This window comes from Anastrepha obliqua, chromosome 5 (assembly GCF_027943255.1).
Source record: "Anastrepha obliqua isolate idAnaObli1 chromosome 5, idAnaObli1_1.0, whole genome shotgun sequence".
Classification (NCBI taxonomy): Eukaryota; Metazoa; Arthropoda; class Insecta; order Diptera; family Tephritidae; genus Anastrepha; species Anastrepha obliqua.
Genome location: NC_072896.1, coordinates 122,160,281 through 122,232,369, shown reverse-complemented (window position 1 = coordinate 122,232,369; position 72,089 = coordinate 122,160,281).

The window sequence follows — 72,089 nt, the reverse complement described above, 5'->3', positions numbered from 1 at the left end:
TTTTTTGTAAAAAATTGTTGATCAAAAAAATTAAGTTAATTTAGAAAATGTTCAAAAAAAAAATTAACTTTTTATTAAAAAAAATGTTGAGGAAAACTACTCATTTGAGCAAACTACAACAAATTTATTTATAAAAAACCTATTTTTTTTTTATAAGAAATTATTGGAAAATAATTTATTTTAGTGAAAAAAAAACAAGTTGTTTTATAAACATTTTTTGGAGAAAAAAGTTAATATGTATTGTCAATTAATTTTTTTGTTCATGAATTTTTTACAAAAACTTGACAAAAATATTAACGTTGAACAAATTATTGAACATTTTACAAACATTTTTTATATAAAAAATTTGTTTTTTTTTTTTTTATTAAATTATCTGTTTCTTATTTACGTATTACTAGCAACCCGCCCAGCTTCGCACGGGTATCACTAATAGGAAATTGAACAGCTTCTTCCAAATCGAGAACAGTATCGACCGAGTAGTATATTTTCGTCGGCGCATCAATCTTTGAAATAATCAAGTTATTTACTTTATCTACTTGTTCGTTAGTTGGTGACAGAATAGCTCTTTCTTTAAACCAAGATATTGTCTTATAACTTATGTTATCAATGTCAGGATAGACATTGTTGACTAACTCTTGGATGTTGTCTATCAAAACACAAAGGTTTTCTAGGTTAATCCTTCCCTCACTTTGTGTTAATTCTCCATTGCCAACTTTTAGCAGCATCTCTGGAAATAGCCTGTTCTCACGTGAAGATGACGAAACCCTCATATTAGTTTTAAGATCTAATTTATTGACATGCGACCAAAGGTGGGATCTTTTTAGCGAAGCATTTATTTCGTCAGCACGTGTTCCTCGAGTCACAACTGGTAGGATTTGACGGAAATCTCCTGAGAACAGAATTGTACATCCACCCATAGGTGAATTTTTGTTGCGCAAATCGCGCATTGTCCTATCCAGTGCTTCCACAGACGTCTTGTTTGACATGGTAGCTTCGTCCCAGACTATTAATGAGCAGTCACGCATCAATTTTCCTGTATTGCTCTGTCTAGAAACACTACAGACGCTGTTATCATCATCGGTTGCGATTTTGATTGCTTGATTGTAGAGTGTGTGGTTCGGCCTCTTTCCAAAAGACTCTTTCCAAAAGAGTAGCGGCAATGCCGGATGACGCAACAGCTAACGCAATTTTTCCGATAGATCTCAATTACTAATTACTGATGTAATATCTTGAAAAATATTGTTTTTAATTATATGCTGTAAAGAGCCATATACATAGATCTATATGAAAACAACAATGTATTTAAGGTATTTAATTGGATAAGGATTAATGTTGTACCTATTTGTTGAAATCGCTTCGGAAATAACCTATTAGTTGTCGTAAAAAGTAAATGACAAAAAATGTTATTGTATGGAATCGATAGCAAACTAAACGCGCTCCGAATCAATAAAAACTATTCAAAAACTGTATTTTAATTATGTGCGATTTACTAATATAGAACGTGAAAATAGCGTTTTATTTCGCTGTAAAATTGTATGTACATATAATTACATGGAATTCAGTACATACATAGATACATATGTACATACGTCCGAAATGAAATAATGCGAGCGATTCGTAAATACATACATACACACGTCACCATACGATGTTATTCAACATTAATGAGGTGTGGTGAGATTATCGCTTAACGCCTGTTGTTTCATTCGGTTGACAGCAAACAAACACACAAACAGCTTTTTTTGGAAAAAGAGCTGCTTTTGTTTAAACAATTTTGGTTAAATAACAAATAAATCAATTATTTTTTTTGATGCAGAACGAAAGTAAATATTTCAAAGTTAAACTTCAAGAAAGTTTCATTTTAATTGGTTGATTCGTTTATGATTTATGGCCGTGAAAACAAAAAATTTATGTTTTTTTGCCACATTTTGACCGATTGCCCCGCCCCCTTTATATATTTCTTCACATTATATAGATATAAACCTTCCTCTTCAATCAATCTATCTTTGAAAAAAAAAACCGCATCAAAATCCGTTGCGTAGTTTTAAAGATTTAAGCTTATAAGGGGACATAGGGACAGAAAAAGCGACTTTGTTTTATAATATGTAGTGATATATATTATTTATTTTTATTAAATTGTTTTTTTTTTTACTAAAAAAAATTTTTTTTACAAAAATTTCTTATAAAAAATTAGTTTTTTCTCCAACAGATTTTTATATAAAAATTAATTGACAAAAAAAAAAATTAAGTTTTTGTCAATTAATTTTCTTTTCCAGCAATTTTTTTATAGAAAATTTGTTTTTTTGTTCAACAATTTTTTATAAAAAGATTAATTCATTATCCAAAAATGTGTTATAAAAAATTTATTTTTTCCCCAATAATTTTTTATAAAAAATTATTTTTATTCCTCAAAAATTTATTATATAACTAGCGGACCCTCACCCGCTTCGCTGGGTGAAAGAAAAATATAAATGAAAAGTGTTCTTTGTTTTTTTGTTGTTTCATCATTTAATTCATGCTCGGCCATTATTTTGTGAGTTATTCTAATAACAATGTTTTATTTATTTTAGTGACTTACTCTAATGATTGTAAACTAACAACTTATTCTAAAGCCTTCTAATACACAAAATTTTTGGTTTTATTTTCATGCGGTGTATAAATATAAAGTAACGATGGTTTCCCTACTCGAGAACATCCTACATACAGTTGCCCATGTCCAAAGCATGGATAAGTTAGGTCAATTCCACATAATTGAAGTGTTTGACCTTGAGACTTATTGATAGTAATAGCATCTTCACCTTTAAATTTGCCTTTCAAAATTGTTGCTTCAATTACATTGTTCATTGTCCGTTTCACTGCTAATCTTGTCCCGTTGCATAGTTTCGGCTGATTGATATTTCGCAACATAATGATCACTGCGCCGACTTTTAATTGCAAACGATGTGGTGGCAGGCCAGGCAAATTAAGTGAATTCAAAAATTCAATTGGATAATTCACTACATTGTCGGGATTAGTGATTGAATCAATTGATTTATAGGTGACAACTTCACCTGGAATTTGAGTCAAAATACTGGCATTGATTTCATTGACATCGACATTTTTGGCAGCTAATATAGCTCTCTCGCTTAGCCAGCCTTGATTTCGATAGTTTTGTGCAATATTTGGGAATACATTTTGCACTAATTGTACTCTTGATTCTGTTAGGGTACAAAAATTAGTTGGAAGTGTGCTCATGCCTGTACTCTTATCAATTGGCTTTCGTCCATTTCCAATTTACAACAAATGTTCGGAAAATTCAGCAGCTGTTGGATCATTCTGTAACTGCACACGAACATTAGTAGTTAATGTGAGTTTTTGAACATATCTCTACAGATTAGAAGATTTAAGGCACGCTCTCAATTCATCAGCTGCTGGCCACCGGCCAATAGAATTAGTGCACCACCAAATATGTGTGTGTTATTTCGAAAATCTTTCAGTGTTCTATTTAAGGCTTCCAGTGATTTTTTATGAGCCATCGTACATTCATCCCATACAATAATTTTACATGTTTGTAAAACCTTTCCCATTCCAGAATTTTTAGAAATGTTGCAGAAGAAGAATAAAAAGATAAGAATATGTCTATTACAAAGTTTAAAAAATATTAAAAATATTCCCTTTTAATTTAAATATATAAAAAAAACTGTAACGCTAAAGCTCGAAGGGATTTGCTTCAATTTTTGGGAAGCACTCCAAACTCCTATACAAAAGTATTGTACAAAACTGTAAAGAACGAAAAGCACACAGCTTGAAAAATAACTTAAGCTGCATACAATGCGAGCACATGAAACTTGCAATGTTGCATCATTTTTTGGCACGCTTAGGTGAAGTGTAAAAAATGTATGAGAGCACCAACAACAAAGTGCAACAAAGTAGTGTGGAATAGGTGCGAATCAGCATTCACTTTTCCACACCGCCTTCGTTCCATCTCACACAAGAACCTTCCTCCCATCTATTGATTTTATTTTCACTTCTGCTTCCTTTGTCACAACGCGTTGTGTTAGCGGTAAAAAAGCAAGAAACGTGCACTTCGAGAGTGACAGATAAGTGGGGCGCAAAATTGATATTTAGTCATAATTCAACAATGTGTCTGCTATGTGCCACATTGACAAGCAACAGCAAGAACAGCCGCAAGTGCAGAGAAGCTTGCAACAGTTGTTGCAAATGACTGCGAACGAAGCTGGTGTCGAGTGTGAGCTGCGGTTGAATTTATATATATACTTTTTTTTGCAGTCATTTCTTTTGCATTTCGAGACTTTTGCTAAATTGTGCGTTATTTTGTGTAACGAAGAGTGCATTGAAATGGTAAAACTATTCTCTCTGTTGCGGTCTAATACTCTTAAAATTCGCTTGACATACTCCTCGAGGTGAGTGGTAGCTTCCAAAGACAATGTCAAGCATTGAAGAATTTTCCAGCAATTCTGGTAGATATCCGATTTGCTCACTTTTTTGTTATGTTTAGAAATAAAACTTGTTAGGTGTACAAATGCCGCTGCAAGTTTTCTAAATTCTTAGATGAGCATAAATCATATAACATTTTAGGTCGCCCCAATAATAATAATAACTTTTCCATAACCAATAACCATGTCCGAAGAAGGGAATGCGAATCGCTATTCTGTACGTGAGTAGAAGCTGTAAAATGCAAAAGCTGAAAATTAGTTCCTTCACCCAGCTTTTGCAAAAATATCTTGAAGTAATCCCAAGTTTCAGCGCATGGATACCTAACAGAAAATGCCCGGTAAGGATACGCATCAGCTGCGGCTTTGCTTGCCTTAAAAGTTGCTTCGAGCGCCTCTGATCTACCCATGGCCAGAAGTATATCGCGATTTTGCATGTATGTGCACTTACCCAACGATATCTGAGTCGACGGGAGACTGTCACTTAATTGCGGCTATCACTGGTTGGAAAAGACTAGAGTGGTCCGGAAGCCTAAATTTGAGCTTGATGGGTGCTACTCGCTGGATACTCCTCCATCAACACTTCTTTTCAGCTTCGAGCCATTCGTTAATATGTTTGCCATGTCCTTGAGAGAATATGAATGGAATCCAGTGAGTGTGTACACTGATCAAGCATTATGGGGATGAACTCTAAGTTTTTAAGAATACTAGAGTGTTCGTAGCTTAAGGCTACCTTTTGGCCAGACCACCTCAATCTGATTACGTCGCACGTGCACGAGGACGTTTACACTTTCGACAAAGCATTAAGCGCTAGAGTAGGAGTAGTCCGAAGTGCCCCACTGATTCCAATGAGGTCAGACCTTTGCACCTTCTTCAGCTTCTTAATTGATGCCGTCCTTTTCAGCGACCAGACGTCCACCAGACAAGGAGTACATACAATAAACTTGACTTTTGTGTTATATAGCCAAAATTTAACTTTAGGCATATGAGGAACGGTATACCGAACGTTAAAAACGTTGATGACGGCTCCGGACAAGGCCCAAAAAAAAAAAATAACAAAGAACAAATTACCTCTCCAAGGTAAGATTAGAAGATCATTGATTTATTTGTGACCAAACCCGAGTTTATTGCTGCATTAAGCTGAAGTACTTTTTAGGGAAAATGGGTTTAATGTATCCAAAATCACGATTCGAGGACGTTTACGTGCAGATAACCTAAAATTCCGGAGCACATTGAAAAATATTCACATTTTAAATACTCACGGGTGAATTTTGTTTTTGGGCCACGTAGGTCCTGATGTACAGCTGATACCCAATAACTTCCACGAACTGTTAAGCATCCAGTTAAGGTTCAAGTTTGGTGCTGCTTCTCCGAAAAAGGATTTAGCGGCTATTTGTATTTACCGCTAACTGGAACGCAGTTTTGATGTATGAAATTAACAAAAACCGTCATTGCGATCAGTTGCGAAGATATTTGGATGAACTGGTCAACCTTGAGTTTTACAACAGGACATCGACCTAAAGCAACGAAGCCGAAGATTCATAGAATGGATTTGCCAAAATGGGATTGATATGTTCGATTGGCCTACACAGTCGCCTGATGTCAACTCTGCTAAAATGGTTAGGCAAAAGTTAATCAGGAACTCAAAGGAAAACAAATATGGGCTGTCAAATAGTCGATTACTCCTATAACTTGCTTAGAAATTAACACATAATATGCCTGTAAGACGTGAAGCCATCATAGCTAATGGTGGTGGCTATACATTTTCTGGAATATTTTGCTTTATTTAAACCCATAAACAACACAGTTTCATATAATCGAATAGGTCAAATAGTTTCCAAGTTAAGGCGGTCACGCTACCATTAGACAGACTCTAAGTTCAATATGAATTATGCTCGTAAGGCTCCTGTTGAGCACTTCGTGATTTTAATGAGATCGCCATTTCTTACTTTCTGGAATTTTCAGTTTCAAAGAAAGAATTCTCTGTACTATTGAAGAGAATAAGGGATGGGATTCTCTCTAAACAACAATAAGGGATTCTCTCTAAACAACTTCGATACCACAGTCTATACAGACGGCTGTAAAATGGACTGTGGTGTTGGAGCTGGTATAGTATATTCTCATAGAATTGGAATTGAAAAATCTGTGCGTCTTCCCAATACCAGCAGCGTCTTCCAAGCGGAAGTACTAGCAATTGGGGAAGCCTGTAGGTTACTAATCGCAGATTTCTCTTTTAAGGGCAATATCGCTATTCTTTCGGATAGCCAAGCCGCAATCCAGGCGCTGGACGCGACTATAACAACCTCTAAAGTGGTGGAGCAAAGTAGGAATAGCCTCACCAACTTGAATGAAAACCATAGAGTAACCTTGATTTGGGTCCCGGGACACCGGAACATAGAAGGTAACGAAAAAGCTGATGAACTGGCAAGAGGGGGATCTGCCATGAATAGCGCTCTTGCAGTACCAGTATTCACTCCACTAGGTGCGGTCAAGAATGCAATTTCTCTAAAATACCTTCGAATTGCAGATTGTAGATGGAGAGACTAGACGAAATGCAAAATCAGCAGAACGTTATGGCCCACCTACAACCTCAAGCAATCTTCGGCATTAATAAGAATGAAACGACGGGATGCCTGGAGACTAACGGCAGTCATAACTGGCTTTTGGTCTATCGGAGAACAAGCAGCCAAAATGGGTATCCCTCACAATACATACTGTCACAGTTGTAAACAACCGGAGGAAAAAGAAACAATCTTCCATTTCCTCTGTGAATGCCCTGCCCTATGGAAGGACAGAATGGTAACCCTGGGCAACCCGCTGTTCGAGAGTCTCGAGCAACTGTCTGGCGTAGACGTCAACAACCTAATAAGGTTCCTAAACCGCACAGACTGGATATAGTCCTGCTGCAAATAACTGTTAAACAATTTGGTAACGAGGATGTGGCAACAAAATAGTGCGGAAGCGCTAGTTGGATTCTGGATGAATCACCACTCTAACCAACCATCCAACCAACTATTGAACTCTATTTTTTAGTTGAGTTTGACGTAAGTTTGCAATTTAATTAAGTCCATAACTTCATTATTTTAGTTTTAGGTATCAGTTTGAAATCATGACCTTGAAATAAAAAAATAAAAAAATATTTTTTATAACTATATAATAATTTATTTTTTTATTTATTTATTCATTTAATAGTATGAAAATATACTATTTCTTATGACCTATGAAAAACAGATTAATGCTAAGTAACTCAATCCAAAATGAATTAATTCCTTCAAGTAGCGAAGGGATTCAATCGCCTTATCAAATCGAAAAGGAAGGTGAAAGAGGGAATAGTCCTTCTAATATGCAGTATTTTTAAATTAATGAGCAGGCCTCGACTTTTATAGAATGGAATTGAATTGCACAGAATGTAAAGATGACACACAAAAACCTTTTGGACACGTTCAAGTCTACTAATATCTTCTTCTTCTTAATTGGCGCAATAATCACTTACGCGATTTTGGTCGAATTTAGCAAAGCGCGCCAGTCGTTTCTTTCGCGTGCTAACCGGCGCCAGTTGAACACACCAAGTGAAGCCAAGTCCTTCTCCACCTGATCTTTCCAACGCAGAGGAGGCCTTCCTCTTCCTCTGCTACCACCAGCTGGTACCGCATCGAATACTTTCAAAGCCGGAGCGTTTGTATCCATGCGCACAACATGATCCAGGATCCTTACTCGCTCCGCTATGTATATGTCGTCGTTAAGCCCATACAGCTCATCGTTCCATCGCTTGCGATATTCGCCGTTGCCAACGTGCAAAGGTCCAAAAATCTTACGCAGAATCTTTCCCTCAAACACTCCAAGCGTCGCCTCATCGGATGTTGTCATCGCCCAAGCTTCTGCGCCATACGTTAAGACGGGCATGATGAGAGTCTTGTAGAGTGTTAGTTTTGTTCGTCGAGAGAGGACTTAACTACTCAATTGCCTACTTAGTCCAAAGTAGCACTTGTTGGCAAGAGAGATTCTGCATTGGATTTCAAGGCTGACATTGTTATCGGTGGTAATGCTGGTTCCTAAGTATACGAAGTCCTTTACAACCTCGAAATCATAACTGTCAACATTGACACGGATGCCGATATGCGAGTGTGCCGACTGTTTGTTTGATGACAGGAGGTACTTCGTTTTATCCTCGTTCCCCACCAAACCCATTAGCTTTGCCTCTTGATCCAGTTTGGAGAAGGCAGAACTAACAGCGCGGTTGTTAAGGCCGATGATATCGATACCATCGGCATACGCCAGCTATTGTACGCTCTTTTAAAAAATTGTGCCTGAGCGATTAAGTTCTGCGGCTCGTACGATGCTCTCCAACATCAGGTTAAAGAAGTCACACGACAGCGAGTCACCCTGTCTGAAATCTCGTTTGGTATCAAACGGCTCGGAGAGGTCCTTCCCAATTCTGACGGCGCTGCTGGTGTTGAGCAACGTCATCTTACATAGCCGTATTAGTTTTGCGGGGATACCAAATTCAGACATCGCGGCATACAGGTAACTCCTTTCCATACTGTCGAATGCAGCTTTGAAGTCGACGAAAAGATGGTGTGTGTCGATTCTCCTTTCATGGGTCTTTTCCAAGATTTGGCGTATTGAGAATATTTGGTCGATGGTAGACTTTCCAGGTCTGAAGCCACACTGATAAGGTCCAATCAGTTGGTAGACGGTGGGCTTCAGCCTTTTACACAATACGCTCGCTAGAACCTTATAGGCGATATTTAGATTAACATATGGATTAACAAAGTCTGCACTAAAACTTTGAATAAAATCAATAACGGATTAAGACTTTGAAATGGTGTGATTTAAATGTCTTTGAAAAAAGAATTTATAGTCAAACACCACCAAGATCAATAATTTCACTTCGATGGGATAAACTATAACCACAAATGTGCTAGGAAGTGGGTATAGGGGAACAAGATTTAGAATAAGAGCCATCTATATATTATATAATATATCTATATATATGTATAAAAATTAAGCCGAAAAAAAGTGTGCATTTGTCCGGGGTAATCTCAGCAACGCGTGTAAGGAAAACAATGAAAGTTTCACAGATTGTTGGTGTTTCTTTGGCAAAAATTTCTGTGAAGTTTGGTTGAAATCCGATAACGCGTGTGTGTGCGGTGCGTCGGTTAAGTGAGTGTGTTTTTGCTATTTGCCGCACGTATTTTTTGTACCGCACATAGCATTCATTAGAATTGAATACATTTTGGTCGTGTGTGTCTGGGCCGATTATTATGAAATTTGGTATATATATATATTTTTCCACGGTGAAGGTTAGTATAATATGCTTATTGATTCCACTCGCCACCAGGTGGCGCTGCCGAAGGCCAAAACGAGGACCCGGGTAACCCTAGGATGTGTTTTTGCATTGTGGGTATCAAATCAAAGCTACTGATGAGTGCTTTAATACAGAGTATTTTTTAGGTCTCTGAGTGACCAGGGTCTCGAGATATAGCCGAAAAGGTGGACCAAGGTACCCTTGGATGTGTTTGTACAATATGGGTATCAGATGGAAGCTGTTGATGAAAGCTTTTAAGTCAAGTAATTTTTACTGCCCGTTTCCGGGATAAAGAAAGGAGATGGAGCTGGAGATGGAAGAAGGAAAGAAATAGCTACAGGAAGAGGAAGAGAAAGAGGAAGTACTTTTTAGATGCCCCTGGAGGTGCAGGAAAGACTTTTTTGCTTTCAATAATTTTGTCAGCCTTAAGATCGCAAAATAAAGTAGCCTTAGCACTTGCTTCATCCGGAATTGCTGCCACTTTGTTGGATGGCGGTCGAACGGCGCATTCTGCTTTAAAATTGCCATTGAATATTGTCATATAGTTACATAGTTACATTTAAGGTTAGTCTAAGGTAATGTTAACGACAAAAGAAACAACAACTGTTAAATATTGAAAATAAAGAGAATAATTAATAAGTAAATAGAAAGTAAGAGCATAGTTATAAGTTATTAATGTAACTGCATTGAAATAAAAGTTAGTTCTTGAAGTGACATTGAAGAGGTTTGTCTGACTTGAATACTTAACTATATCCATACAGAAGAAACACCCACCTGTAACATATCGAAAAACTCTGGCATGGCTAAAGTTTTACAACAGTGTAAAATAATGGTATGGGATGAGTGCACGATGGCACATAAAAAGTCATTGGAAGCGCTTGATAGGACATTACGAGATTTACATAGTAAAAATGAAATGCTTGGTCGTGCCTTAGTGCTGCTGGCAGGTGATTTTAGACAAACACTGCCTGTTATTCCTCGACCAACTGTAGCAGATGAATTGGCTGCATGTTTGAAATCATCATATTTGTGGAGAAATGTTCAAACACTCATACTAACTACAAATGTACGTGTTCTTATGCAAAATGATCCATCAGCTGCTGAATTTTCACAGCAATTATTGGATATTGGAAATGGCAAAGTTCCTGTCGATAATTTAACTGGCTTAATAACTGTACAACCAAAAAACTTTTGTCAAATGAGTCAAACGAAAGAACAGTTAATTCAAAGTATTTTCCCAAATTTGCCTTAAAATTACAAAAATCATGATTGGCTTAGTGAACGAGCCATCATGGCTGGCAAAAATAAAGATGTGAATGAAATGAATGCGGCTATTTTGGCTAACATACCAAGTCCAGAACAAACATATCGATCCGTTGACACTGTTACAAATGATGATATTGTAAATTATACCACTGAATTTTTGAATTCCCTTGATTTACCTGGATTACCGCCATACATGCTAAACTTGAAAATAGGAGCACCGATTATTATGTTAAGAAATATAAATCAACCACGACTATGTAATGGCACAATGGATTAAGAGTTAAGAGATTGATGAATAACGTCATTGAGGCAACAATTTTGAATGGAAAATACTCTGGTGAAGACGTTTTAATACCGCGAATACCAATGATACCATCGGATATGCCGTTTGAATTCAAACGTCTTCAATTTCCTGTTCGCCTTGCATTCGCGATTACTATTAATAAGTCAGAAGGCCAAACTGTATCAATTTGTGGTATTGATTTAGAATACCCATGTTTTTCTCATGGCCAACTTTATGTTTCATGCTCAAGAGTTGGTAGGCCATCTGTATTGTTCATTTATTCAACAACGCATGGAAAAACGAAGAATATTGTATACCAAAGAGCATTACAATAAAAAAAGTAACAAAGTAAATCACATCAAACGTTGTTTAGTTGCTACTACTATTCAAAACTTCTTTCATTACTATTCATGCGCGAGAATTTTTATAAAATACACACAGTATTTTTCGGCTTAATTTAATTAATTAATCTAGATTTTTTTAAAGACGACCAGCGGAACGGGCGGGTTTTCGCTAGTAAAAACATATAAATTTAACTTATTTCTTTTGCAAAGACGTTATATGACTCAGTTTGAAGATTTATAGAGTCTGCTGTACTTGCAGTCACCGAGTATATCTTTAAATCATCAGCATTCAAAGGAAAATTTAGGTTATTAAAACAACAGGAAATGTCGTTAACAAAAATTGTAAAAAAGGAAGACCTAGTATACTTCTCTGGGGTACACCAAAGGACACAAACCGGACACATATTTGAGAGGAGAGGTAGGATTTAATCCATTTAAAAGTGTGGAATGAAGTCCTACAGCCCGAAACTTGGAAACTAAAACCCTGTGATTAACCTTATCAAATGTTTTTGAAAAGTCTGTGTACGCAGTGCCAAGTCGAACTTTATTTTGAAAAGCTGATGTACAGTATTCAGAAAACGCTGCATGATTTGAAAGAGTGGATCTACCTCTCATAACATCGTGCAATATAAATTTTATCTTTCACTATAAGTTCAAGGGAAACTACACAATTTCTTTCTCAAAAAAGCGCAAGACAGATGGAGGTCTGTCTCATCGTGTGCTATTTCGAAAACACTATGACCTCAATACGATAGAAACAGAACGCTTAAAATGATGAGAATCCCCCGCCATTCAATTTCCAAACTCATTGCGGTGCTCACTGGTCACTGGGTGATCGGTACTCATGCGGAGAAGCTTGGAATTCCGTACAAACCCTATTGCAGAAGCTGTGGGGATCCTGCAGAAAAAGAGACTGTGGAACACTTTCTCTGCAAGTGTCCGGCTCTGGCGGCTAGGCGCTTGAGATTCGTTAGCGTGCCCTTTGGGGTTGACTTCAAGAAATTTTCCAGCCTAGATCCCTTTTCTCTCCTTCACTACATCAACAGCACTGGATGGCTGTAGACGGGTTTTTCTCTTAATCTTTTCACAGATGGTGGTCCACATTATGGTATCAAAACGGCACGTAAGTGCAACTTGAAGTGTACCTGGGGTCCTCTTGCCATCTTACCTACCTACCATAAGTTCAGATACTTTTCAAACTGCCACTAATTATTTTTATTGCCACTTTTGAACCATGGATTAATGGTTGTTACTTACCAGATATCTCCCCGTTCAAGGGGTTTTTTGAACATTCATAAAAGTGGATAGTCGACTGCGGAGCAGTTTTTAAAAAAATACGACGATAGCCCACCTACTTCAGATTTTGTTGAAGGCTTGAGTTACTGAAATCCATCTTCAATATACGATAGCATTAAGATTAACGAACCAATATATTTAAGTGACTCTCATGAATCAGTTCCGAGTCTACTTGTAAATTTGAACGGAAAATATTTGCAAACAGATTAGCTGCAGCTATAGAAGAATATGCTTGAGTTTAATTACCGTAGACAGCAGAAGGAATAGTCGTACTTGAGCATGATTTCCTGAATGTAACATATCGCCAGAAGGAACTAGGACTTAAGGTACCACCTAATATTTGCTTCATTTCTTAATTAAAAACTTCAATTGAGAATAGCAAAAAGTACACAAACTAGCGGCGAATTTTTTAACTTTTCAAAATTGAAAGACGATTGCTCCAAACTTTTAATGGCTGTCGGATACTGCATGCTATTTCGAGGCCTTATCTTTCAACTCCAATGAGAAGGTGGAGCTTAACTTTAAATTTCAAAAATATTTGTGAATGAAATACTGCCTTTTTAAGCGCCTTATTTTCCCCTACTATTCTAACTTCAAAATACATTTGCTTTGCTATTATTTTTGGTATAAAAGAGCGATAAACTCAACTTGTTTAAAGTGCAATTTTCATAAGCCACAAACACGCTCGGCAAAATAGTTAATGGGCGCAGAAGAGAAGAATTGAAATGAGGCTTGTTGCAAATTATAATGAAGTATTAAGCAAACGAATAAATTAAAATGCTTGATTGTGTTAGTTTTTGTATGCACAAAAACTCACTCACGCACACACACATACGCGTGCACACTTTTCTGCATTCAGTCGACGAACTCATCACACAAACAACTACGAACCGCAAATCGCGGAAATGCTCGTGACACCTGCCGGCAGTGCAGCAGAAGAAGAGGCGTCTTTTATTCAACTCGACGTGAAGTATTGTTTATTTGTTTTCAGATGACTAAAGTTTGCGAAAACGCCAAAAACAAAAAAAAAAAAAAACCAACAAAACAATGCAGTTTCTGCAACCACTCGAGTGTGTGGCAGCTGCAACAAAACAAATAGTCAAATGTCAACGTGAATGTCACCAACGAATGTTGTTGTATTGTTTATTCCCGTTTTTATACTTCGTTTTTGCAATTAACTGTCGCGTTGTCGGCCGCGACGGAGTCAAATGTGGGCGATGGACGGTGATGACGAGAGGCACATGCGAAAAAACCGCAGTCTTCAAGAGTGGCAGCCAACAGAACAAAGGAAAAATCAACAACGACAGCACAACGACCGACAGGATGACTGTAGACAGCTGATACACAAAGCCATGTACATGAAAGAACAAAAAAAAAAAAATAAGAGAGTAAAAACAACAAAAATAAAACAAGCAGATGAGTGCGCGAGCCAATGCAAGGCAGGCTGCAACAAAGCTAAGGAAAAGCAGCTGGTTGCCGGATTGCAAAATGGGTAAATTAAAAAAATGACCCGAAGCGCTGCTAAATCTGACGCCTTACACACCGTTAGTTGCGTATTGTGGCTAACGGTATAAATAGCTGCACCTAAGTTGGCTGATTTAAATGTTTAGTTCTTTTTCTTTTAATTAAATCAAGTAGAAACTGAGCGGTTAGTACCAATGCGTCACTTTTTGTATACATTTTGTGTGTAATTAAATAAAATATCAAAATATAGCCAACCAAGAATGTGAGATTTGAAGATTATGCAGAGTGAGTTGAAAAAATTAGTTCCAATTTTTTGTGACGTAAGTGCGGCAGGCGTGCAGAGTGGGATAACTATGAAGTGAGTGCCAAAAGTAAAAGAAAAGTTTCCTACAAGTGTGCACTAGCAAACAAACACCAAAAAGTAGGCAGTGTTATTTCTCACTAGAAATTAGCAACCGCAAGGCAAAACTCAGGAAAAATAGCCGAAAATCTATCTAAGATATATATAAGGTATAGCTCTCTCTCTCCCTTCCCTCTACGTTATATCTCTTTTCTCCCTCGCGGAACGAAAATGCCCAAAACGTTACATGGCCTTGAAATTTTACTCTCCATTCTCCCTCGTCCGTTGACGCCTAAGAAGTTTCACTTCAAAAAAACTAATTACAATATAATAATTGAATTATGTAAAAATGAAATATATTCCAACCGAAAGTAGACCAGAGTTGTTACATACTTTTTTCAAATATCCCCACGCATCTGAATAAAAACCCTTATTTCCCCCACACTCATATATTTTCCCGCTAGGAAATTCGTTACACTTTATTTTTGACCCATTTCAATTTTATACTAATTATTTGACTCAAAAATATTGCTCTGGATAATTATACCATACATTTACTGAAGTTATGTACATATTTTTAGCAAAATTTTTTAGAGCTTATATTTCGAAAATGTTAAGGTTTTCCCAGGTACTAGTACATACAAAAATACATTTTACTCAAATAGTTCACTTATATGCGGGCATGCTGATTGACACCAATACCCTTAAAACGACCAATAAGTATGGGTCTCAAGGGTGTCCAGATCAATCTACAGTGCTCTAGGATTGTAACGGACAACCTAACCGTTCTCCTATCGTAGGAGGACGTAGATATTGCATTGATACGGGAACGTAGAATGTAGAGCATTGAGGTAAGCGGCTTCTCTCTCAAAAGCTACAATTTATATTATAAGCGGACCCAAGGCAACCCGAGGGCATGTATTGTTGCAAAAAACATCCCATCACATTTTCAATGCCATCCTATAGCTCATGCGGTTTGACGATCATTGAAATGGAGGCTGCTGACAGCGTCACAATTAAAATTGCTACCATCTACATGACACCTGATCAACCATCACCGCCTAACGAGGCTCGTAGGCGCGTGCTTGACAACGGAAACAATATTCTGCTACTAAGATGTGACGCAAATGCAAGACATACCTTATCGAGGAATACCGAAACGAATTATCGAGGTGAGTCCTTATATTAATTTATCATAAATACTAACCTAACATAATGTAACAGCTGTAATACTCCGACTTCCATTTTTTCAAGCTTTTTTAAAAATTCTGTTCGTTTTCTCTACAGGCATTATTTTTCAAGGAAAATCTCTATGTGTAAGGATTTTTTTCTACGTGATATATGAGACTGGAGTAAATAGCTGTGGCGTTCGTAGTAGCTATTATTGCTGAATTCACTGGCTATCCGAGTAGTTGTACCGTCAAATGTATTCTCTCAATAGTGATCAGATAAGAATTAGTAAATTTTTGAGAAAGATTTTTGATTTATGCTGCTTTTTATTATAAATATTTCATTTCTTATTTAAAAAGTTTACGTATCCTATTTTACAGAAAATTTGAGAAAGTTTTTTTAACACTAAAAAAATGTTCGGGGAAAAATATTTATAGGTATATGCCATACGGATGAGGCTTAAAAATTTGAAGGAGTCAAAATGTGCACCAAAAAGTGCCAACTACTTGCAAGAGAACATTTTTCTTATTCATTGCTGACAAAGCTGCAATTGCGACCTTCATATTGCGTGAGTTATTTTTAAACTCTTTCACGTGGAAAAAAATTTATATAAAAAAAATAATAATAAAAATGCTTAGAAAAATAAAAAATATTAGAAACAAAGTGTTATTATTATCAAAATTATTATTAAATTATAGCTTTTCTACATTTTTTATTATAAAGCAATTAAAAATAAGCGTTACAAAAATTTAAAATATTTAGCAAAAACTTTCCCCAACTTTAGTGTGCAAAAAAACAATAAATTAAACTGCCTTACAACCAACTAACCAACAGCGCAGCAAACATATTTTACATTTCACTTTATTTTTGGTGAGTTGTTAGTCTCTAATCAACTACAGAAAAATGCCCTTAAGCTGCTTGCGCTCATACACACACAGTTAAGTGCATACACGCACACATTTTCTGGCGTCCATAGATACTCTGCATTTTTTTGTTTTTTGTTGTAGTTGTACCTTCTACACTTTTTGCTCAGGCCGCAAAGTCTAGCTGTGCCTATTTACGGCACTGTTAAGTATGTGTCTATGTATGTGTGTGCACATGCATGTATGTATATCCGATACAAATGTGTTTGGAAAGACTCACGTGCCCACATCCAAATGTTACGTATACGCCCATGCATGCTAGCCGCGACGTTGGCATCTCATTTTGCCCTGAGTGCTATAAAAATTTCAACAGTTGATTTTCATGGTGGATTTAGCTTAAACATTCAACAAAAATGAAACTTAGACAAGCGTAAATGAACCACGAACCGTTTCACTTAGCTTCACTTTCTTTATCCCACATTTGGTTTTGGATTCTCACAACTTTTTTCTAGCCCCATGTCAAAAGTAGAAGTTGTAATGGGTGAAGGGTTGGAAAAAAATAAATACATACACATATGTATGTATGTGTGAAGCTATGCGCATACAAGGTAAGCACTTTTTTGGTGGGAAACAGTGTATTTTAGTCGACGTTAGTGTAGTAAATGTGGATTATTTATTATAAAAATAAGTTTTAAGCATAAAAATAATAATATATATATATATATAATTGGCGCGTACACCCATTTCCGGTATTTGGCCGAGCTCCTCTTCCTATTTGTGGTGTGCGTCTTGCTGTTGTTCCACAAATGGAGGGACCTACAGTTTCAAACCGACTCCGAACGGCAGATATTTTTATGAGGAGCTTTTTCATGGGAGAAATACATTCGGAGGTTTGCCAATGCCTGCCAAGGGGCGACCGCTATTAGAAAAAACTTTTTCTAAATTTTGATATTTCACCGAGATTCGAACCAACGTCCTCTCTGTGAATTCCGAATGGTAGTCACGCACCAACCCATGCGGCTACTGCGGCCGCCAATAAAAATAATAATAGAATCAGTAAAAAGGACGCATTATGAAGATCGCGAAAAAGAAAAATATATTCCTCAAAATAGTCGGTGCTAATTTTTGGTGTACGTTTTTATGCTGTCCTATGAATGGGACCCCATGAATTTGTAAGACGCAACCGTATGTCATACAGTTTCTCACGAGCCTTTTTTAGCAACAAAATTAACTTTGTTAAGTTTTATAAAAAAATATGATATTTAAACCTTTTCAATAAGAAATGAAATATTTATAATAAAAATCAATATAATTCAAAAATATTTCTGGAAAATTTACTAATTCCCCTCTTACCACGATTGAGAGAATGCTCCTGCATATAAACGTTACAGGTACTCCAATCTTAGTGAGTTTAGTGTCTCATATTGCATGAATGAATGTTTTTTACGACAATTTTATGTCCAAATTTGATCGAAACCAAAGAAACAGTAATATGATTATGACCTCGGCTTGTGATAAATAGACCAAACAAGTAAATATCAAATACCCCTCTCTTCTATAGTTCATAAGCCTTAAACTTCTTGAAAATCGTAGGTCTTTCTTATCCTTTCTTTTTTTATAAAATTATCAATAATGCAATCTCTAGCCATATTTGTTGAAAATAATCAGATTTAATTTTCCTCAACGTAACTTACTTCCTCCTCTTCGTAACTTACTTCCATTCTACGGGGATCATGCTCCAATTGTGTTTTTTGAATACTTCCATCGCTCGATCTAATTGAGAATTTTGTGCTATTAATCCTGCCATCTTCCTTGACTTATTTCTTTTAAGGGTAGCTTTGGGTAATCTTTCCAATTTCGTCTTTTAGCTGCAGAAATTATTATATGTAATTCGTTTTAAGTTTGGCGGCCGCCGTGGCCGACTGAGTTGGTGCGTGACTGCCATTCGGAATTCAGAGGGAGAATGTCGGTTCGAATCTCGGTGAAAGATCAAAATTTAGAAAAAGTTTTTTCTAATAGCGGTCGCCCCTCGGCAGGCAATGGCAAACCTCCGAGTGTATTTTTGCCATGAAAAAGCTCCTCATAAAAATATCTGCCGTTCGGAGTCGGTTTGAAACTGTAGGTCCCTTCAGTTGTGAAACAAAATCAAGGCGCACACCACAAATAGGAAGAGGAGCTCGGTCAAACACCCAAAGAGGGTGTACGCGCCAATTATAAAAAAATAAAATTCATTTTAAGTTATTTCATGCCCTCACAAAAGGCCTTAGTGGTCACCTTGTGGCTTGCCTTAGATAAGCAACCTAGGTGATCTAACCTAACCTGCTTAATGCCATTTGTTGATTTTAACATTTTAGATCTTAGATCAGGAGATCCTAGGTACGAAACAATTAATTTTTTTGTTTTAAAATTTTTATTTATTATTTCTTAAGGGGGAACGCCACTGTGAAAATTCAAAAAAATCGTTTTTTTTCACAAATTGTGAGTATAACTACTCAAGAAAATGTGGTGAAAATTTTAAAGCGAAATTCGCTTTATTCCCGATTTTATGTGCACCTAAGTGAGCGCCCGTCGCTTCTGCCCCATAGCGCTTTCGATACACTGCTTTATTTCAAACGCGTTTTTCTCGAAACGACTTTTTTTGATACGATGGCAACCATTTCTATTAATGAACCGATTTTAATTTTCTTTTTTTCAAAATTTTTGTTATCGCAATGGCTATCGTTGTACGTAGCCGATTTTCAAAATTTTGAAAATAACTATTTTTTTGGGCCAGTTGAAAATCAAAAAAATTGTGAAAAACACACACATCGAAATTCAAATCACCACCATTTTGTCAAAAAAAAAAACCGGTACGTACAACGATAGCCACTATTGTGTAGATTATACGATTTTTCGTTTTTTGATTCCAGATGATTATTCATTGCTGTATCGCTGCCACCAGATGACGTAATTTTTTTTTAACTCGTTAAGTTTATTTAAATACATTTGTCAATTTTCAATATTTTTTAATAAAAATTTACATCAACATAGTGTAATATACATATATATAATAAATTGCTTTTTATTCGATCCTCGAATAATCATTCCTACTTACAAAAAAAAAGGGGTCTAGAAATTCTGGACTAGAAATTAGAAAAAATAGACTTTCTTTTGCATATTTTCAAAGTTTAGACCTTCAAAAATATGCCCTTCAACGGATTTTTCAAAATTCGAATTATTTTGGGAGATGCAGCGGATTTTATGACGTGGCTTCTAAGCCGGCCGAGTGGAGCGAATCGCACAATGAACGGCAGATGTTACCGGACGACTTGAGGACTCATTCTTTCCAGAAAATATTTTGTATCCTACACAACCTTTATTTATTCTATCCATGCAAGGTTACCCATATTCGACGAACCCGACGGATTTCGATTACTCTTTGGCCCATTCCAATCGACGGATAATCTGTTGTAAAGTGGCTCGAGTAATGCCCAACTGCTGAGAACGGCGTTTTTTGGATGTCCTTGGCGACGTCTCAACACTGGCCCGTACAAGAGCAATTGGATAAGAAAGAGCATCCCCAGTCAAAAGCCTTTTGTACAAACGTTCAATGGTGTTCTTAGAAGGCGCACTTTTCACATTATTAAATTTTTTATACGCACGTTGAGTTTTCACAATTGACTTCTTTTGCTGAATGTAAATTTCAACAATTTGGGAGCGCTCGCGTGGCATGTGCTGTTCCATGGTAAAAATTTGCTTGGACTGACGCTTCCAACGCGGTACATCATTAAGCGATGTGACGTCTCTGTCAAAAGATACAGGGTTGCCATATGGGTCCATCGAATATTAACAACCCTGTATATATATACTTTATACTTTTATAATACCAGGTATATATCTATGAAATGAGACTTTCAGCTATTAGTCCATAGATGCAGTGTTGCCAGTCTATTACAATTGTAATTGATCTATTACATTTGTTCTCAGTTTATTACGCTATTACACTTCATGTGAAATCTATTACAATTTCCAATTCTAAGAGGAAACAGGAAAAAAAAATTCATGTTTTAAATTACAATTTCAGCCAAATTTTGAAAAAAATATTTTATAAAAGACGTATTGGGAAACCTTCTTTATCCATCGCTGCTTATGTAAGTCCCATTGTTAACGAGAGAGGGCGAGCAGCAGCCATAAAAGTAAACATGATGTATACTAAAAGGACATATGTCTGGAGATATTTTTGTTTCATTCGCCCTTTTGACAATAATTTCTCCGCTACTGCACATCGCAAATTTTGAATATGTATAACAACACGATACAACACGTTGCAACTTGCAACGTGCGCATTGGCCATAAAGGCTTAAAATATTAAACCCGCTAATGTTGGAAGAATATATGTTAATTAGTGATATCCCGTGTTACTGACTGTGTTATGACGTTTATTTGACTCTGCCTTTCTGAATGAGCTTTACTGCTTTGTTAGAAGTTTATTCAGTTCGAGAATTGTCACTGTGATGAGCATGTCAGTGTGATAGTGAGTGTTTTGTTTTCGTTTTAGTCAATTAAATCCTGTTGATACATCAGTATGGAAAGGTGAGTGTTTGTGAACATTTTCTCACGTGAAATAATTGCGGATTATTTTTTTAATGGACCATGAACAAGAATTTAATATAAAAGAATATCTACATGTATGTATAAGAAGGAATCCGTATTTTGTCTTGCAGATTTATTATTAAACGAAAATTAGACTTCTGTTAGGTGTTTGGCCGAGCTCCTTTTCCTATTTGTGGTGTGCGTCTTGATGTTGTTCCACAAATGGAGGGACCTACAGTTTCAAGCCGACTCCGAACGGCAGATATTTTTTATGAGGAGCTTTTTCATGGCTGAAATACACTCGGAGGTTTGCCATTGCCCGCCAAGGGGCTACCGCTATCAGAAAAATGCTTTTTTTTTTTTTTTTTTTAATTTTGCTTAGACTCCTATTACGGAGTACAGCAATCTATTACTTTTTTTGATCATCGCTTTAGTACGCTGCTGTGATTGGTTCTGGCAACACTGCATAGATGTCCTAGGAGTATTTTTAAACCTTTGCGAGTGCCTGTTCTTTTCGTCTGTCATCTGTCAATAATATTCAGTTCATTGTTTGTTACGTTTCATACAACAATGCATTTTTGTCGCTCTTAAAAATTTCGAATTTCGTGCCTTCAAACTACGATTTGCGAACATCGATGATTTTCTGTTATCAATTGAAGACAAACGCTTCTCAGCCTCGTCAAATGCTTATAGAAGCTTATGGTGGACACGCTCTAAGTAGAGTAAAGTGCTTCAGGTGGTTTGAAAAAGTCTGAAGTGGTGATTTTAGCGTGGAGAACGAGGACCATGGCCGGCCACCGAAAAAGTTTGAGGACACCGGATTGCAAGCATTGCTGGGTAAAGATGATGGTCCAACGCAAGTATTAATGGCAGAGCAGTTGGGAGTGACCCAAAAAACCCATTTCCAAGCGTTTGAAAGACATTGGCATGATTTTAAAGGTCGGAAGATGGGTGCCACATGAACTGACTGAAAGACAGCAAGAGAACCGAAAAACCACTTGTGAAATGTTGCTCTCCCGGTTCAAAAGGAAGTCTTTTTTGAATCGTAAACGATCGTATGGTCCGCCCGGCCACAAGCCAAAAACAACGGCCAAACCAAATTGCTTCGGCCGCAAGGCAATGCTGTGTGTTTTCTGGGATTAGCGTGGTATGATTTGGTATGAGCTATTAAAACCAGGTGAAACAGTTGACGATGCACGCTACCAACGACAATTGGCCGATTTGAACAGCGCTATACACCGAGAACGCCCAGAATACCATGGTATGCCGATTGGCGTCACAAAGTAATTTTTCTTGATGACAATGCACCGCGACATCGAACAAGAGCGACCCGGTAATTGGTGGAGACGTACGATTGGGAGCCGCTGGTGCATACGGCTTACTCACCAGGCTTGGCGCCTGGTTTTTGTTTGCATCGATGGCACGAAGAAGGCATAAAATGGCTCAAGGATTGGTTTGCAGACAAAGACGGCCAATTTTTTTGGCGCGGCATCTACAAATTGCCTGAGAGATGGGATTTTATTTTGAGTATTAAATTTGTAACCATTTTTGTCAATAAACGTTTGAAATTGGAAAAAAAGGAAATATATCGCCGATTTATCCAGAGTGAGTAGTAAATATTTTGATCTAAGTTATTCTATTGGAATTGTTGCTCAAACTTCAAACGCGATTTTCTCAAAACGACTTTTTTTGAGATGGTCGTCATGATATCTCAAGTTCTACTTGACCGATCGCTTTGAAGCTTGATAAGAATTTTTTATTATACATCTGTCTATCGCGCCTGCCTCGGGTTTTGAGAAATTTAAGTTTTAAGTTTTTTTTTTTAAATTGAAAAGTAAAAAAGAGGTAAAATTTTTTTTTTTTTCGAGTTGACGCCATTTTGTGAATTTTTTTTCTTTTATTTGGCGTAATCCGATAGCGACATCCTAACTAATGAAGAATTTTTTTAGTTTGTTTGTTTTAGATCACTACAAGGGTTGGAATCATATCTACCATGAAGCATTGTTTTTTATGTAGCCCCCACTCCGCCGGCCTGTAATTCCACGGATTTTTAATTTTTTTTTATTAATTTTTTTATACTTTTTCAATATTAATAAAAACCATAAAAAATGGATAGTAAAAATGTTTTTCATTTTTTTTATCTTAGTTTTAAAAATACCTAAAACTAAAGCGTCTAGACCAGAATACCCCCCTTAAATAATTAGCTTTCGTCTTTTTATTTCATGAGCCCGGTTTGGTTTTGAAACAACAAATAATATTATTGGTATCTTTTATTTGACGATATTTCGACCACACTTAGAAATCAAATTCATAAACTGTTGTCAAATCCTTGCAACTTAATTTATAACTAAATGAATAAATATTTTGTGAAGTAAAAAATTTTCTAAATTTTAACGTATGAACTCCCTACATACACCATTTTACCGACGTATGGCATCGTTTCGTCATTTCGATGTCCATCTCAGAATCTTAGCTTAGAATCGTTGGCACAACCGCTCTGTGGATGCACACTAAATACGAGTACAGTACAAGTCCATAAGCAGCACACATTTTTTTGACAGCCTGTCCCCACTGAGGTGCGCTGTAGCAATGAAAAACGTGTAGAGTTTCTCATTTTTTACCTTTACTTTGGAAATCTAGAGTACATAAAGCAGATTAAAAAACAAAATTATTACTTTTCCTCTTTATTCGCTCAAGTGTCTCAAGTGCAGAGAACGTTTTCCGTATAATGCATCGCTTTTGTCAGCTTTTAAATTTAAAACCTCTGCATAGTAAATTTTCCTTTCTTGTCTGAAATTTTAAAGGTTGTCTTGTAATTAATTCAGTTAACTGTCTTAAACTTTTGGAAAAATTAACTTTCAATATTCTTGTATGTGATTTGTGACGGGTCTCAACATTTTATGTTGGAATTGCATAGCAAATTTATGTATAATTTTCCATTTTGACTAGAATGCTATCAGAGTTAAATGATGTTCCTGGTTTGGACCTTTTCCAGCCGTGTCGAGTCGCTCGTAGTCCATTATATGATAATTTTTAGGTGGCTTTCAAGTAGTGGAGTTTTTTTAGTTTTCAACATTGTCGCCTTTTAGGCCTTTATACTTCGTACAACGCCATTTCAGTTTCCTGATCCATTGCGAATAGTAGGATTTGTTCAAATCAGAAAAATAGCTAAGCGTTTCCGCTTTCACCTCATCGTTTGAATAAAATATTTTTCGCGACAGCAATTTCGTTGAATTGGAGAACAAATAGTGTTCCGAGGGGTCCAAGGGAGCCAAGTCTTAAGAATAGGGGGATTTGAAACCAGTTGCAACCCTATTTCCATTAATGTTGCGACCATCACTCGACTTCCTCGATTCAAACGAATGACAAGCACATAAAAATAAACCAATCTGGCTGAAATTTGGTGTGTGTTCTTCCAAGAGATGCTACCAACTAAACATTAGCGCGATATGCGCCATTAGTGCAATTTCCCTGACTTTACGCGGACTTTCATCCATCTTATATCTGCCAAAAGAAATCTAAAACGTTATACTTATATTATAGAAAAATTTGTCTCTAACATCTTTTTAGTTTATTTATAAATTCTTAAGTTTTTAAATATACTCTCTCCTCAACCACTGTGCCTGGAACACGCCATGCCACCACTTCATCAACAGTTAAGACCTGTCATACATCCACCATCAACTATTCTCACTTGTCAGGCATAAGCGCGCCCACTCCTTGTATGGATTAAGCAAGTTGACCCTTTTTATTGATTTACTGATGGGTCAACGAAATTCATATAGCAAAAACCACACATACCGTTATGTACATAAACATGTATAGAAGACATATCACAGAAAATTTAAGGAAAAAATTGAACCTAAAAAGGAAGTACCCTTTTAAAATTTTATAAAAACACCGGAGTCAAGGATTAAACTATGAAAAACTATACTAAATTCTGAGCCTAGTAAATTCATTTTTGTGTTTGAAATTAGTGAATTTTATAGTCTGCAGTCTTCTGTTGTTTTAGTGCTTACTTTGTAGTAATGAAGTTGGATTCTTTTTTTTTTTTGTTATAAAAACAAAATTATATTCTCTAAAATTTCAGCCTTTTATTTTCCATAATCACTAGATAATCTTTCATAATAAGACTAAACCGAGAAAAAGGTGAGACTAATTAAAGGATTACCTGAGTTAATCGAGTTATGATTGACCCAGCAGAAGTCAATGCAAATAACAGTATTTGGCACGTAGGATTCAAAATGATGTAGGGAGCCATGAATTTAAAAAGAAACGCGTATTGAGACCTTGGCTGCCAGTGCATAACCAATGTAAGTCGTTTTCTACATGTCAGTGTTTTACCGGTTATCATATCGAAAAACTACTCTCCGTTACCAATACGACACTGCTACAGGCCTCTAAAATTTCGGATATACGTGTATGTGTATATGTACCTGGTCTTAGAAACATAGAGGAAAATGAAATTGCTGATGATCTTGCCAGGAAGGAGTCGACTGAAGTGGTCTCAGAGGTCACCTACCCAGTTATCGTCATACCCTTGACTGTTGTTAAAGGGGAATTCCACAACTTATTTCTCAGGAAAGCGCAGAAAAGATGGAGCTTTATTTCGTCATGCGCTATTTCGAAAACCCGCCATTACAATATACGGAGGACGTAGAAAGTCCTGGGGAGTCCCCACCATTAAATTTTCAAGCTCACAACTTACCGGTTATTGGACGATCGGCACACACGCGGAAAAGCTATGTTCACCATTTAACCCCCAGTGCAGAAGCTGTGGGGACCTTTCAGAGAAGGAGACTGTTGAGCACTTCTCTATAAATGTCCGGGTTCGGCAGCTAGACGATTAAGATCACTGGCTGCTCCTCTCTTTAATAGCCAGAGGCTATGCTCCTACCTAAGTCTCTTCAACTTTCTTCGTTACGTCAACAGCTTTGGTTGGCTGTAGGTAACTGCCTGTTGGAGGTCTCAAAATGGTATCAAAACGGCGCTTTAGTGCTACTTGGGGAGTGCCAGCCTTGTACTTCAACCATTTCAAGTAGATCCCTGTAAAAATAGTATGTAGCAGCTTATACAGGGTGGGCCATATAACGTTTGCTTTTTGAACAACCTATTTTTGTGAGAATGGTAATACAAATGTCATGCCAAATGTGTTCATAATTTTGAATATTGAAAACCTACTTTTAAAGTGGTGAGTCTTTTTCTTCTTTTCTGATTTTCTCATCGGTGGCTACGTCAATAAGCAAAATTGTCTGATTTGTGGCTCAGAAAATCCACCCGTTACTGTAGAGAAGCAAATGCATCCACAACGAGTCACTGTTTGGTGCGGGTTTTGGTCTGGCGGGTTTTGGCTACCATTTTTGAATTCCGATATCAATTGGCCGCCTCGGAGCTGTGATTTAAGTCCGTTGGACTATTTTTTGTGGGTAGCCGTTAAGAACAAATCCTATGCGAACCATCCAGAGACGATTGATGCTTTAAAACACGAAATCGAAGTTACCATTCATGAAATGGGAGCCCAAATAATCGAAAATAAGCTTAAAAATTGGGTTGATCGAATGGCCTACTGTAAAGCCAGTCGTGGCAGTCATTTGAACGATATTATTTTTTATTCATAAATGACAATGTTCAATCTTCACAATAAAAACAAAGTTTTGAAAAAATTTGATTATTTTTTTTTTATAGCCGATTCAAAAAGCAAATTTTACATGGCCTACCCTACACATTTATTTGCAAATAAAACTTATTTTATTCCGTAGAAAACAAAGCATTTGGTCCATATCACTTGAAACAAAATAAAGAAAAGCACGAAATACAAGTCTTATTGGTCTCCTTGTTGTGGTAATTAGGCCTTAGTGGTGGTTTAACCCCCTTCCTTTGGAATTTAGTTCCCCGCGAACTTAGATGGAAGCTCCGTATTGGAATTGATTGGCCACCCACCCGCGGGATAAGATATCGGCCACCAGCTTCTGACCAAGCCACGGTTTCACACCCATCTAATTCATTCAGTGTTTCCTTTCACGGCAACGAGGACTCTAGCAAGTCTTCTATCTAGAAATCCGGAGCATGACCCAAGGCAAGTTAGATATGACAATCAGTCCACGTGTGATGCCGGTAGCAGACCATCCCACACAAATACCATTTGGGAGGCAATGGTAGTCCTGCCAAAAACATGCTCACCTTCTCATCCCTGTCCCTAAGCGTGTTAAGAGAGCTCCGAAAATTTGGCACCCTAGGCGGCGTCGACGCCATAGGCCCACATGGCTCAGCCAAGGGTACCTAACGTTCGTCCCTCTGACATCATCGCTAGCCCGGGTGGCTCGAAAGCATGTCAGTGCAGCAGTGAGTTACTACCGTATCAACAGCTCCACCTTCAGAATCCTGGAGAAAGTGAAGGATACACAGGAGAGAATGAGTCGGAGTCCAGACCGAGGAACAGTCAGATTCCAGAGGGTGAGCAGAATACTTCATCTCCCAGCACCGGAAGAATGCGAAAGCGAATTTCTTGCGACAAAAGGGCAAAGAAAGGAAGAGCTATTGGCTGATGTCAAAAGGTCAAAAGTGTCTCTGAACTAACTCTGTCTGGAGCCAACAAAGAGATAAAGAAGTCTTTCGCAGAAATACTGAAGTAATATATTGTAACATCTGGACGGTGATAGAGCGCAATTATCACTCGAAAGCAAGTTGGGACTTGATTTGAAAGAGTTTATTGCGTGCATACTGAGATATTCTGAAGAAGTATCCAGGAACTCCACCCAGTTGCCCGATGTGCAAATAAGATAAGATTTCTGATAAGATTAGTTGTGCAGATCAAAGATCCGCGGCCATTTTTTCACACTAAACGATCGTTTGGGCTGGTTCACTGCAATATTATCATGATCGTTTTCGACTGTTATTTTTGTATGTGACTCTTTTTTAATAACTAGTGGCCATGTGATCCAAAAATGCGTCAACTTTGCCACATTTCAGCAAAGAATCGCTTTCGTCAATTCCATTCGAAGTTTCTTTGTGTAACAGCCATACAACCAAATTATTCTTGAGACCAGCCTTATGGAAGTGGCTCCTATCTGTTTCCATTTAATGTCTAGTCCCTGGGCTATGGAGTAATTGCTCACATTCTGATCCGAATCCACGGCTTTCATAGCTCCATCGACATTTTTGTTGATTGCTCTATCAGAGCGCGTCTCATCTTCGTCGTCCATACAACCAGAAAGGTAGCTGCTTGGCTGTAGGATACGATGTTGTGTTGGGTTCATAAACAGCAAAAATTGTACTTTTCATCTAAGCCAAAGCGTAGTTTTTAGAAGCTTTTTCTAATAGCTTAGGATGTGCATGTAGCATAGCCCACAACTCTGTCAGCAAAAAGGCTGCAAGTTCAAAAAACACATTTCCTTCGCTTTACCTCCCGCATTCGCTCTCGTTTTATGTCTACTTGTTGTGCAAACTTTCTAGTTTGCATGCACTCCTAATTTCATTAATAAACCAAATAAGGCACGTTTTTCGTTAGCACACCGTTTCGGACATACTCAACTCGTTTCAGCACAAATCGAATTCAACAACACAAATCACTTTAGTAGTCGAAGCTCAGTGGCACTTGTTTTTTTTTTTTTTTTTTTTTGGTGTCTCAAACTAGAATCATCCAAATCAAATAAGGAATAAAATGAAAAATATGTTACCGAATAGAAAACAGTGCAATCAGGCGCACGTGCAAACTCTACAAAAAAAAAAACGACCAAACGTCAAAATTTGAAAGTCGTATGACACTCCCGTTCGTCCATCTACAGACTGTCTATTGCTCGCTATCCACTGTGCGCCACCTCCAATGGATGGCCTCGTTAAGCGCTCAAATATTTACTCAATAAATTTTTTACGCTGCTACTTGCCGTCAATTGCGCCTGCTGTTGGTGGTTTTGTCTCTTTGCTTGTTTCCCGCTTTTTCGGTTCATCAATTGCAGTTAGTGCGCTAAATTCAGTGCGCGTCTTCATCGTTTTTTTTACCAATAATTTGCGTTTTTTATCGATACATTTTTAGGTTTTTTTAATTTTTTTTTTCACCCACTTTTTGCGCGCTTATTTACTTAACTCCCTATTGACGTTTCGCTTGTTATTCTAATTTCAGCTCTGCTCCTCTGTCTTTACTCCTCTTTTTTGTTTGTTTTCTTTGCTACTCGGTTTCGTAGTATATTTCTAGCCATTGATGAGGTATTCAATGGCTACCCTCTTCTACTTCTGTATGATTTCTTTACATGTAAATTTGCTCTCTTCCGCATTTGTTTCAATTTGCACTCATTTGCGCTGACGCACGGCTTAAAGGTGTACGAGTATGTGTCACTTAATGGCAGCGGAATATAATTATTTGTAGGCTACTTTTGGGCTGCGAATTCTGTTTGTGAGTGATATTGCAAATTTAAACGCAAATTTCTACGGATATGTTTCCTTTTCGGAAACTTATTTGCATGACTAAAATGGACGCAAAAATAAAAGCAAAAAAAATCTTTTTTCGACCTCCCTTAGTGGGCCGCCAGGAGGCCTAAAAATCCAGCGAAAGTGTTTTGGCTTTTTTAAGCGGAAAAACAGCGAGCGCTACATTTATTTATTTTTAATGAGGTTTTATTTATAGCTACACCATTCGTGCACTTAATTATTCAGGCGTGGAATTGCCAGAATGCGAAATAGTTAATTGTTTCATAAATAAAATTAAATATAAACATTAATTCACATTCGAGTGATTTCGATATTTTTCACGCTCAGAAATAAATTACAGTAGTTAAAAGTATACGATTACTGCACGTATGTTTTCTGTTTGCACACATCATGCGTCGCCTACAACAACAACCACAATAACAGGCATCACCCAGTGTCACCTGTTCACAATGCAGGCCGCGTGGCTGGGTTGCGCGCTAAACGTCCTCGCTGCACAAAAAATTGCCATGCAGCCGGATGTATTGCAATAAAAATGTATGCTTGTTGCACGCAATAACAATAACAACAACAAATTACTTGCTACACACACATTTACTACACGTGCAAGCGCAGTTGCCTGTTGTGTGCGTGCAAATTTTACATGTCAGTGCAGCGTGGCGTTACACAGGCGGCAACAGCGGCGGGAGCATTGACTACGGCAGCGCCAGCCCGGATGTTGAGTGCAATTTGACGCTTCCGCTTGTTGCGGAAATACGCACTGGTAGAGCAGCGAGCGTGGCAACTTGGTCAGATGGCTACGCATTGGGGTTTCAGTCTGTAGCTAAATTTATTTATATTCTGTGACAAAAGTGACGAGTATTGGTCAATAAGGCGACCAAGAAAAAAACTGTTTTCTTCGGTTTCATAATTTAATGCATAAATGCAAATGCTAAGCATAGAAAAGCACACAATTTTACATTCTTATCTCTCAAAATTTTCATTTTTCTGTTTTAGGTCGAGAAGCAAGTTTTAAAGATTTTAACTGTTTTTACAGGCTACTAGAGGGTGCCCGATGGCAGAGTTGCGTTTGAAATTTAAAGTTTCTCCCTAACCGCTTTAAGTTAGATTAGGTTAGGTTTGGCAGCAGCATCGCACATAGAGACTGCGATCCCATATATACCACGTAATGGGTCCGTTGTGAGCCTCAGGGGATGGGCTACATGGGAGATGGGAGATGGGCTCCTTCGAGATTAACCACTAAGCGCATAAGCGGTGAGGGTGCCGCGTAAGTTTTGTTATTCGTACGGGTTATTTAGTCAGGAAGTCGTAGTGAACAAGTGAGCAACCGGCGCTTGCAATCATAGCATATTTTTCAAACGGCCCACTGCCGTAGCCCTGTCGTATATATATATATTTTCCCGAGGCTCCTAGATGGAGCATAGGGCCTCAATAAACAAATTATAATTAATTTTATCTAAGGCTAAACATGTAATTTTGTTCCACGCTCGGCCTGCTTTTCTTGCTTCTGCGTCGACCTTACGCCTCCCCTTATTGGCTGGTCTCCCACGTCTGCGACTGCCTTGGGGGTTCCAATCCACTGCTGTTCTTGTTATGTCATCGTGGGGCTTTCTCTTCTTACGGCGTTGAGTTTCTATGTGGACTGGTGTTTGCTTGGTCACGATCCAGAGATCAGCGTTACTAATAACATGGGGCCAATATATAAAGGCTTGCAGCGACTGTAGTACACATGCCGATATGTTCGAAGTTTCACACCCATACAACCCAAATGCAGGGCACTCCTTGGATGTACGGCTACGTATGTCAGCTGCTGACCCGCCGGTTTTGGAAAAAATGCTCCCCAGTTAGCAGAATTCATCTACATCTTCCAGGGGTGTGCCGGTAATCTGAAGAGCTTGCGATTCACTGGTGTTGATGCGCATAACTTTAGTCTTTGCGATATTGATTTTTAGTCCAGTCTGTGCTGCGGCCTCGCTCACCGCATGAAGTTTTGCTAATATGTGCGAGTATTTATGCGACGGCAGACATATGTCGTCAGCATAGTCTAAATCCTTCAGGTGGTCACACATACCCCAGGATATGCCTCTGTTAGTCGCACAGGCTTGCCGCATTACTAAATCCAGAACTAAATTGAAAAGCAGCGGAGATAGTACGCAACCCTGCCGCACACCGGTTTGCACCTCGATCCCGTTACTTAGAACGTGTTCGTGTTTGAGGCGTCAGCAAGCGCCGCGTACAGCTCTTTGATGATATTGATTATTTTTTCAGGCACTCCATTGCAGGCGAGCGCTTTCCAGATAGTTTCGTGCTTAAGAGTATCGAAAGCTTTCTCGAAGCCGATGAAGCATATGTAAAGAGGCGTCCTCCACTATACTGACTGCTCCCCGGTGTTAACATGATCAACGCACGCGCAATGTGGGCGAAAGCCGGCTTGCTCCTTGCGTAATCCCTGCATCAATGAGTTGGATAGCCTTTTGTGAATTATGTGAGCTATAACTTAATTTATCATACTTAACAGCGTGATCCCTCTCCAATTTTTCCACTCTGATAAGTTACCATTCTTCGGGAGAATAGTGACGATTCCTTCTTTCTACTCGAATGGTATCTTTTCTGAGCTCCAAATGCTCTTTAGTAGGGGCAACAGAATAAGAGCGCTCAGCTCGGGGTCAGCTTTAAGTAATTCCGGGTTGATGGGGTCAGGGCCAGGCGCTTTGTTATTTTTTAGCATCTTGATCGCGTTTATTATCTCAAGCTCATCCGGGCATGTGGTGGAGATATCACGCCGAACTATGTGGCGCTGGCAGCTACAGGGCTGCACTGGCTGTGCGGATGGCGCTGACAGTAATTTCTTATAATAGCGCTCCCAGATGAGGACTTGCTGGTGCTTTGACGTTGTTAATACGCCGTTCTCGTCTTTAAGCGGCTTTGTGGTTTTAAAAGCGGTGTTTGTCAGTTGTCGTAGCTTGCGGTATAGGTCTCGGGTGCGATGCGTTTCCGTAGCTGCTAAATGGTTACTGTAGTTCCTCTTATTCTCTCTTGCACTTCTCTTTATCTGCTTAGCGACGGCGCTGTACCGTTGCTGGAGAGCTGCCTTGCATTGTCTGGTCTTCGCGCAGTTTAGCTGATTTTTTACCTTACGGCGGTCGTTTATTAGGTCCCATGTTCGATCCGACATCCAGCACTTTCGTTTATTCCCCTTGTGACCGATGTGATTTTCCTGCCGTACATCGAGAATAATTGAAAATATTGAACTCGTTGCTACAAACTTACAAAAACTCTTATGCATGAAATATAGAGGAAGAGTTTAAGACTTCACTCCTACAAATTTCAGCTTAAGCTTAACGAGTACAATTGGCGTAAAAATGTCTACGAGACATTGTTGGAGTGAGGTCATACGGAGTGCTGAGGCCCACTTGTATTTTTATATATATTACAAAAACTTTCACGCGCGATTCCTCGGTTTTTTATTTTTACGATTTTTCCTAATTGGCGGGAAAGATAGGGAAAAAGTTAAACGCCCTATCAAAACGGGATTACATTGATTGTATCGGAATTAAATTCTCTTCTAGTTGAATTTGGCTTCTTTCGATCCTTTTGCACTCTCGACCAACGTTTATTGCCTTCATAATACTTTTAATTTACCATTTGCTCCTCAGCCGGGAGTTCTAAGCTCAAAAGTAGAAAACAAAATGAATTCCCGGCTTTAGGGGCACAGAATGTAAATGCCTATGGCTTTACGCACACTCACTCATACACATTCAGTGAAGCATATACAACCCATATAATTTTAAATAAGCAAAATGAAAACAAAAACCTGATTTCACAATCAAACTATGCATTTGAATTTATTTTTCCAATTAGGAGAAGCTTACGTCTACGAATATATGCAAATATATTCTGAAACTAAATCGCCCAAAATATTTTGTTGACTAATTCCAGTTTATTCGCTGAATCAAAATAATTTTGCTAATACTGGTCCGCGCTCGCAATTTGTTAGCATTAATATTTATTTGCCGACATAATGCAGCCACTCGTAGTTATTGCGAACGTTTCAAATAATTTATGCGTACTCGCGTTTTGCTAAATTCGTCGAATGGAAGTGATTTTGGAACAAAAATTGTTGCTGCCAGCAGTTTTATTTGGACTCCATTGAAGAGCAGTCTAAATTATAGTATTTTGCGTTTGCTGTTGCTTTCATTATTTGTTGATGTTGCAATGTAAAATTTCTGGGAATTTATAATATTATTTGAGGCGAAGGGGGTCCAAGGCTGCCCAACGAACTAATTGTGCTTAAAAGTCAAAATAAAGATTAGAGTAAACACATTTTACGAAGCATATTTTTTTTGTTTTTAGTAACATAAGGGATGAATAACCGGATAGTTAAAAAACTCGAGTAATTTTTTCAACTAGTAAAGGTTTGGTTTGCTCAGGTTAGCGAATTTGAATAGGCTTTTAGAATATCCCTGAACTGTGCAGGTTATCGAAGAATTGGTTCTTTAAAAATCTGAAGCGCTTTCCTCGAAGTGATGCGCATTTCCCCCGGAAAGTCCTGAACGGACTCTATCTCTTTCGCATTTCTACAGCTTATTATGCGGAGTTCCGAGCCTGATGGCCATATACTCGAAATTCTAGTGATCCGCTAGCAGTCATACAAAGCCTTGTTATTTCTAAACTTTGTCTTGAGGGCCTTGAAAGTTTCTCGTCTTGAAAATTTTGAGATTTGCTCAATGTTGAAAATTTTGGTATAAAGTTATTTTTCATATTTAAAAAAAAATTTTAATTCTTAGAATGAAATATAATTAAAAAACTTTCTTTTCGCTCTTCTTCTTTCTGTTATTTTTGAAAAATGCCCTTTAGATTCTTTGAAAATCCTTTTATTTTTAGTCTCTAAATGGGCTTCCCTTAGCGTTTTAAGTTATGTATATTCAAAAGTTTTTGAAAACTTCAGTTTTTTTGTTTAAAGTTTTTGGTCTGCATTTTAGAAAAAGATAGGTAGATAGGTGAAATGGTTGCAGTGCCAGTTTGGCACTCCTCAAGGTGCACTAAAGCGCCGTTTTGATACCATTATGAGGCCCACAACAGAAAGATATCTACAGCCATCCAGAGCTGTTGATGTAATGGAAAAGATTGATGGCATCTAGGTTGAAGCTCTGGCCCAGGCTGTCAAAGAAAGGAGCGTCCAGTGACCTTAGTCATCTAGCTGCCAAACCCGAACATTTACAGAAAAAATGCTCTACAATCTCCTTCTCTGAAAGGTCCCCACAGCTTCTGCAATGGGGGTTAAATGGCAACCCTAGCTTTTCCGCTTGTGTGCCGACCGTCCAGTGACCGGCAAACACAGCTACGAGTTTGGACTTTCTGAGTCCTTCGTATAACTTTTTCGGGCCAAAGGGTTTTCGAAATGTACATGAAGAAATGAAGCTCCATCTTTTCTGCGCTTTCCTGAGAAATAATTTGTGCAGTTCCCCCTTAGCAACTGTCAGAGGGATATAGATGACCGGGTGGAAGGTCTCTGAGGCCAATTCAGTCCCCTTCCTGGCAAGCTCTTCAGCAACTGCATTTCCCTCTATGTTTCTATGTCCTGGAACCCAGATCAGGGAAATGTTACCTGCACAAGAGATTTGATCTTCTCCTTACAGGATTTTATTAACTTCGTTCTGCACTATGGCGTCATAAGAGCTTTAATCGCGGCTTGACTATCGGAGAAAATGTTAATATATCCCTCGAGTGCAAAATGACAATCAGGCCAGCACTGAGGTAAGTTTTACATTCTCTGTTGATGCCAATTCATGCAGTCATTTGCACCCTCCCCAGTTTAGTGATGATACAGCTCTTCCAAAGAGCTTCACACCCAACCAGGCATCTATACGTTAAAATTGAAGAACCACTACGTTGTGCTTCCACAGCACGACCTGTGGCTTGAGTCTCCATTTTTAAGGAATATAGATTTGCAGGAGAAGAAAACTATACTGGCCTTCTTTATCCGATTTCCAATGGGTAGCTTCTAATGGAGTTTGGAATCTAGTATCACTCCAAGATACCTAACTTTCGCTGAGAGCGGGAGAATGTGGTTTTTTATTTTATAAGTCGAAAGGTGGAAGTTTATATTTTCTGGTAAATAGCACCAACTCCGTTTTGTCAGTGTACACTCGGAGGCCGCAAGTGGTAGCCCAGCGACTGAGTACAGCCAGTGACCTTTCCAAAATCCCAGCTGTGACTATCGGCGTATGCTATTACCTAATTCCACCCTTATTTAGCATTATCAGAACTTCGTCAATAGCAACTAGCCAAATCAGGGGCGAAAAGACACCAGAAAAAACTCTTCTTAGATACTTTCAAGTCTCTTTTATTCTAAGTCTCATAACATAATTCCCATAGATTTCCGAGTTTGTTATTTGTACATTCAAAAATTTTTCAAAAAATTTTTAAAAATTACAAAAAACACTTTTTTTGTGGAAAAGAATATTTCAATTTTATTGTTTAAAGTATTTGGAAATTTTGTTTCCTTTTGGAATTTTTGAAAAACGCCCCATCAGATTCTTTTAAGTCTCTTTCATTCGCATGGCTTTTCAAGTTTAATATTTATTTTCCAAACTTTTTCAGAAACTTTTCAAAAAATACAACAAAAAATTTTTTTTGTTGAAAAAATAACATATTTTTTGTTCAAAGTTTTTGGGCCAATATTTTTTGCCATGGTTTGTAATAAACCCTCATATTCTTTCAAGTTTCCTGCATTTTAAGTCTCATAATGGGACTCCCATGGCTTTTCGGGTTATAGGTATGTATTCAAAAACTTTTCAAAAATTACAAAGCAAATTTTTCTCAAAAGTTTTAAACAAAAATATCTACGTATTGTTTTGCCAAAATTTAATTTTTTTTTAATATATTATTTTGTATTAAAGGAATGTTAAAAAGAACGACGATGTCTCTTTTTAAAAAAGAGCTGCACCAAAATATTCTACGCTGAAGAAGTTTCAAAATTTCCAAACTCAGATATTACTATTTAAGATTTTCAAAAACTTAAGTGGACATGACACCGCTTTTTCTTTAATTAAAACAAATTGATATTTGCAAACTTTATTGGATTCTAAACTGAACTATTAGTTAGGACAAAAACAAGGCGATGTTCGAGGGAAAATGGCATAAAGTGAATTTTGTGTCAGCCGCTCATGCGATAAAAAATGAAACAGATACAATACAAATTTTCAATGCCATTTGCATATGCACGGAAAATTTAAAAACAAGAATAATATTTTTTTAATACGAATTATATTTTAAATAAAAAAATATTTTTAAATGAAAAAATAAAATAAAATATTTAAATAAAAAATTATTACTATAAAAAATATTTTTAATTGGATTTAAAAAAGATAAAATAATAAAAAAATAATAAATAAATAATAAAATTTTTAAATAAAAAATATTTTTAATTTAATTTAAAATATTTTTTAATTTGACTTAACAAAAATACTTTGCTTTAATAAAAAAATAATAAAAAATAAATATATTAACAAAAAACAAAAATTTTTATAAAAAATAAAATTACAAAAAACGTTTTTTAATAAAAATTATTATAAAATTTAAGAAAAGTTGTTATAAAAAAAAAAATATTTTTAATTTAATTAATTTTTTAATTTATTTATTAACAACAATATTTTTTTTAATAAAAAAAATTAACAAAAATATTTTTTGATAAAAATAATTATAAAAAAATTTTATTATAAAGAAAATGTTTTTAATATAATTTACCATACGTTTTTTTCTTATAATTTTTTAAAATTAATATTACAAAAATCCAGCAAAATCCCACCTTAAGTTGTCTGTGTGTAAAGTTTGCCATTTGTTTGCTTTGTTGCTGATAAGACAAATGGACTAATATTATGTCTGTTGATGCACGCATCCATATGCAGATTTAGTTAGATATGCAACCAAATAAACTACAATAAAGTGAGCACTCGCAAATTTGTACATATTTTCAGCGTAATTCCATGAAAATTGAAAATTCCCAATGAGAGCTTTAATAAATAGTAAATAACTGTCATATAAATTAGTGCTTGATATTCCACCAATATTGAACTGATTGAATTTGTAAACGGAAATACGTTATTCTAAATTTTATTTTTTATTTTTTTTTTCAGAGTATGCAGCTATCGCTTCTATCACCGCCATTTTGAGTTTCAATAACTTTTTCGAAGTTAATTTATTCCCTTTTAACGTTTGCTCATCCAACCAATAAAGGAAGCTTTACTGAGTGTGACATTTACTTTCCGTGTTTTGCTTGATAAAAAAATTCGCTAATTCCGTAGAGTAAATATTTAATTTTTATTAAATAATTTTCAAGCCCTGTAATGGGGGTGAGACGACGGCCGCCATAGTCGAGTGGGTTGGTGGGTGACCACTCTTCAATCGCCCCGCTTGGAAAAGTCTTTTGGTTGTGCGAAGATTCAAATGATAGAAAAAGTTGTTTATAATAACGCACAGATTTCAGATTTTTACAAATATACCTCACGGTTTCTGCAGGCTTAAGTTATATTGGTCAGCAATGATAGAATGCATTAAAGCTACGCATGTGAACCGTGGATATGTACATATAATTTCATGGTACAGATTTCGGATAAGACTCTCATCCAGACATACCTTCTTTTTTTTAATTCAATTTCTCTCTGCGCAATTATTTAAACCTTTTAAAGTCTATCTTTCATTCTTTTAAAATCCATGCCATAGATTTCTTGACTTTTGGTGCATATTTAGACTATCAATCAAATTGAACCAATGTCAACAGTGGCAGTCACAGCCACACAAAAAGTGTGGTGTAGGAAAAAACGTAACACAGTGAAATTCTCACAATGAAGTAAGTCAGGGAATCTATGAAATTTAACAAGCAAATCCCATATCACAGAGGACCAACAAAGGAAAAATAAAAACTCAGCGCGGAAGGAAGGAAGTCGGTTGTGTGGGTAGTAGTGGTATTAGTGCTTGCCACACAAAGCTTAAATTTACACCTCACCTACGTTGCATGGAAAAATCAAACAAATAAAATTTATTGTAATCTACCAATCGCAATTCTAAACTAAACTAACGACAATGGTGGGGAGGATTAAGCAAATGGACCCAAAAAATAAGCGCTGCTGCTGCTTTCATGGCAAGCGTTCTGCCAGCGGTTGTCAGCAACAGTTTTGGGTAGTCGCCCTTTTCGAAGCTACGAGGTGTTGCCACACACTTTATTATATTATACATTTTTGCTAAGATTGTATTTTTCGTTAGACATTCATACGCCATTCGCTAAGCATGCGTGTACTCGTATGTGTGGTAGCTGGCGAATCGATTTTTTATGTTGATTCCTGTGTGACTTTTTATTGTTATGCTAAAAGTGTTCACAAGGTTTCCGTAGACAAAGCCTTCAGAAGGTAGCTGAGAAAGGTGCTTTGTAAAATGAATATAAAAGATTAGGTGAGGGTCAAAAGTGACTATGTTTTTTTTTTTTTTTTTGTTTCGAGCAAAAGGAAGTCTCATTGTCTGTATTTATTTTTTAGAACCCAAGCTGTACAACGCTTTAAGTTGAAGAATCGTGCGCCAAGATTAAAGCTCTAAAATGACTGCTATATGTGGGTGTACTTTCGTTTGCTGCATCGACAGTAGGTTGTGGACTCAAATAGTATTATATATAATAGAATAGAATTGAAATAGAATTTGAGGCTCGCAATTCGATCTCGTGGTCTTTTACGCCTTCTACTTATCACAGAACCCCATCCAAGTCTAGTTCTCATACTAAACTTAAGATAAAACTGGGTTTAGACCTACCTACATTACTTTCTGCTGGCTACAAGGATGTCTCAACCTTCTCTGCGCTATACGCGATATTCAAGGAAAAGGTGTATGGGAGTCTCCGAGGAATGTATCGCAGAAACGACAAGAGCCGGTTGTCCATAATCTAATCCTGTGCATGTGACTGCGCAATCTTCAATGTCTTAAGAGAAAGCCGAAAAGCATTCTCAGCTTATACTTAGGCAAGGTTATGAGTTTCCTAAACCCCTATTGATTATACTCCTCCCCAGTAAGAACTTCGCCTGGCATAGATCCCTTAGTTTTGTCGATTTTACAGTCGATATATAAATCATTCTGACCGAGAAAAAGCTTATGGAAATTGTAAATGTCGCGGAACAAGCTATAGAAGTCCCTCAGAGATGGCTAAATGCGAAATGTCCAAGGCCTACTCACAAAACAAAAGCTGTACTTATTAGTAGCCGTAAGTGAGTTTAAAAGGTCAAGCTTAGAGTTGGTGACGGCATCATCGAGTTCAAGCCATTCATGAAATACTTAGGCGCCTTGATAGATCACCAAATAAGCTTCCAAGACCACTTGGAGTGCGCTAGCAACAAAGTTGCGGCTGCGACAGTAGCCCTTGCCAGAATAATAAAGTTCTGGCCGACCCAAATTGGGGGACAACAGAATTCGTTTTAGAGGTATGGTTCCTTCGGCAAAGTTTCTTATTTTGATCACTAGAATACGATTTTCACAGAGCAATGAGCGATTTTTAAATCGACCCGCCCTAATGTGTACGAAGCAATGCCCCCACGAACCGGGAGAGGAGGGGAGGATAATAATGTCAGAAACATTCAATTGGTGGCGTCCCTCAAATGATATGTGAGGCATGCTCCCACTAAAACAATCCGGGAATGCATGTGTGCATTATATCTAAGTCGAGCCGTGATTGTGTCTATTGACCAGAATAGGAACCTGCGTTCAAGCCCTCTGCATGGGACGTATGGAAGTATTACGTCGAAAAAAGTCTCCAATTGCTTCCATTGTAGGTATGAGAAAGAGAAATATCGAAAATATAGTAGTGTCATGATTTAGTCGTGAGTTATAAACTCAATCGTCTTTGATTGTCGTCAGTTCGTTTATATTCAACCTCCTCTGGAACTCTGTTTCTAAATGAATACAGGCTTAGACATCATAACTATCAGCCTCTACCTGTTGCCGTTGAAACCGCTCTTTTCTGCGCTTTTCTTCATCGAGCTCACTTAGCAATTGCATCACCAGCTTAGAAAACCTGCACGCTGCAGCCTAACAACGTTTTGAGTGCTTCTGTGCTCTTAGCGTATACTCTGCCTTCAGAATAGTCTCAGAAGATGCGGCGCTTATCATAGCTGAGCTGTGCCTACTCGAGCTGATAGTGCAGGAAATGTATGAAGTTAGAGCGATGAAGCACAATCAAGCCCACAGCGATCAGTTGGCACACAGAAAATGCATAAGTCAGCGCTGCGTAGACCAGTGCCAGACACGATGGGACAGTGCAAAAAAAAGGCAGATGGACCCATTGACTTATCTCCTTAAAGTTGAAGCTTGGCTCCACTGAAACAAGAGCGAAATATACCATTACCTCACACAAATTCTGAGAGGTTATAACTGTTTTAAAGGGTACTCTTACTGCTTTTAGGCACGAAGATACTATATACTGTGAGCAGGCGAGCAGTCCACACCAGCAGTTGACGAAAAGGCGCAATATGTGGTTTTCGTGGGACTCTACTTTAGAAGTCTAATGGCTAAACTGGAGCATAGCCTCGGCTGCAGCGTCATGCCGTCTCGCCCGAGAATCTACTTATAAATAGTGCCACGGATGCTGATGAGTCAGGACACGTATAACAAAATACATCCCATGGCTGCTGAAATAATGCAGCAACTCCGCTATAGAGAGCAGGCACGACGGAGACGCGAACACCGAGAAAGTGCCTAAACCAGCAAACCTACTCAAAGGAGAAAACGCAAGTAAGCTGACGATACCTAACTGACGAAAACTAACTTTTCTATTATATGGACAGAAGTGCCTCCCGACAGAGGTGGCTCTTTCCTTAAATGATTTTACAGCGGGTGGTAACAAGTAAAAGGTCAAAGGCAGACCGAAGATGGATAAACGCAGTGGAGAACGATCCCAAGGACTTGGAAATACGTAACTATGAAGCAAAGCTCAAGATCGACCGTTTTGGAGGAGCATTGTGATGGAAGCTTTAACGAACACCGCGTTGTAATGTTGTGAAAGAAGAAGAAGAAGAACGTAAAAAGTAAATGCTACTTCTGATGCATTGCATTAAGACAAAAACTAATGTTGAGTGTAGTGCTTAAGCCACCTCCCGATGACTTGACGGTAGTACCGGGGGATCGATACTTTGACGCTAGAGGTCTGGGATGGGTTAAAGTGCGACACTGACGGGTTAGGCTTTCGATGATTTCGCCTCAAAAAAAAAAAAAATTGAAATAAAAACCATTTGCCAATGAATTATTAATTACCCAGGTCCATAACCACAGCTGCTAGTTGTCTTACCACTGTAAAGTATTTATTTATAATTATAATTAATTATATTAATTTTCCATTCAATCTACGTGGCGTCTATCTCTGCGCTTTCTTCGTGAGTTTACATTTAAAATTCGTATTTTATACTTTTTTTGAATTTCCTAACACCCTTCTAAATTTGTGTGCCCGTTCATAACTCCGTAATGGGAAATTTTTGGTCAGCAAAAAATTTATACTCGTATATCAAATCTTAAAGCCAACATAGCAGTACTGCCATGCACACACATGTATATACACACACACATACATATGGAATATTTCAAACAAAAACTGAAAGCACATTAAAATAAATGAAAAAGTAAATAAGAGGCAGAAATGTGGCAATGATGGTTGCCATCAAGGCAGAGGAGATTTGAGATGACTGAAAAAGGCATATCCTTGCGAAAAGCAAATTACCAAACATATCAGAAAAGCAGACAGACAGACAGCACCACACAAGCACGCACAGGCAAGAAGTAGCGCACATATTAAATTTTTGACATTTATCCTTTGGCAATATTGGGCGGGGCGCACAAATATCATTTTCATATGCAAAAACATATACGAGTATGTGGATATGCGGCCAAATCAAACTAAAGGCATACATCTGTGTATGTGTGTGTATGTGTGTGGGAGGTGGTGGGCTTTTGATATATTTCCAACTGCTGCGGCTCATATCATCGGCAGTGCAGATTGCGATTTCTCAGCAAATGGTTTGTATGTGCGCGCCTTTGTGTGAGTTAAAGAAAGTGTGAATGGAAGGGATTGTTCGACTGCCTTTGCGTGTGTGTGTTTGTGTGAGAAAATGCGCGTTCACATAAAGTTGCGAAGTGTGAATTTAGGCCGCCTCCGCCGGCACAAACCGCTGCCGATGGATTTTATAAATTCAACTGACATCTGCACATTACAGCCGCAAATATTACAACAAAAGCAACGAACCGAATTTGCTGGAGGCAAAGTTGCGGCTGAGAACAACACAAACACTTGAAGCAAACAAACAAACAAATAGACAGACAAACAGACGGACAGGCAGGCGGTTAGAGAGGCAGGAATTATATAAATATGTATGTATGTATGAGTGTGTCACGTGTAACTGTATTAAATGTGCATGTAGTTGTTGTAGTAGTATTTTGGTTATTGCGGCACATTTCGACAAACTTACAAATGATAAATGATTGTACGGTTTACTTGACCCCGATACTTGCACTGCCTAAGACTTTCGGCAGTGGGCGCATTCGGAGGACGGCGCGCTTACTTACATACATACTCACATACATACACACATACATGCATATATAAATGTTTATGTGTGTTTGATTGGTGCAGATTGATTTTTGTGTTATTTTGTTGATTTTAGTGAGGAGGAAAGTATTCGTATAATCCCTGTAGGAAAAAGCTGTAGTAGTAAGAAAAGATACTAGTTCAGCACTAGTAGTTGCTTTGGCAAACGCATCGACGTGTGACCAGAAGTTAATTTTCACTAATAAATACTAAACAAATACTAAAATAGTCGAGTAATAATAGAATTACCTATGTGCTTAGTCCTGCCATAAATTCTGTTACAAGTTAAGTCCGTTATAGGTATGAAATAATAATACTTTTTTCAACGAAGTTAGTTTTATTTAATCATGTAAATATTAAAAAATAAAATTAAATTTTTATACGAAATGGTCACCATTTGTTTTTACGCAAACCTTCAAACGATTCGGCCATTCGGCTATTGTAGCGCGCACGGTTTCCATGGATATTGGCGTGACTGCTCGAACCAAAGATTGTTTGATCTTCTCCGAATTTCTGTGAGGTCATCGTCAAGCCATGTTATCCAATTTTGATCACAAACTGTAGTCCAATTTTCTGCGGCTATGAACACAGAAATGTTTGTTTTTAGCCACTGATGAGTGGTTTTTGCCTTATCGGCTGGCGCGGAATCTTTATGGAAGATCCAACGCTCTCTATTGAAGAGATAATTGCTCAACTGCTTCACCACGCTTTCTAAGACATCCTCCTGGTACGCTTTTGTCCCGGTCTTAACCCCTTTTTCGCATAAATGAAAGGAAAGACGTTACTTACAAGACATTCCCCACGAAACGATTTCGGAGGCTGAAGGGTGGCCACGTTGAACCCTTGCAACAACATTTTTTGCGTCCTTAGAAGTTTTAGCACAGACTTTGCTTATTAAAAACTTCTTCAGCAGTGAACATTTTCTCATCTGTGAAAGAATATTTTCATGGCCGTTCTCATGGCATCTGTCGAGTCAAATATAATATCTTTAATCGGCTTTTCAAAAGGTGACCAGTTCAGCGACGGAAAGCTTTCATGTGGAGGTTATCTCTAATTAGTCTTGAAATGGATCTGGTCGATACGTTTATTTCTCTGGACATGATTTTCTGCTTTCTAAAGGGGTTTCTGCGAATTCTTTCTCGAACGGCTTTTTTTGGCCGCACTGGTTCAAACTACCGAAGGTGACCACTTTTTGTTCTATGGGTAACTTTAGACTTTTGGGTAAAACGATCGTATGATTGATCGTTAGTCGTGCAGTAAACCAACATTCTTGAAGTATTAAGTTTTTCCAGAATTTTGTAAATATCACTTGCATTTTTACCTATTTTCCTCCACTTATGTATTGCAATCACTGCAATGTGATTTTCTTCACCTCTCCACTCCGTCGTTAACAAACGAAATTTACCACGAAACTGAAATCAAACTAACTCTTTCGCACCATTTTGTTGCCGCATCCCTGTTAGCAACTTGTTTGACGGTTATTTACGGAATGGCTATGGCTAGTCTGTGTAGTTTAAGAACCTTATTAGGTTTTTGTCAGGCAGTTCTTCGAGACTCTCGAACAGTTGTTTGCCCAGGGTTGACATTCTCTCCTTCGCTTAGGCAGCGCATTCACAGAGGAAATGGAAACTCGTTTCCTTCTTCTCTGGTTGCTTACAACTGGGGCAGTGTGTGGCTTCTTGTTTGCCAATAGTCCAAAACCCAGTTATCATCTCCGGGAGTCCGCATGTATGCCTTCGTTTCATATTTGTCAGTACTGATGTTTGTTTGAGGTTGTCGGTGGGCCCATAACATTCTGCTAACTTTGCAAGTTGTCTGGTCTCTCAATCTTTTCTTTTATTTATTTTTTTTTTTTTTGGTGGGTGAGATAGAATTCAAAATGCCTTCGCACTTATAGTGACCGTCGTCTACTGCGTGTTGCCCCTAAAACAATACCTTTTCCTCTTTTGGGAAGACTTCCTTCCCGGAACTACTTTCTGCATAGCTTCGGGAGGACCCAGAACGGTGTTCATGAAGTGGATAATTTCTATTCACACGCGTCTAGGTCCACTATATTTGTAGCCAGCTTCCTGCCATAGGCTCGACTTCTTACGTCTCCATCTTTGCCACGTTTGTTTCTATTGACCACAATTGGTTCCTGCGTCTTCTCCTTTTGACATACGGGGGTTTTGTGTCATCGATAGTCTCAATTCCTCTGCTTTTTGAAGCAAAAGGAACATCGGTAGAATGCGATATTAAATTTGTCTGATATCGTCATGAGCCAGTCTGGTTTCTCTATCTGAATTCCGCGATTCGTAGGTATTTTGTGGGGATTGCATTCTTGATTGCACACAGTGGAGTTATTCGCCCTCTTGCCAGTTCGTCTGATTTTTAGTTACCTTCAATGTTCGAATGTTCCGAGACTCAGATTGAGGTAAATTTATGATTTTCTCTCAAAGTGGTAAGGCTATTTCTGCTTTTTTTCACCAGTTTAGGGGTTGTTGTAGCCGAAACCAAACCCCGGTTTACAGCTTGGCTATACGAAAGAATTGCGATATTGCCGTTAAAAGAGAAATCTGAGATTAATAACCTACAAGCTTCCCCAATCGTCAGTTCCTCTGCATGGAAGGCACTGCAGGCATTAAAAAAACGTACAGATTTTTCAATTCCAAGTCTATGTGAATATATACCAGCTCCAAAACCACCATCTATTTTAGAGTCCTCTGTATAGGCTGTCGTATCGAAGTGGCTTAGTGAGATTTCCTTACTTCATTTCTCTTGAGATGGAAAGAGAGTGTCACATTTCCTGTTGAATGTTACGGTCGGGATGATGTAATCCAGTCCTCTTCCAGGTACACTGGGCTTGTCGAAATAATAGACTGGCATTACTACACGTTTTTTCTTTCCAGCGACCCACTTCATTTAACCTAAACGCACTCATTGTTGCCATTTTCTTGATATGCCGTGCATTAAGAGCCTCCCTAGGACATGATCTGATAGCACCGACCGTTTTTGCACAGGCTGCTCTTTTTATTCTGCCAACTAAGTTGGTATTGTAAGTATAATCTCTCCCTAGGTCAGTCATATGACTTATACGGCCATAAAGTATACTGAGGTTGAAGTCTCTATATTCTTTCTAGCTTATATTTACAGGCATATAAAGCAATTTCTGCTTCAGTGTTTAATTTCCAACTCAATTTGGACCCCACTGTATAAGAAAGAGAGAGAGAAATGGAGAGAGTTTGTCCATTAATATTTCATCATAAATTCCTAAAGTTCCAGTGAGGAACATAAGGACAGAACGAATGTCGTCCATTCGAGCCTGTTTTGCACCAATCTCTTAATTTCATTCCAGCTAAGCTGCATCGCGCGGGTTTCTAACTCCAGCAGTCGTCTCCAGGTATTTGCTGGTGTTCCACGTCTGCGGTTACCTTGGGGCTCCAGTCTGTTTGGTAGGGTAAAATTTGGTACCTTGTAACTGGAGGTAAAAATCGTAAGTTCTGTATTAAGTGGGTTTTAGTTCGGCAGCGCCTTTTGTATGATCTCACTGGTCGTATTAGGACACAGTCCTGATGCCATTAACACCACAGCATCAGCGTACGCCATCATTTTTACCCCACCTCTGTGTATATGTAAATAAAAATAAATTGTATTTAATGCCAAATTATTCAGTATTCGCTAGAGCTAAATTTAATATCTTTCGCAAAATACTATTCTCCCATATTTCTGCAATACCCAAGCGAAGGACAAGCCACGCACACCAGCCAATGGTTCCAAATTGAGTAGAGGGACACCAGTTCGTAACCTCGGTATTTATTTTCTGGGTTAACTCTCCCCTTTATTTCAAACCATTTCATAACATACACACATACACTCACACATATGCATATGAATGTGTGTGCATTTATGTGGAGTAAAATTTCATGTTTGCATAAGAAATTGGATTTTTGCATTAGTTATGAAAATGGTAAAAAGTTGAGCTTATATTTCTTACTTCTCAATACGCGTGGCCAAGTTGTTTGTTTGTGTTGGAGTAAAGCAACCAATATTTACTTACATTTGCGTGTGAATGTACGTGCCGAAGAGGTTTGTCTGTGTCGGTAGGTAGTTAAATCAGTGCGGAAAATGCATTGGAACATAGTTTTCTAACGGAATTGTATAGTAAAATATTTTGCTGGTGCCTCGTAAAGAGGGTTGCAAAATCACTTTTAAATGCATTTGATGTGGCTGTAGATTTTAATTTGCACAGAATGCAAATACACTTACATACATACACTTTTCCTTCTACATTTACTCCTCTATGCAAATTAATATTAATGCTTAAAAGGTTTTAGCGTGGAATCTGGTAAAAATTAGAAATAGGGATAATAATAACTGTAAAGGTTTATATGGCTGTAATAATTCTAATTTATGGCTTATGCCAATGCTTAATAAAAAATATTTGAATGGAAAGAAAATATTTCAAGTTAGAGAGGTGAATTTTTGTGTTTGGGTTCAAGCTTGAGAGTTTTACTTAAATCTGGGTTCGGGCTTAATTTTACTATAATAAAAAGTAATATTTTAAATATCTATACATTTTCAATTTAAATTTGAATGTTGGGAAAACATTTTTTTCTATTGATTTTTATTTAAGGCGGGAGCCGGCTTTAGAGGCTTCATAAAATCGATTTTTTCGTGGATTTTTTTGGGAAGGAAAGAAATATTAGATTGAAACGAAACTTTCAGGTGTTATTGTTATATACTTCAGCAATCTTCCCAATTTTTTTCATTAAAATATATATCATATTATGCCTGGTACAAGCATTTTGTCGGGGCGTCTCGAGTGTGCATGTTCGTGCGGCGGGACAGATGCAGGTCGCAATTTTCATTTCAAACCAAAACCCAAAAAAAATTTTATTTTACTAAAGTGTAGCATCTAGTTAAACCAAAAAAATTAAACAAAAAGTGAAAAATTCAACACAACACTTCGCTAATTTAAAAAAAATTCATTTTTTTTGGAAAAAAAAAATTCACTTTAGATTGCTTAAAAAGTGGGTTAATCATAACTTTCTTAAGGTTTTTTGGTTCAACTAGAAGAGAATTTAATTCCGAATACATTCAATGTCGTTTCGATAGAGCGTTTAACTTTTTCCCTATCTTTCCCGCCAATTAGGAAAAATCGTAAAGTAAAATCCGAGAAATCGCGCGTCAAAGTTTTTGTATATAAAAAATTCGCTCGTGTACCTCCTTGACGCTTGCTCACAATTTCTTCTGTAACTGCGAAAATATTTTGAATTTGCTTCTGAAATTTTAAGGACACATTCTTGGATAGTTTGGGAAGACATTTATGCAAAAAAAAATAGATTTTTTGAAGCCTCTAAAGCAGGCTCCCCCCTTAAGGCACCTTTCTGGTCTAGAGACGTGAAAATTGAAGAACACATGCCACTGGCGTAACTAATTGATGCGTCTTGATGTTGTTCCACACATGGAGGGACCTACAGTTTTAAGCCGACTCCGAACGGTAGATATTTTTATGAAGAGCTCTTTCATGGCAGAAATACATTCGGAGGCTTGCCATTGCCTGCCGAGGGGTGACCGCTATTAGAAAAATGTTTTTCTTAATTTTGGTGTTTCACCGAGATTCGAACCGACGTTCTCTCTGTGAATCGCGAATGGTAGTCAAGCACCAACCCATTCGGCTACGGTGACCGCTCAGGTACGTCTGAAAAAAAAATTCAGTCGAAATATGTAGCCATGGTGGGTAGTAGATTTACAAAAAAAAATTGTTCTAGGTATTTTATCTGTTTATTGGAAAACCAAAAAAAAGGATTATTCTTCACGTTCTCGCTCTTAAAAAAAAAAGAGATTGTCTGTAAAGTCGGTTTACTGAAGATTGTTTAACGTGACAACGTCATAAGAAAATACGGATGTAATGGTTGCAATTTTCAAAACAAAATTTTAATTTTATTTGTTTGATAGATATTTTGTATGGATATAGAGAAGGAGGTAAATGGAATCGCAATGGAATTGATCAAATTACATTTACACAAAAGTGAAAAATTGCGAGACATTTATCAAATTCATGAAAGATATGTTCAATTTCAATTGTGCATCAGACGTTAATAAGTCAACAACACTAAGAGGCACCTTTATCGATTTGCCTTTTTCACGACACATTACGAAAAAAATAGTTTCGCGAATAACACGGTTAAAATTGCAAATGCCTGGGCGTCGTTCAAAAGTTCTAGTTCAAAAAGTTGTAGAGTTTGAGTTTGATTCAAGAATGTATTGGAATTTGAGTATAAAAAGTAAGAACTTCGAAATAAGTTTGAGTTTCCGTTTGATATTGGGATTGACATTGAGTTTGAATCAGAATTTGAGTTTGAATAAGAATTGGAGCCTTAGTTAAAATTTTGAAACGAATCTGAATGAATTTGAATTTAGATTTTGATTTGAATTAAATTTTTAGTTCGAATTTTAAATTAAATTGAAGATTGGACTTCAGTTTGGGTTTGAGATTGAGATAAAGTTTAAGTTTTAGTGTTTAAGCTTGAATTTAAATTTGAATTCGGGTAAAAATTGGAATTTAAAATGTCAAATGAGTTAAAATTTTGAAAGGAGTTAGAATTTGAACTTAGATTTTAATTTGAGCTTTAATTTAAATATGAATTAGAGTTTGAGTTTGAGCTTGAATTCGAATTTCAATTTGAGTGGAAGTTCGAGCTTAAAATAAGTTTGAGTGTGAACTTATGTACTCGCATGAATCTGAATTTGAGTTTGAGTTCGAATTTTAAAATGTGGTTTAGTTATAGTTTGAGTTGGAGTAATAAAATGAGTGTGAGTGTGAATTTGAAGTTACATTTTAATTGGAGTTTGAATTTGAATTTTAAACTGAACTTGACTCTCAGTTTGAGTTTGAGTTCAAGGTTTGGTTTTAGTTTGATTTTAATTTTGAGTTCCAATTGTGAAATGAGTTTGAGTTTTAGTTTAAATGTGATTTAGAATTTAAGTTTGAGTTCGAATTTGATATGACTTTGAGTTCAAAATTTTAGATTAGTTTGAATTTAGGTTTTAGTTTTAGTTAAAATTTAGATTTGGATTTGAATTTGAACTTGAACTTGAATTTGAGTTTTATTTCGAATTCAATTCAATTCAATTCATAAGTTTGAGTTTCAGTTTAAATATGAATTTGAATTTGAGTTTGAGTTCGAATATTAAAATAAGTTTGAGTTTCAGCTTGAGTTTGAATACCAAAATCGATTATCGTCTCAATTGGAATGGGAATTTGAATTTAATTTCGAATTTTAAAATAAGTTTGAGTACAGTTTAAGTTTGGTTTGATGTTTAGTTCCAGTTTGAATTTGAATTCTAAAATGAGTTTAAATTTTAGTTTGGGCTCCAATTTGATTAGAGTTTGATTTTCAGCTTGGGCTTAAGTTTGATTTTAAGTTCTAGTTCGAGTGTAAATTTGTCAAAGCTGGAGTTCCAATTTAAAATGGGTTTGAGGTCAGATTGAATTTTAAAATTAGTTTTAGTTTGAGTTTGAATTTGAACTCCAAAATGAGTTTGAAGTTGATTTCGAATTTTAAAACGAGTTTGGTCTCAGATTTTGTTTGAGTTTGATTTCTAAAATGAGTTTAAGTTTCGGTGTGGATTTTAGTTTGATTTTAATTTTTAGGTCAAAGGTGAATTTGAGTTTAAATCTGAATTGAAAATTATTTTGTATTTGCATGGGATTTATAGTTCGGAGTTCAGTTCGAATATGAGATTCACTTGAAGTTTCAGCTAAATATCAATTTGAGCCTTAACATAAATTTGAGTCTATTCAACAGTTCAAGTGAAAGCTTTTGGTCAGTCTAGTAAAGTCAAGGGTTGAGTTTTATCTTAACTACTTTTTGATACCTCACTATAGCTTAGATCAAAGCTCCCGAAGCTCCACATTCTTTCTACAGATAAAATAGTTTTGCATGAATTCTCAGCTCTTATTTATCTAAATAATCATCGTGAATTTGCATTCTTAACGCTTGTTGTTGTTATTTAGACTTCTCTTTACTCTCAAGTATGTAGTTATTTCATACCAAACTCATTCCATTTCTGTTTCATTCACACCCGTCCACTCGCATGCTTTGTCGCATACTACCGTTGAAAATTCAATTCAGCGACGAATCAATAAGAAAGTAATTGCGAGATTTCCTTTATTGAAGGTGTTCAAAAAGTAATTTCGTTATTCCCATTCAACACTTGAAAACAAAGATAGAGCCATATTTCAAACGATAGAGGTGGAGAGCGACGAGGTCGGAGCGGCACAAAGAAAACTATTCTGTGAAAATTCATTAGTGTGTTGTTTATTTTTACAACAAGAGCAACATCATTACTCAGGCAGTCGGCATGATGACAAAGGCTGTGGCTAAAGCAAATACGAAGGAGGTCAGCAACAGCGAAATGAAGAAAACTCAGCAACTTAGTTTGATGAATTCTGCGCAAGAAGCAAAAAAACGAAAAAAAAATCGCCAACAACGATTCGATTGTACAACTGTAGAAAGGGAAATATACGTATTCCAATTTTAGAAGTTACAATAGAAATGCAAAAGCAACAGCAATTACTAAAATGATGACGGAAGCAAATACCGATAGCATTTGGGAGAGCCGCCAAACAATTGAAAGGAATGAGCAAATCGGCGGCAGCTAACTGCTAAAACACAAACAAACGGTTTCTCAATACGTTCACTCTACCAACAACTCCTAATGGTCGGTCAAGCTGGAGAGGTCATCGAGTTGTGAGCGCAGCGGAGAGAGAGCAGGAAAGTGCATACCGAACTATTAACGCCAAGAATATTGGCATTCCGGTAGCAACGCAGAGTTGCATCGAGAGGCGATGCGTGGTAGTCATTTTTTTTTGTTGGCTGTGTTTAGCTTTGCTGCCAAGTGATGGTGGGATTTTTCATTTGTCGATGGGGCGTGACGTTGAAAGTTAAATAGTGAATTTGGCGAATTGCGAATCGATAGGCCCTGCAGCGAAATGGCAAGAAAAAATGTTGTATCTAATACCAATTGATATAAAAAACGATTAATACGATTTCTCTGAAATTCTGTTTTCTCCCTTTGGTGATATTAAGAATGTGAGCCAACAATAACCCCGGCAGCAGGATAAGTGAAAGGAAGCACAGAAACGTGTCAGATGAAAGTAAACAGCTCAAAGAATGTTATGAGGCCACTAAATAAACGAACAGGGCGAATGTATAAATAAAAAAAATATGATTCTTAGAAAAAGACACTTTTACTAGTCCATCTTTTTTTTAACCATTGATACAATTTTTTTGTTTGGATGCCTCGTATTCATAGCACCATGCGGTACAGTCTGTCTAATAAAAGCGCATATAATTTCTAGTTGATTATAAGCCCAATGCATTATGTTAGAATTGCGTTGGTCCAATAGCTTCTAAGTAATGGCGGTTACAGACGGTATATGCTCAGCATTTGTGAATTTATTAAAAAAAAATTACTCTTGCTTCACATTATCGAATGCCAAAAACCATTTTCGTCCCATGTGCACCTTCAGAGTAGTGAACAGTTGATACTGAAGAAAATCAGCGCTCCAAAAACTCTTTGGACATCTGCACGCGATTCAACCTGTGTTCTTCGGTCAGTTGCATCGGTTCCCATCTCCAAAACTTTATCTGATATCAGAGAGTTTTTGAGATTGCTTCAAGCAGCAAAGACATGGAAAATTGCAGGAGCATTGCAGATCCATTTGCGATCGTTTCGAACTACATTATCGATTTTCTACAAATGTAAGTTCATCAGTTGCTATTAAAGATCTTCCGGTCCTGAGACGGTCATGCATGAAGTACGGCCAATTTTAAATTTGCTGCAACATTTATAAAGACTTTCATTATTTAGAAAGCCATCACCATAGTTTTGACATCGTCAAGAAACAACTTAAGTTTCTCCCTTCAACAAAGAAGGCAGCGGATGGCGCTGTGAACTTCGCACCTGACAGGAGATTGGATTAAAATTTTTCGTAAGGGATGCGAATTGGTCTCGTTTCGAAGGGAAGTAGTCTGGCTGACATGGAAATCAGATAGTCTAAATTTTCCATCTTTGTCTGGTTATTTCCAATTAGTGAAGCTGGTCGCATAACATAATCCTCGTAGCATTTACAGCTTGGGGTGAGTTAATGCTTCTTTTGCTACTGGGCTCCCTTGTCATCCATTCGAAGTACGCGTTCTTGACAACGAAGAAGTTGCACCTTTTGCACCTTCACGATGTTTTGTCTATTTATAAGGTATTCTCTCTCTTTGCTATATTTTATTCTATATGACTTTCTTTCCCGTTCAGAATCGAAAACTCTTCTCAAAATTTACACTCGGTTCTTTATATTATTGCAAGTTGAACAAATGTTAATAACATTGATGTAGCCAATAACATTAGAAACTTAAGGGGGTGGTAGGGTTTAGCGCTAAAAACAAAAACACTTTTTTTTTGAATTTTTTACAGAAATATGGCTTAAGATACTTTAATAAAATCAGTTGCATGTTATTGTACATCTTTTCAATAAGTTTTTAAAAAATATTAATAATAAAATATTGACAAATAAGCCCATGACAGAGTTTTTTTGGAGATATGTTTTTCGAGAGGTGCTCTGCGGTGCCAATCGGCATTCGTCGTAGAATCATCTGAAACTAAAAAAAGTCGAATTTTTCAGTTAAAGTATGACGTAATGCTTCCCCCCCCATTAATAATTTTTTTTTTTTCATTTTTGTAGTTTTGGTGGCAAAAAAACGTAAAACGAGCATTTTTGGCGAAAAATTTCGCCATATTTGTAAGTGAAAAACAACCTTAAAAAAAAAAAATAAAAAAAACAGTGAGGGGGCGAGGTATTTTTGATTTAGAAAACGTGTGCCAAATTTGAAAAGAATCGGTTGAATAGTTTCGGAGTTGTGATTGGCACCGACTTTTAAGAAGTCGTTTCGGGAAAAACGCGTTTGAAAAAATGACTCTGAAAAATTATCGATGCTCCGCATTCGAGGTAGAGTGCCTACAAAGGCTATAACTTTGTGAGTTCTGCTTCGATCCACTTAAAATTTTGACACAACATTCTTGAAATGATTTACTATAAGATGAGTGAAGAAAAAAAATTTCGATTTTGTGACCCTAACAGCAATTTTCGTCGCTTCAAATGTAAATCTGTACTTGTTTTCTTGTCACTCGCGCTCTCCCGCCAATTTGTGCATTGGTCTTGATACGACTTCTCATGCCAGCGCACACGTGGTTTCGTTTGGCTGCTGAGTCTAACACCGCTCCTGTTGTTGCTTTTAGCAGTGATACTTCGTCACCGGCCTTGAATGCCTACTCTTGGTGACCTTCTACTAAAGCCAAAGAAATTCTGTATGCTGTATCTACTTCGGCTGCTGCTACTACGACTACTTCGGCCTCATACGATGCTGATATTTGTTTTATTGATGCTAATGCTAGCGATCAGCACCGGCTGATGCTGCTAATAATGTGACTCGTAGTAATCCGCCCTCGTCATTGAGTACTACATCTGCTGTATTTGCTACTTGAACCAGTACTAGTTTATTGCTGGCTTAATCAAGATGTAGACTTAAATTTGGTGGGTACGATTCCCTAATATAGTCATACACGCGTAATTCCCTCTGCTAATTAATTAAATATCTTTAAATCATGGAAAGCTCATCCTTGTGCTGTCATTTGTGTGCTCATCTCTTTCATTCTTAATTCCATATTTTGTTTTACCAGAAGCTTTCGAATTTTTGAGTGAAAAAATGTTCATAAAGTTCATCTTGCTCTAAAAACCTGGGGGTTTCTTTGCCCCTGTCTAAATTTAATGTTTAATTATTATATTTTTAAATTAAATATTTTAATAGTTTTAAATTATATGTGTTACACTACTCACATTTAATAAACAAAAATGCAGTGTAATCATTTCCTTTACAACCTGCTCGATTTGGTCCCATTTTAGCAGTGCTTCGGAGTAGCAAACTCACTACAATAAATTGGTCAACACACCCACACATCGAGCTTCTACTTGTGCGTCTATGTAACTAATCTCTTTGACTCTCTTTTAAGTACTCAGAAAGTATTTTTAAATGCACGCTCGAAAATATAGTTGCAAATTTGCTGCACTCTGCAATTCACTACCCCGGGCGAACTGCTGCCGTCCTATTTATTTTGAGCAAATCCATTTACTCCTACACTGAGCAGCGCAATAAAATTTTTTATTGCTGACGATGTACGAAAGCGTGGGTTTTGCTGCTCTTCGCTCGGTTATTTCTAGAGTTGTCGGTAGGATGCTATAATGCCAGCATCAAGTACTAGCTGCAATCGTGTAGTGTGCCATATATACCTACAGATATATGAAAACTATAAATACCAGTTGTACCGGGCTGCAATGAACGCCTGAAGTGATCAGTTCGTTTACCAAAAAAAAAAAAAAAATTACCTAACTACCGTTGCTATAAATACTCATCAACCAGTGGCGATTATAGGCAAACCAATTGACAAACCGAATAACTGACTGGCTGACAGACAAACTACACAAGTGATTCCATGTGGATGACACACTAAGCACACAGCCGACAGACCAATTGATAGTTTGTCAATAAAATATTTATGTAGTATTTTTAAATGGGCTCGCATGCCAGAGCGTAGGTGTGTGTTTGTGTGCACGTATGTGTATGTGTACGGTGATGTACAAACAGGGTGTGCCGAAAATCTAAGTGTCCATTTTGTGAGGCGGTAGACCAGCTCATGAGTATAGAAATTAAGGTTAGATTAGGTTAGCCTTTTTTTTTATTTTTTAGTCAGGAGGTGTAAATCAAAATGTCTGAAACATCATCAAAGGTGCCGTCACACCAATGGAATGTGGGTTATGCTCCCAATAACATTCCTCCTCCTCCGCTGATTTCCACCCTGGAACCACGTTAGCATTTCTTCAAGGTGGAGCCGCGTTTATGTCTACTAACACAACAGGTTCCTGCGTCCAGGTTCCGCTCCTGTGAACGTAATTAGATTTTACGCCATCGATAGTATTCACTCCTCCCACTGCCTTTGAAAGCGGTTGTGGGGGGAATGAAACATCGGAGAAAATGCAATAGTCCGATACTCACAAACTGTACTGTTGTTTTGTCTTCAGTTCAGTACTGTTATGAGTGTTGGACTCAAGCGTCTGTGTCTGTCGTCGGTTTGTCTAAAATAGTACAACTCCACTGTCCACCTGCTAGCAAAGGTACCAAAAACTTTGTAATCAACGAATAGGCTTTATATTTATAAGGTTGTTTTGCATTTTTTTCTTCCTTTTCTCCTAAGAACTGTCAAATTATGACTTAGCTGGATTACGTACATTGCATAAGGACTATTAATAAGTTCGTGCGGTTTTTTTTCGAAATTTGAAACTTTATTGACGTAAAATGGTTACAAATTTAATATTCATAGTATTGTCCATCGCTTGCTACTACTTTTTCCCATCTTTCTGGCAATTCACGGATTCCCTTTGTGAAAAATTCGGTCGGTTTTGCCGCGATCCACGAATCGATCCATTTTTTGACTTCATCGTAATTACGGAAGTGCTGGTCAGCCAGGCCATGTTGCATCGATCGGAAGAGATAGTAATCGGATGGCGCAAGGTCTGGACTATACGGCGGGTGGGGTAGGACATCCCATTTGAGCGTTTCTAAGTATGTTTTGACCACTTGTGCAACATGTGGCCGAGCATTGTCATGTTGCAAAATAACTTTGTCGTGTCTATCGGCGTATTGCGGCCGTTTTTCTCGCAGTGCTCGGCTCAAACGCATCAATTGTCGTCGGTAGACATCCCCCGTAATCGTTTCATTCGGTTTCAGTAGCTCATAATACACAACACCCAGCTGGTCCCACCAGATACACAGCATAACCTTCAGGCCATGAATATTCTGCGCCGACGTCGATGTTGAAGCATGGCCAGGGTATCCATACGTTGCCCGACGTTTTGGATTGTCGTAATGGACCCACTTTTCATCGCCAGTCACAATTCGATGCAAAAAACCCTTTCTTTTGTGCCGTTGAAGCAGTTGTTCGCATGCCATAAAACGGCGTTCAACGTCTCTTGGTTTCAATTCATACGGCACCCAATGGCCTACCTTTCGGATCATTCCCATGGCTTTTAAACGTTTGGAAATGGTTGATTGATCAACTCCCAAAGTTTTTGCAACCTCTTCTTGCGTTTGAGCCGGATCTTGATCGAGCAATTCCTCCAATTCGGTATCCATGAACTTTGGCGGCGCACCCTCGCGTTCTTCGTCTTCCAAGCCAAAATCACCACTTTTAAAGCGTGCAAACCACTTCTGGCACGTTCGCTCAGCTAGAGCATGCTCACCATAAACTTCCACCAAGATACGATGACTTTCGGCTGCTTTTTTCTTCATATTAAAATAATGAAGAAGAATTCCCCGCAAAAACACATTATTTGGCACGAAATTCGACATTTTCAAGTGTGGTAAAAATATTGTTGTTTACGCTTCAAATAAAAAACTTATACTGACGTTTGTGCCTTACGACAGTAGCTCTCCAATGAATGTTTGGAAATGTGGATCGATGGAATAATAATCAAGTTACGCCATCTGTTGTAAAACCGCACGAACTTATTCATAGTCCTAGTAATAGCTGGTCAGGTTAGGTTAGAATTAAGCCACGTATTGTCGGTTTCTAGCGATACCAGATGGAGGCCGACCTCAATGAATACTGAAATGTAGGTGACGTCCTCCAAACCATCAAACAGAGGTGTTTTAAATGCCGGACAGATACAGAGAAGGTGTTCTAACGTTTCCTCAACATCCTCTCTGCTTTTTCTGCATTTGTCTGTGCTAGCAATCTCTATTTTGTGAGCATGTGCGGCCAAGATATTATTACCTGTCAGCATACCTATAGTTCTGCAGTCCTTTCGTGAGAGTATAAGCACGAATTGAGTCAGTTTTTTTGCACTTTGTTCTACACATGACTTTTGCTGTTTTGCATGTGGTTAGATTGGTCCACCTGGCTTCCACTCGCTTTTTCATGTAGTCCTCCATTTCATTGTTACTGTATTTAGCGGTTTTGGTATGTCGTTCTCTTGTTCAAATGGGAGTCTAACTGCACTTTTTGCTATCTCATCTACTATTTCGTTTACCATAATGTCTTTGTGACCAGGTACCCAGTAGATGCGCAGCCTTCTGTTTGCGACTAGCCTTTCTATGACCTGCCTGCTCCGTTGAACATTTTTGGACTTGATACAATATGAGCTTATTGCTTTTATTGCTGCTTGACTGTCCACGTTTATATTAATTATTGAGTTCTTTGTTGTTCTGGTGTAGGTCAGCTCCGCGGCTTTCCCGACAGCAAACACTTGAGTATTTAAGAACAAGAAGAAAGAAAATAGCCGCAGTAAAATGATCTGATTTTCGGGATTTTGTGTATTTTTGTTAATATTAAACATTCTTCTTCAAGATTTATTTAAATAAATGTATTGAATTGCCTTGAAGGCTTCGAAACATCGAGTGGAAGGTTGCTCAGCAACACTTTGCGCTATGGCATCAATATTCTCAACAGAACGTACAGTTTTTGGTCTATCAGTCCTCTTTCGATCCCCAAAAGAAATACTTTCTTGAAAATTTTTCACCAACCTTTGAATTGTCGACCCATTTCTACTATTATTTCTTCCAAAAGAATCAATTATTTGGCGATAAGTTTTTCTTCAAGAGCGACTATTGCCATAATAAGTTTCAATAATTTTAACGCGTTGTTCTATCGTGGGAAATTGTACATCTGTTTGCTGAACAAATGTCAAAGATTCCATAAAAGAAGGTACCGTTTAGGAACTATTCACTAATGACATTTAAACGTAATTTTTATAATTCGTTTAATTTTCAATCGTTTTCATCTTTACTTAGAGGCTTTAACAATATATACACTCACATACTAATTAAGAGTGAGTGATACTACGTCTATTTTTGTAAATGTATATAAACACATTTCTTTCTTTGATCTAATCCGTTTGACCATGTCCGGCTGTCATTAGTTTGAATGATATTAAATTGTTTGCACTTTTTAATATTACCCGTCTATGGAAGGAGAGAAAGAAAAAGAACAAGGAAAGGAAAAATAGAGCATTTATATTCTTCTTGACTTTTTATATCCATACTTTTATGTGGCAAAAAAGAAAAACTACTTTTTCAGAAAAAATATGAAAATTCCCCAAACATCTGTCTATTCCACTTGAAATATTGATTTGATAAAAAAGAGCTTTAGGCATAAATTGATGGGTTTTAGCATTCCCATGCCCATAGCCACTTGTAAATTACTTATAGACAGGGAAACCATCAAAAAGGTAAATACAATCTGGCAAAACCTCACAACATGCGAACTAAGCAGACAGACATGGCCGAACTGGAACAGCGGTCGATCGAAGATCTTGTTAAGATTTAACAGAGAAGCTATAAGAAAAATGATAGGGGTATTAACTGGTAATTGTTTAATAGGCAGCCACGCTAGAAGGTTAGGACTCCCGTACTTCGATTTCTGTAGAAGCTGTCTTAATACAGAAGAAGAGGAAACAGTCAGACACCTTTTATGTGAGTGTGAAAGCCTAGCTATGAGAAGGCTGCGCACTCTCGATACAGCATTTCTAACCGATGTAGCGGACATAGCCCATCTAAAACTAACGAAGCTCTGCTCGTTTATTAAAGCAACCGGATGGTTTGAAAAGGAACACGTAGAGTAAGGATAAGCTCCAGTGGTATCACAATGGTATCACAACCACCCTACCTACCTACCTACCTAGCATTCCCTCGGATTAGCATATTAGATGAGTTAAGCGTAGTTAAAATAAAAATGCCGCATAAATCGATAAAGCTAGAGAAAAATGCTACGGTTATTTGTTTATAGATTTTTATAATTTGGAGATGGAGCTAGAAGAAAAATTCTGACAATGCGGGATGAAAATTCATGTTGTACTGATCGGTACTGCTTTCTGCTTGCGCAAATTATTTTGAAGAAATACTGAGATTTAAATGAGATGGACTGATTTGAGATGGACTGATTTGAAAATACATTTTTCATGGTCCCTATATACAGTCCGCGTCAAAAGCAATTGTACACCTTATAGTCAAAAGTTTTTGGCATTAATTTATATTTATATTTTTTAATTTCAATTTGATTTTATAAAAAATCCACGAAAAACCATATAAATTTCAAACTTTATACTAAATTTCTAAAATTTTGGCAAGCTTTCATAAAAAATTCAAAATTAGAATTTTGGGAAAAATTTCCCGTATTCAGTTTTGTAGAACATTGACGAATTTTCAACATTTTTTTATTGCAAAACTAAGAATCATTACAAAAAGATAAACAAGACTTAAGTACATTTGGAACAAAAAACCCCCATAGACGAATAGGTTGGTGTTTGTCTACCATACGGGAGGTTCGAATCGCCGTGCGTGAAACAGCAAAAATTATAGCAAACGCTATTTCTAATAGCGGCCGCACCTCCGCAGGTAATGGCAAGCCTCCGAGTGCATATGAAAAGCTCCTCATAAGGAAAAAAAACTAAAACTAAACTAAACTTTAGATCCTCCATTTGTGGAACAACATCAACACGCACACCACAAATAAGAGGAGAAGCTCGGCTAAACACCAAACAGAAGCGTACGCGCCAAATTTCTTCTTTAATTTTGTAAAAAGAACTTTTTGAAAAAATATTCCAAAATGTATAACTACTCGAAGTTACTCTCATAATTTTGCTTCGAATGGCCAAACCTATCTATCCTATAGATCTATGATCTTTGAAATTATCGAATATCTGCAAAGCTGGTTTTCATCAATGCTGCCTGTGCTTGGAACTCAATTTCAGCTGCATTTCGTTGTAACTTAAATAAGAGCAGCTTTAAAATATTCTGTATTCATATTTTTGTTAGCTCATACAAAATTTTGAATGACTAAATATTGCAATGAGATCTACCTTGTATTTTACCAGTATATCTTAGTTTAGTATGGAATCATATTGTCCCTTTATTTTCTTTAGGGGGCGTCCATAAATTACGTGAGGTGTTTTTTTTAATTTTCTATACCTCCCTCCCCCCCTGGTGAGATGTCGTGAGATTTTATTCAACCCCCTCCCCCATCCCCCAATCTCACGTGAGATTTTTCAAAATGTGGGTTTCTTATGTAAACGCATTGGATTGTTATTGTAAAAAGAGAAAAAAAAATTTGCTTCGTGCTTTTATTTACAATTAGTTAAGACTAGTAATCAATATTGCTGAGAGTTATAAGTGTAAAAAAATTTAACAATAGAAGACTTAAATCGTAACTACTGCGATTAAAAAAAGAATATCTTCTCTAATTCAGTCCATGGAGAATCATGCGCGGTTTCAAGAGAGACTATTGGGACCAACATGTCCGTATGATTTTCAGTAAAATCATCTGCTCCTTCAACTTCGTTCTGATCTAGCCACTCTAAGCAGTTGACGCTCGCACACAGTAACTCATTAGCTCGTCTTGTGACAATCCGTGAGCTGCTTAGCTGGTGCAATGTGAGCTGCTCGCCTGTGCTCTGCAGCTCTTGTGATAGATGCGAAGTAAATACCGCATGTAATGCAGCATCTTTTCTCTAAATTATCACGTATACTTGGGCAATACAGATCATAAGGCGTGCTGATGAAGGCATGCAGCGGTTGAATCGGTAGGCGTATTAGAAATGGAGCAAATGACTTTCCGTTATCTTCTTTAAAGTCCGAAATTGTCAAACGTCCATCAACCTGAGTGATAGGGTATGGAGGTGGCAGAAAACGGTCGTGAAGAATCATATGCAGATCACTCCGGCGTGCGCTGCAGCACTTAGGTCAAGCTCCATATGCAGCTTAGTAATCTGTTTCTTCATAGTATCTTGTGCTGGAGTGGGACGTACGTTAGATGGTGTAGTGTTCGACATAGCTTCATCCACATATTCGCTGATCACAAGAAGCTGATTTTGAATTATGTGAAAACAGTGAAGGAAATGACCGCGCTAATATTTTGTAGTTATGATTTTAGCATATTTTATCAAGAATTTCAGTGTTTCAGTTTTTTTGATGCTATTAATTGTAACAATAAACTTTATATAAAAAAAAGTATTTTCTTAAAAAAATATATATAATATTTAACCTACCTTTTGAAGGAATGCTAAAGTAGACCGAACTTTTCTCTCAGTGGATTCCCTGAGAAGCCGTTCAATCTCATGTTTAATGTGATGTATTAACTCTTCTTTCTTCGGGAATTTTTGCTTCGCAGTATTTCATAATTTTATCACATCGTCGTGGCAGGACTTCTTCGCCTTAAAGACGTATCTTTTGACGTTTGCGTTATAAAAATCTTGATAACTCATTTTAAATTAGTAAGAGCATGAACTGAGTCGAGTAAAACATTTACAAGAATAAACAAAGAAGGTTGGAACCTGTCCGTGTGGCGCTGCCACTCAGCTCGTACGCTCTTGTTCATTGAGTCGCGCGTTCGGCTGATAGTGGCGCGAAAACAAACGACGGGCTCCACTGTACCGTAAATTCAGATTAAATTGAGCTATTTGGTATAAAACAAATATGGTGGTTTGACAGTAGTAATGTACATATAACGTCGAAGTATGCATGAAATTATTTTCTTTCGAACGAATTAGTGAATGATCTTAATCATACTACGATTACGCTTAAGATTAAATCTTAAGCATGTACAATCTGGATAATGGACCAAATAGTATAATTTTTTTTGTTTTAATCAGAAAAAAAATTGCGTGATATTTGCCGAGACCCCCCCTCTCTCCAACGTAAGATTAGATGAGATTTGATTCGACCCCCTCCCCCCTTAAACATCTCACGTAATTTATGGGCGCCCCCTTACTTGTTTCACGGATATTCGTGTACATTTCGCTATTTCTATTCTAAAGGGTGCTTAAATTTAAGGGCCGATGTTGAATGTGAACCATGGAAAGATACATAATCGAGCAACTCGTTAAAGTTTTTCAGGCTTATTATGAAACGTGCGTTCAAATCCAAAGGCATATCGCGCACTTCGTGAAGAAAATCATCTTCAGTGATGAGGCACATTTTCACCCCAGTGGATTTGTCAATAAGCAGAATTGCCGCATTTGGGCGAATAATTATCCAAGAGTGATTGCCGAAAAATCAATGCACCCACAAAGAGTGACTGTTTGGTGCGGTGTATGGGCCGACGGCATCATTGGGCCGTATTTTCTCCAAAATGAGACCGGTCAGGCAGTTACTGTGAATACTGTTCGCTATCGTGTGATGATAACGAACTTTTTATGGCCCGAATTGTCACACAGCTAACGAAGCAATGGCTCTTTTCTGCGAAAAATTTGATGGCCGAATAATTTCACGTCGCGGCGATGTCAATTGGATGCCAAGATCATGTGATTTGACACCGTTGGACTTCTTTCTTTGGGGTTATTTGAAAGAAAAGGTGCACGTCGATAAGCCAGCGACAATTTAAGAGCTAAAGGATGAGATAATTCGGCACATTAACGGCATAGAACATCAATTGTGCCTCAGCGTCATCGAAAATTTGGACCATCGGATGGAGGTGTGCCGCCAAGGCTGCGGCGGCCATTTGGCCGATATTTTATTCCATATGTAATTGAGCCGTACCAATATTATTATAGTAAAGAGAAATGGCAATAATTTAAACAAAAAATTCTATCTTATTCAAGATCAACACTGGCCCTTAAAACTTAACTACCCTTTACTTATAACCTTCGTTGTACTATACAAGTTTAGCTCATTCTCTTTATTGTTCTACAAATTAATTGTTCAATAAATAAACAAAATATCAATAAATATTTCTGGCACACCCTGTATGTGCTTTGTGTTGTGCTCGTTATTTCAAATGAATTTGTTTGCTGCGCTCGCGTTACATCTTTCACATTCATTTGCAATTTTCCAATGCGTTTCTGCCATAGTCGTTGTTGGCGCTGCAACGGAGCTTTTGCTCTTATTGTCATTTCAACAATATTGCATGCCTTTTTTCTACACTTATTGCCATATCTGAGTTTTTATTATTATACTTTGCCACATCCCCTCCTGCAGCGCAACTCTCTCGGTGATGGCAAAAGTTTTCGCCGCACCCTACTTTCAGTGTTGTAGGTGAGGTGTCAGTCTGTGTGCGCCAATCTGTCTCTTTGACTTTTATTGATATTGTTGCATGTACGAATAATATCAGCAGTAGTTAGTTGAAATAGTGCGAGTTGTGTTTAGTTGTTGTATGATAGTGGCATATTGTTTTTGCTGCCACCAAAGTTGTTTCGGCTGCATGCGACTATGTCAGTGGTTCTTTGCTTGTTTGGTTGTTGTTTTTGTTCTTGTTTTTGCTATTGGTCTAGCTTTGTTGGCAGTGCCAGGAAGTTTTTATTGCATGACACATTTGATGAATTTATTGTGGCTGAGAGGCATAAATACAAACACACGAACATGCACACAGACCCAAAATAGTCGAAATAAACAAAATTATTTGCATGGAAAAAATTGTTCGCAAAATGAAATGATTACTTTTTTGGCTGCTTTTGGCTGCTTTCGCTTGATTGTTAATGATGTGTTTGCGACAGCTGCCTGGCAGGGCGTGTGCGTGATGAATTTGAATTGGCAGTGTACGGCAGTTGGTAGTTGGTAGCGGCATGCAAGCGGTTTTTAGACATATTCAATTAAGTGCAAAGATATCAATCTGAATATTGATAAGCGGATTGTTTTGTTGAAAATCCAATTATTTACTTTGATTGGTAAGTCAGTTGAGAAATTTCAAATAATTAGACAGCCGCATTTATTTTCTGGGTTGTCAAAATACTAGGGGCGGCTGATAAGTACGAGCTCTAAGGGGCTTAATGAATGGAAAGTATGGCTTTATTTCATATAACCAATGCTCAAAAATGTCTTATATGGGGGAAAACACCCAAAGGCGTCAGCGAGAAATTGTCAAAAATCAATGCGATTTTTGGCCACTTCAAACTTACACTTCGTATACCGAAATTCAATGGGCCACTAAACTGCATACTCAAAGTTTGTATAAATTTGCTGATTAATCCTCCTTGGCTAACCGTGGATCAGCGGTGCCCCCACAGGGGCCAGAGCCAATAATCGGAATCAGTTCCACAGGAATCAAGAATTGGATCAGCGATTATGTAGGCAATCTACATAAAGAGCGATGGTCCGATCCAGAATGCAGCAGAGCTGCATAGTGTTTTGTGACAAGTCCGAACAGAAAACTGTCAAACTTTCTATAATACTAAAACTTAGGAAAGACATTCGGTTGATGGTCGGCATCATTACAGGACACAACCCATGGGGTCAGCATAAGACCACCATTGGAATCATCGAGGACCCGGTATGCCTGTCATGTTTGGACGAGGCGGATAGCACTGAGCACTTTCTCTGTGAGTGTCCTGCCTTTGCTAGAGCACGGCTACGAGTATTGGGTTCTGATGCCATGAGAATGAGTAATATTCGTTCTCTAAAACTGGAGGATATTTACAGATTTGCCAAAGAATCTGGAAAATTCTCACAGGACTAACTATCTCTGTCTCTATTCTTTCCTATCGCTTTCTCTGATACTTTTCTCCTTCCCTCCCTGACTATCTACCACCTTTCCAGAGCTCTAAATACAATGGGCTTTTAGCTTGAGTGTCTTAGGAGCCACCAAATCTCCTGGTGCTCCTTGGCTCGACCTTTTAAAATTTTTCAACCCTTCTTGGGCAACCGGGTCTGGCTACAACTACACCCGGGTCGACTAACGACTTGAGCTTGCAGGTGGCTTCCTAAATTCTAATTTTTATCGATTTATGAATGAACTGTTTGAAAAGAGTCTTCGAACAGTACGAAAAAAAAGGTTTTAAAAAGTTAGACCTTCCGTTGGGCACGTTTTGTATTTGCAAAGAAGTTGATGGACTCAGAAAAAGTTATGCGAGACGAAATTTTTTGACGACTTAATCGAAAACATCGGTCCTTGCAAACATCGAAAATCATATCAATAATCCAACTTGTATTTCTCAATTCACTACTCGTTTGGCTATGAAACCAGTTTTCAACATACCAGTTACTATCCCAGGGAATATTGCAGTCAACCAACCAATCGGAGCCGATACACTCACAGCGAAGAGAGATTATCGTCTTTTTCTACAGGAGGTGAAAAGCTTCGTCGAAAAACTCGTTTCCATTCGTATTGAATGCAAGAATCCAGTATGTCAACAGCACTCAAAAATCTCTCATACATATTTGACGTGCTTCCCACCAATTCCACTTCATATTTTACCATAAATTTTATAGTAATCAACTTTTTTTTCTTCAGCCTTCTTCGAAATGAGTCAAAAGAAAAAACAAAATAAAAAAATTCTTTTCCTTTGAAAGCAAAATATTTTCCGCAATTTTTTTTGCTTCCGTAGGTAGCTCAATGCGTGCCAAAATCAATGGAGAAGGTAGGAAATTAAAAATATATACCTGCGATACTTAAAAATTAATTAAAAGCGAGGCGCTTTTGCTACATATTTCCATAAAAATGCTTCTAACGGCACAGGGTCGGGCTAGACCCGGGTACCCAACCGAAGGTTTTAAAAAGGTGTCCAACGGAGGGTTGAAAAGCGCGGAGCTTTGATGAAGATTTGTGGAATTTTTTTTTATTTGCACAAAGTTTGAAACTACGATTTGTATAAGCTTTTTAGTAGAATGAAACAGACTTTCATATAAAAATTATTAAAATTAAATAAGAGACAAAAATATTGTAAAAACTTGCCAATAAATTAATAAGCTACAGTCATTTAACGCAGTATGTTCTTCGGATTTCTTTTCAAAACGATTAATAACTACACCGACTGACAGTACTTCCAATTGCATTTACAGGCTGTAGTGGTAGACACCGACCGTATCGTGACCATTGATGATCTTGATAAAGCCGTGCTTCAGTTCAAGCAAATAATTCAAAACGCAGCATGGAGCAGTACGCCTCAGCAAGATGCCACATCAAATAAGAAAAAATACCCATCATATATCAAGTTGCTGATAAATAAAAAACGAAACCTTAGACGTCGTTGGCAGCAAACTAGATATCCTCAGGACGAATTGAAGCTCAACCAAATATCAAAACAACTATATGTTCAAATTCAGACATTCAAAAATGATAATTTCAATCGATTTCTTAAGAGCCTCACATCTGATAAATCCACAGACTACTCCTTATGGAAGGCAGCAAAGACATTTAATCGACCGACAAAACACATAGCACCCATCAAAATAAACGGCACCCAATGGGCGAAAACCAAAGAGCAAAAAGCAAATTTATTTGCGGCGAATCTTCGTAAAACCTTTTATGCCAATGATGGATCTGAAGATATTGACATCGCGTCAAATTGGATTGAAAGCGATGCCAGCATTGAGCCAGTTAGTAGCGAAGAAATAATGAGCGAAATTTTCAAAATGAAACCCAAAAAAACGCCTAGTTTCGACCTCATAACTACAGAAATTCTTCAGAGATTGCCCAATAGTTGTGTTACTTGTCTGTCTCAATTGATTAATTTGTGTTTTTTGTTAAAATATGTTCCGATGTACTGGAAGACAGCAGAAGGAATTATGATTCTGAAAGCCGGAAAATCGCCAAATGATGTGTCTTCATACCGACCTATTTCTCTGCTACCAATGCTGTCCAAACTTTTTGAACGACTGTTACTGACTCGAATATTGCCGATTATAGAAAATAAGAGAGGTATTCCAACGCACTCCACAATCGACCAAGTTCACAGGGTTGTTAGAACCATAGAGTGTGCGATAGAGGAAAATAAAGTTTGCGTAGCGGTGTTCTTTGACATCTCCCAGGCGTTTTACAAAGTTTGGCATACGGGCTTACTCTTCTTTTTTTTTCATTTAGGACATGCCTCTTTTTCTTTACTCAATTTCTTAGATGCAAAATTTTATAATTTATCATATTAATAATACTGAATTATATACGTAATATTTAAATACATAACTGATATTAATTTTCTATTGCAGATGATATCCACCTTTGCGCCCATCTTTTCGGTGGTCTTCCAGGACGTCGCTTTCCCACTGGAATTCCGTCACGTGCATTCTTAATTAATCGGTTGTTGGAGGCTCTTGAAACATGCTCGTTCCATGCGCGTCTTCTTGATCTTATAAATTTGACAATGTCATCGGTGTTCGTCTGGATTCTAATATCATGGTTTCTACAGCAATTAAACCTCGTTTTTCCTGCTATCGTCCTTAATGTGTGCATTTCTGTAGAGCGCAATAATTGTTTCGTTTTTGTGTTCTTCGCACGTGCTTCTGCACCGTATGTTAATATCGCTCTTACGATTCTTTTACACACATGCGTTTTGCTTTCTACATTCATATATTTGTGCTTCCATATAATATCTCGCAGAAAACCTGATGCTTTCGCACCATTTGTACATCTTTCGCTCACTTCTGTGACGATGTTCCGATCGTTCGATACATCTATTCCCAAATATTTGAATTGCATTACTTGTTCTATAATGTTCTGGTTAATTTCTAGCTTACATCTTATTGGTTCCTTAGATATTACTATTGATTTTGTTTTTGCAGTTGAAACTTCCATATTAAATTTCAAACCAGTAGTAACGAAACGGTGCAAGAGCCTTTGAAGATTATCTTCACTATCAGCAATTAAAACTGCATCGTCTGCATAGCAAATAATTGTTAAGTATTTAGCCTTGAAGTTGGTTAACTTCAGAAATAATCTTATCTATGATTAGATTAAAAAGTTGCGGACTTAATGAATCCCCTTGTCGTATTTCTGTGGTGCACTCTATACTGTTGGTAAATTTTTCATTTACCATAACTTTAGTTGTGCAATTGGTACTGAAATTCCTAATAACTTCAACAATTTGTCGAGGAACTTTTCTCTCTTTTAAAATTTCCAAGACGTCCTTCAGCCTGACTCGGTCGAAAGCGTTGTTAAGGTCTACAAAACACAAGAAGGCTGGACAATCGAACTCAATTGATTTTTCCATTATTATTTGTAGGATAAAAATGCAATCTGTTGTAGATCGGTTTTTACGAAATCCTTGCTGTTCTTTTTGTCCGTGTAGCTGTATGGCTGTAATTTTGATGATAGGAGTTTTGTGAAAAGCTTTTGGGTGGAATGCAGGGGCGTTATTCCGCGGTAATTATGCGGGCCGTCTTTTTTCCCCTTCTTAAAGATCGGGATTGTTATACTTGTTTTCCATTCTGATGGTGCTTCTTCGTGATTCAAGATGATATTGAAAATTTTATAAGCTTTTGTTGAAGCTGTGTTCCGCCATATTTCAGCATTTCATTTGTGATATTGTCATGGCCAGGTGCTTTTCTGTTCTTCAAAGTTTTTATCGCATATTCAATTTCGTTAAGCGTTACAACTTCGCTTTCAGTTTCATATTCATAGCAAGAATCAGATGTTCTCGTGATGTAGTTTTTGTTTTGTGAAGCTCTTTAAAATATGATTCCCATTTGTCAATATTTATTGGATGTAATTTGACGGTTTCATTTACTTCTATCTTCCTGTTTCTTAGCATCTTCCACACTTTCCTTTCCATACATATCTCGTTGCATCGATTTTGTAAAACCTTCCCAATAGGATTCCTTAATTTCTCTTATTCTTTTATTTGTAGCGTTCCTTTGGTCTTTGTAGCATTGGTCACTTTCTTTAGTTTTCAACGACCTATACTTCAAGTAAGCTTTCTTTCTCTCATTGCTTATTCGCTTACTCCACAAACTAAAATTGATTTTGCCCAGGAGTTATTGCGAAATCCTTTCCGTACGTCAATGAGGCAAAATATCCTTGATGCTAAACTGCGTTGGAAGGTGCATGTCAAGAAAAAGTGTGAAGAGCTGGAACTAAAAACAAAAAACTTTCTTTATCTTATTGGTAGACACTCGATTCTGTCAACGAACAACAAACTACTGCTATATAATCAAATTCTTAAACGGGTCTGGACGTATGGCATTCAGCTAAGGGGATGCTTAAGCGAATCTTGCATGACTATTATCCAACGATTCCAAAATAAAGTGTTACGCAACATCGTCAACGCTCCATACCATGTGAGAAATCTCGACCTTCATCGTGATATTGGTATGCTACTCGACACTGACGAGGCGAAAAAATATGTCATGGCTCACAGACAACGTTTAAGTAGACATGTCAACGCTGAAGCATTGGCTTTGCTTCAGCTAAATACTCATCGTCCGCGGCTCAAGCGTAAAACAGTTTTAGACCAGATGGGCATCCAGTAGCAGCTGTACCTTATGCAGCTGTACCAAATACCTAAAAAGGGTGCACGCGTCAATTATATATATGTATATAAAGTAGGAAGTCACTGAGACCCAGATCCCGACTGTAGTGTAGGTAGTTGGTTTCTGCAAATCCTTAAACCTTCAAAGGCATCAAGTCGGAAATTTTCAGCTCATGTGTTATATTCATTAATTTTTATAATTTTTGCTTATAACTTTTTTGATTTTATTTTGATTTTTATTTAAATTCATATTAAAGATCTTGTTTTTTGCCTCAAGCAGACAAAAATATTTTTTTAAATGTTAGCTCAGCAACACATCCATTTTCCATGTATTTCAGCAGCTAAGCGAATAGCGCTGTGCCGTTGTTTAGACCTTCAGGAAGTGTTACGTCACTAATACACTGTCGACTTCCGATTAACGCCAAGCAGCAACACATTCGTACATGAACTGCCGAGTTTTATTAAAGTTTTTCGATTTTTTTCGATTTTTTTCAACACAGTTTTTTCTTTCTCTCTGCTCTCGCAGCTCAATCAAATCGAAGAACAAAAGTGCAGGCGAAAGTAAAATCCGGAAAAAAAATTGTATTTGTGCGGGCCCTTAAAACAAATAAATAGGAGAAAGTTGCAAAAAGAGAGAAATCCAAATAAGACGTTTACTCAAAACTTTTACCACTGCGCCGACAAACTGCTTACCATAATAAAACGAAATGTCACTATGATGTCCTTAACAACACGGCTTGATACAACTTTTCGCACAACAACAAATAAGTACAAATTGGAAGAAAAATGCTGGCACAATAACTAAGCGCAAAGTGCAATGGCAGTAGCAGAGGCAGAGCCAATGAAAAAAAGAACACAAATTACAAACAAAGTAAGTAAGTCTTAATAAGACGGCAGGTTAGAGCAGAAGAAAGAATTGTTGCAAAATGTATGAAGCTATGAAGGAAAGCAACGAATACGAGCGTTTGGCATAGAAATGCTGAGCGCACGAAAAGAAAGGGAGAGCGACTTGAAGGCACCTCCACACACATACGAGTCCTTACATGTGTGGATGTGAATGCTTCACGCTCGAATACAGGTGGAAAAGCAGCAACAATAAATCGGGCGAATTCAGCAACTGTTGTGCACCGACAAGTTGTGGCAGCACTCCACATACTTTCATAAACACACACACACATACACACTCAAAAGGCAGCGATATTGTACTTACATCATCCCCACACAAAATACTTATAAAAGAACGAACAACTACTAAGAATTCTATGTATGTATATGTGTGTGTGTGTGCGAGCGCAAGTTCAACAAACAATAACCACAGGCCGCATCCTCTTCAGCTGCGAGTTGGCAACAATGGCAATGTCAGCAGTAGAAAAAGTCACACAAAAGTGAAACGCTCAATTTCAATCTTGTGCTTAAGGCGCACAATAAGCAATTCATTGAAGCACCATTTCACTTCAACAA